Raw genomic sequence first — 72,089 nt, forward strand, 5'->3', positions numbered from 1 at the left:
TTCAGCAGCACAAGGAAATGTTAACCGAAAGGCAATATCCTGACTCAGCATGAAATACTTTTTTCTCACACTTTTCTCCTTCAGCAATGTTGAAACATGCGTGAGTTCAATATTACTTAAATAAAGTGAAAATTATTCACATAATAAACGGAAGAAAAATAAATGCCAACATATTTTTTAAAAAATGGTCAAATTTCATTGAAAAAGGCAAAAAAAAGGCATTATAATTAAAAATAGGTAGTGGGGTCCCAAATAGGCAAAATAGGCAAAATGAAAAGGCTTCTAAAACATTCGAAACAACATAAAAAACGTATATCCGGAAAATTTTTATCAATATATGCAGTAGATAAAAAGAGGCATTTTGCCAAACTTCCGGGCTCTAGTTATAACATATTTTTCAATTGGCTTCGGATCTAATATTGGGGTGACATCTTTACATATCTGATGAAAATCAGCCGAAATAGACAAACTTGACAAAGCATATTTTGACATATTTCACCAATTTCGCGTTTTTACAACATATTTCTTCCATTTTGTTGTAATAAGACATATTTCTGTACAATTTCGTATAATTCTCTCGCACATAATCGGTTATTTCATACTCCCTCTGCCCCATTATTATTGTCCGGTATGCCAAAATGGTAACTTTTTATTTAGGTTCTTTTGGATACTTGATTGGTCAATTTGTACTGATCCTTGAGTAATAACGTTGTATGACACATTCCCGTGTTTCTTTTTATTCTTCTGTATACACAAATGTCACAGTTTGAATATCCGACAATTATTATGGGACAAGAAACAAAAGTGTACCGGACAATAATTATGGGACAGAGGGAGTATTTTTTTTCTTCGTAGCTTTAGCACAACGGATAGTTCATATTGTCGATGGCAGGATATGGAAATTACGGAGGAAGAACTTAGTACAGAACAATAATACCACACTTTTTTTTTTATCCCGCCGACAATTGATAGCCATGCAAGCATTGAGGAAAAATGTTCTCTCTCATTGTTGCACGGGAAGTAAAGAAGTTTCGTTCTCATTTCTTTGCCTTTTTCGCTTTTCACAAAAATCTGTCAAAAGTAAAAATAACATTAGGTACATTGCAGCCCTTATCTACTCTATCGGGTATGGGAGAAATTCGAGAGTACTGTTGTGCACATGTTGTGGGAATTTTTCTGCATTTTTCTGACATATTTGTAATTTTTCATGACATATTTTCCAATTTATATGACATAATTACAGACATATTTTACAGTTTTATAGGACATAAAGTCCCGGGCCCTACGTTATCACCACCTCCACGGCGGCGTAGTGGTAACGTCATTGCCTCGTAATCAAGGGGTCCCTGGTTCGATACCCGGTGGAGGTATATAGTGATTCGGATTTCACTTTAAACTGTAGATCCAGTCCCTATTAGCTTTACTGTGCATAAAGTGGACTTAAACATAACAACTGAATCACTTGTGGCGGCAACTCAGGTGCATATTTCTTTAGAGTGCAGATACACACATAAAAATTAGACGCATATGTAAGGATCTGTCAGGTAATTTTCAGCCCAATAAGAATGCTGTTCTGGTAGGCCTTGGTCTTCTACGTATACCAGGGGTTCCCAAACTTTTTCGTTTCACGGCACCCTTTTCCGTCAGAATGTAGGCCTATCTAAAACTTTCAACGCTCTGTTAGTGTGGTTAGGCAGCTTGTCTTAAGTTTATTTACCAAACCCATTTTGCCATGTAAGCTCCTTGTTACCGAGCCAATTTTAAGCAAACTGCAGAGTTTCATTTGCATGACTGTAGATTCGGAAGCTAATTGTCCTAGACAGACGAATGATATATCGTTATACGCGGAAGGAACTATACATTCGAACTGCATACAATTTATGTACATTGAGTGTATACATGGATGCGGGGGGAGGGGAGGAACCGGAAAATTCCAAAATTTCTGAAGAAAAATGCCCCTTCCCGCCTCCGCCCCTGGACAACAAAGTACAGGACATTGCCAAAATACACATGGAAATGATCGCAGGTATATTTGGAACAAGAAAATAATTGCATTAATATCATACGAGTAATTGAACACAACTTGTACCCGCCAAAAGACATGTCTATGCGCCACTGACTCAGTTTCAAAGGAAGCCGCCATTTTTCCGACATTTTCCTCCCCTTTTTATGGGGAAAGAGTCTTTACGGTGCAGTATATGTGTTAACAATAATATACCGTAAAAGAAGAAAATCTCAATTCCAGCGAAAAATAGCGACATTATGACGTAAAAACTATAACCTTGTCGAAGTATCTATATATAGATAGCTGGTAAACAAAAGGTTAAAAAATCAACTTATATATTTTAAATTCAGAGATATTTTATGTATAAAAAGTACTAAATATGCACATATTTCGAACAACTGATTGAATTCCTGTGAAAATATCGGACCATTTTGCGGTGCCCCATAACCCAGGCACTACTGACGTATAGTGAAGAATTGGTTTCATCGTTGTGCATTGTTGCAAATCCGTATTATCCTCAAGTGATAGGGACATCTTTTGTACCGACTCGCACGCCTTTATGATGGAGTAAAGTTGATCAGCGAAAAGGCGAATGATGGGGTAAGGTCTTTACGCCTTTCTTCCACTTAACAGTCCACTCTCACCCCCCTCCAGTTAATATTGCGCGTGAAGGTATTTCACGGTCGTAACTCAATCCAAGCTTTGCAAATCGTTCGTCTTAAAATCCCTGCGTGACTGCCTTTTTGGACTCCCACGAAGTTGGCCCTTTTCAACCTCACGACCAGTGCTATTCTTGGACCTATCCACTATTTAAGGGGGAAAAATTCGGCTGCAAATTGGCTGCCCGATTTCGCCTCCCCATTACTAGAGCAATAAATCTCCTTATCTTGCGTATAATTCTTCAGGACCCCTCACACCCTGCAGCTGCATCTCGTACGTGCTTATGCTTCCCATTATGATACTGTGAAGCTCCGCTTGGCGTTTCTATACATAGCCTACGCTTCAGACTGGCCGAAAAAGCTATGTTCAATTCACCGCGAGGCTAAGAACGTGGCTGAAGTGTCCCACTACAGGCTTCGAGAACATGCTTCAAGTATTTTGGGCGTCTGAGAACAAGTAATATGAAGCTACGACATCTATCGAAAATTGAAGGTACGATGAAATTATCGCCTCGTCAACTTGTTCCACCATCTTCTATTGATGGAGGACATGCGAAAAAATGGGAATTGAGGAAAAATCCTTTACGTGAAACGATTTTTACTAAAGTTGGCAACCTGTGTATTTATGGATGACTTTGGCTGCTCTGCATGCACACACACAGAGAGACCGAGAGGATATAGGGAGAGAGAAAAGAGGGAGAGAGAGGATATAGGGAGAGAGAAAGGAGAGAGAGAGAGAGAGAGAGAGGAGATAGGGAAAGAAAAAGAAGAGACAGAAAGAGAAATATAAAAGCAGACGAAGAAAGATAGAGAGAGAGAGGATGGAGGGTGATACAAAAGTCCCAGGACACCCACTTTTCTCTGAAACTGATGCGGTAATGGCAGATTCAACTTCACCTGGGTACATCTGAGAAAGGGGCCCTTGTACGAGGGATATGGCCGCCATCTTGAAGTCCGCCATATTGGATGGAAGTCAATTTTTCAAATGGCAAGGGGGCCATGTTGATATCAAAATACATTAGAATTTTCCAACAAATGCAATGCTGTAATTAGTTTTGTGATAGCTGTAACCGCACAAAAGTTATTGACGCTGAATGAAGGCAACCGGTACTCACCGCCTAGAGGATGTGCTCAATGTGGTTCCCATCGTGCCGAACACTCTCTTCGAGGCATGAGATCCACTCTCCATGGACCCGCATGAGCATCTGTGGGGGTATTTGAACGTACTTTCCGTATCGACGCGTCAGATAACAAAACCAAAGACAGTGGCCTGGGCGTTGATGCGTGTGAGTGTCTATTCATCAATTTCATCATATCATCACTCATCCCTATCTTCGCAAATTAGCCAAAAGTGGCACAAAAAGCGAAGTAAAATAAAGCAAATCCATCAAATCTCTTTCAGACCCGAAGACAGGTTCACTAAACTGTCATAAGGACATGATATCCATTGATTTTGACGTTGTTTATTCACGAGAATTTCGTCCATCCTAATCTTGCACCAAGACAGTTTAGTCAGAAATGATTTTTAATTTCTGATAATACCAATACAACTGGTTTTTTTCTTTCTTGTCTTTTAAATGACTTCACATGATGATCGCATTTTGCAAAAAAATTGGGAAAAAAAAATCAGGAACAATTATGCAGTGAAACACGGTATTTAGTTAAAGAAGAGAGGGAGGAGAGAGAGAGAGGGAGAGAGAGGGGGGAGATAGACTAATGAAGAAATTTTAAGAGAAAGGAGAAGGAAGATGAAAATGATAGAGCTGAAGTAAGCGTGTTGTAGTTGTAGTTGTATTGATGATATTACCAGCTCGATAAATGATGAGCCCTCCTCTAGCAGATTTGCTTACACTTAAAACAAGCTCAACATGAGCATATGAGCTTTTTGCTCAAGTGTGGAACCCTGCCTAATCCAAGATTTTTGTAAAAATGCCCTCGGGAATTTTCTGAGAAATGATGAGCCCCTCAAATTGATTTGCCTATACTTACAAAAGTTGCATCAGCCAGATTTTTGTCCATAAACTTGTCAAAAATTGATATTTTTTTTGGCCACACCAGAAATTAAGCCAAAAAGCTATATACACACACACACATACACACCCATATACACACATATTTACTTCCAGTTTAAGTTTAATTGGACCCCAGCCTCAACTTGCATATCCAATATTAAAACAATGCAATATGCAGAGACCCTCTAGAATTGCTCCGTGATTCTCTCATTTCTTATATTATATGTTTGCATGTTTCTCCTCTGTGCTAGTGTGTACAATTCCCGAGACGGTAGTATTGATTTTTTGCTTTGCATGTTTCTCCTCAGCGCCAGTACTTACAGAAATTCCCGAGTAATGAAGCTTTGCGTGCAAACAAAAAAAAATTGCATCAGCCAGTATTGTGAGAGTGGCTGAGGAGAATAGATGTGTTGATACAGTGCTTCTCATACTTACAGGCCTGTTTGGTTTAAATATATATAATTATTCATATTGAACAATATAAAATCTGATATTTGTTGTAATCCACTCATATTTAGAGTCAAGCTTATATTTGTCCCAGCCTGTTATACAAAAATCAATACCAGTGCCAGGTCATTGCCATTCTAGACATGCATGTTTGTGCAGGTATTTGCGCTGGGTCAGTGTGAATGAATATTTATTCTCTTTTTCCACTTGTGGGCCATTGGCTTTACAACCTGTCATAAGATAAGCATAGAGATTAGATTTAAAACCCAGGAAATTTTATATAAATACCAAAGCCAAAAATATTAACACACACACACACATACACACATACACACACACACAAAGCACAGTGCTGAACCCAACTGATATTTTTATCCAGCATAGAGTTTTGAATTGAAGCCCAGGAAATATATATAATAAACAACAACAAAAATGCCGAATCAAAAATATTGCAATCAGTGTAATAAGAATATATCCAGCCCCAATTGGGCCAGACACCAAAGGAATTGTAACCCAGACAAATACAGAACCCCCACAAAAATATGCCCCAAATGCAATAGAAAATATAGCATGGAATATTTCACATATAAACATAGAGATACTTGCTCTGCACAGTCATCAACATTGCCCCCACAACCATCCACATCTGGTCTGAAAAGAAAGCATGAAGCACCTCTTAATGCCAGAGGAGCAAAGCAGCCACGCTATGAACCTATCCATAGCAGTTTTAATGCCCAACTTAGGGATTATCGGTTTGTATCAGAGCCAAGATGTGGTATTGAGAATTTTTTGAACAGTATAAATTCTGATGTGCAGGCAATTCTAAATGCACAAAATGGCTCTTATAAGCTGTCCCTCAAATTGTATACACAATATAAGAAGCCAAATGGCACAAAATTTACACAGCCCCACATAACAGAAACTGTACCGGTATATTGAAATGCAAATTCAGACAAAATAATAAGCAGATTGATAGATCAATTAAATATTAAACACTCTGAATTTGCGGCAAAAGAGTCTGGATGGAGCCTATGCGGCTCTCCACACAAGTTATATGTTAATATTTCTGAATTCAGCCCATTACAAGGATCTACATATCTGCCATTACCTGCCAATATTAAAGACAAACAAGCCGTGGTTAATATAGAAAATACCGACCAGAAATGTTTTTTGTGGTGTATTTTAGCTGCTTTGTATCCAGTTTTAAGAAATCCTCAGAGAATAAGTTATTACAAACAACATGAACATGATTTTGACGATGCAATGGAGGGTTTAGAATATCCAATGTCTGTTCAGAATATTGATAAATTTGAAAAAAAGGCCAGACATATCAATGGCAAACAATTATCTATTAATGTATTTATTTGTTCCACTGGCCGTGGCAATTGCCCGATAGAACCTCTCAGAATGAGTACAATTGATGATGATTCTGCTGTTCCGATTGATCTGCTCTTAATTGAAGGGGATGGCACATATCATTACACTCTGATACATAATCTTGAAGCTTTAGTGAGAACACAACTAGACAAATCTAATAGAATATTTAAGTTGTGCAGAAGATGTTTAACTGTATTTGATGGTCAAAAAATGGTAAATAGGGTTCGGGAAGAAAATGCAGAAATTGCAAAAAACAAGTTAATTGAGCATCTGAAATACTGTGGGAACCATAAACCTGTTCATATGGTGATGCCAATGCCAAGTGAAAATTGCAAATTCAAAAAGTTTGAAGCCTTGTTGGAACACCCAGCATATATTGTCTGTGATTTTGAATCAAATCTCAAACCCCTTGCATTCTGCAATCCAGATCCTGAAGAATCTTCAATTACACCATACCAGCTACATGAACCTTCCAGCTTTTGTTATATAGTTATACGGGATGGTGTAGCTAGTGAGCCGCACTTATACTTGGGACCAGATACCATCAAAGAATTTGCACATAGAATAGAAAATGAGTGCCGTGACATAGCATCTAACATCTTATTAAAATCAAAACCCATGTTGCCTTTAACAGAGAAACAGATTGAAGATTTCAACAATGCAGAAAAATGCCCGGTATGTGATTCTGAATTTTCAGATAGAAATATCAAGGTGAAACACCATTCTCATACAGATGGTAAATTCAAAATGGCCCTGTGTAATAGCTGTAATATTAAGATCAAGAGACCAAAATTTGTCCCCATATTTTGCCATGGAGCATCCAATTATGATTTCCATCATCTGATCAGATATGAGGGGTTTGACAAGCAGAATTTAAATATTTTAGCTGAAAATGATGAGAAATATATTGCCATTAGCAAAATAATTAAAGTTAATGGTGTTCCTATTCACTTAAGATTTCTTGATTCCTACAGAATTTTATCGGCTAGCCTGGCTACACTGGCCACTCAATTATCTGATGATCAATTCAAAATCACATGTGCCTTGTTTCCAAATCAGGACCTGAAATTAATTAGGCGGAAGGGTGTATATCCATATGATTATGTCACAGATTTTTCTAAATTTGATGAGTGTTCCCTGCCTCCACAACATGAGTTTTACAGCAAAATCAGAGGATCTGGAATCACTGATGATGATTATCACCATGCCCAATTGATGTGGAACAATTTAAAATGCCAGACATTTGGTGATTATCACATGGCATATTTGAAACTTGATGTGACCCTCTTAGCTGATATATTGCAGGCATTCAGAAAATCTTCTATGCAAAATTATAAACTGGACCCAGTGTATTTTTTCAGTGCCCCGGGCCTAGCATGGTCTTCAATGTTTTTCAACACCAAAAAGCCATTGGATCTGATCCAAGATCAAGATACGTATCTGTTTATGGAGAAATGTATAAGACGAGGGATGGTGCAATGTTCTCAGAGATATGCCAGAGCAAATAACATATATATGCCTGATTATGATCCAGCACGGCCATCAAATTATATAGTGTATGTAGATGCAAACAGCCTCTATGGTCATGCCATGATGCAAAAACTGCCATATGTAGGGCTTGAATGGGTTGAAGATTTCAATATTGAGGATCTTCAGGATTTTGATGACAGTGACTATGGCCTCTTCTTAGAGGTTGATCTGACAATTCCTGATGATTTGCTCAATAAATTTTCTGATCTGCCCCCAATTCCCGAGGTTCAGTGCTCACCTGGCTCTAAACAGAAGAAGCTCATGATGACTCTGGAGCCGAAACAAGGCTATGTCATATATTACAAAAACCTCCAGTTCCTGATGAAACATGGTGTCCAAGTGACCAAAATTGGAAAAGTTTTGAGGTTCAGGCACTCAAGATGGTTGAAACCATACATTGATACAAATACAGAGCTTCGAACATCTGCAAAAAGCCAATTTGATAAGGCCTTGTTTAAATTGATGGTCAATTCTGTGTATGGCAAAACTATTGAAAATGTCAGAAAACATACCGATGTTAAAATAATTACTGACCCCAGCCTGAGCAAAAAATTGGTTGCAAAGCCCAACTTCAATTACAGAAGAATTTATGATGAGAATATGGCACTTTTCAACATGAAAAAAACAAAGATTAAGTTTGATAAACCTATTTATGTAGGGGCTGTGATATTGGAATTGGCCAAATTACACATGTTGAAATTGTATTATGATGTGTTGAAACCTTTTTATGGTGATAATATAAAATTAATGTACATGGATACGGATAGTTTTATTCTTGATATTAAAACAGAAGATGTTTATAAAGATATGGCACAGCCTGAATTGTTTAAATATTTTGATACCAGTGAACATAAAGAGATTCAACACCACCACAACAAAAAGGTGCCTGGCAAGTTAAAAGATGAGACACTTGGTGATGTTATTGTGGTATTTGCTGGGTTAAGTGCCAAGATGTATAGTTTTAAAACATGTAGTGCTGTTGTCAAAAAAGCCAAGGGTATTGGCAGAGTAACTGTTGACAAAGAGCTTGAATTTGAAGATTATGAAAATTGCATCAAATCCCAGAATTTAATCAAAACATCAGAAAATAGAATTCAGAGTGTGGATCACTTATTGACTTCAAATGTTGTAAGAAAAGTGGCTCTGGACCCACATGATGATAAGAGATGCATTTTATCATGTGGCATTCATACTTTACCATGGGGTCATTGTGATTTGAAAAATGGGAATCAATGCCCAATTACAGAGCATGATTTGAAATAAATAAACATGCCTATGAACTTATTTGGGTTCAAAAAACAGGCTATTATGGACCTGCCAACACCACAAGCCTCTCCTGATATGCTGTCTAAACTGAGTGGCTTGTTAATTATTCATCTGAACAGCATACTTACAGATATTGATGATCAAACAGGCAAAATATTGTACATATTTAACAATAATTTAAATCATTACCAATTACCTGTAGGTGGGCAATTGCAATTTATTACAACCCCTGAGGGTGATGTTAAAATTTCAGTAGGGAGAAATATTTATAGAATTAAGCACTCAAACATGGTTTCTGGCACTGTTTATACTGTTTCTGCTGGTGACTGCTTATATATTGAGGTCCCTGGATCATATGACAAGCTTATACCTTTTTTTATAGAATTAAGAATCAGATACTTTATAATAAATAACCATTAAAACAAAAATGCCTAATGATATATTTGGCCATACAAGACATGAAGATCACAGTGATGAGATTCTGATGCTTGATGTCAGAGTCAAGAAATTAAGAAGTGATTTACAAGCTTTACAAACCACACTCAATGCCAGTCTTCAATTAGAAATTACAAATTTACAATCACAATGCATGGACCCTCTTCTTAAAATTGATTCTGAACTCAAATTGCTGCTTCAGAAATATACTGATTTGGCCACATTAGATAATTTTCAAAGTTTGGAAGAAGCTGTAGCAGCTCTTCAAGCCAAATTTAAGACCCAGGCCACCAATTCTGAGCAATTGAAACAGCAATTGGAAGAGCAGATAAATAATGTCCAGGCACAGCTCCAAACAATTGTCAAAAGCATAAAATCACAAGAAGATTTTGATCTAGTGATTTCCACTCTAAAGGAACAGATTCAGTCACTCCAAATACCTAATCTGGACCCTCTGAACAATGCCATAGCCGAGGTTAAAGAAAAAATTGAGACACTTGAAAATTTTATGAACAATTTGCCATCTTCTGATGCTTTGAATGCAATAACTCGGAGTGTTGCCAACATTAAGCTGCAACTTGAAACATATGAAGATTTTGGAAAAATTCAAAGTTCCATAACCCATCTTGAAGGTACAATAGCTGCAGTGCAAAGTGATTTGGCAAATGTACTAGAATCCAGATTGCCTGGGATTGTAGATACACTTGTAAGTGTCCAGCAACAAATCACAAAGCTTGAAAACCTCAACACTGAATCTGAACTATCTCATTTTCATCACTTGATAGATGATATCCAAACAAAACTTGAAATTTTACAACAATCCACGCCCACTGAGGCAGATATAGCCCTGCTCCAAAATGCTATGCAAAATGTGGCTGATGCTTCTGAATTAAACAATGTGAAATTGGCACTTGAATTTTTACAAAATACAGTATCAAATCTTCCTACATCACAGGAACTTAAAAATATTAAGAGGTAAGTAAATAGGATATTGAAATCAGAAGATATCAAGAATATCCAGACAGAGATCAAACATCTCACTCAGACAGTGGCCACTCTACCAACCAATCAACATATTAATGAACTGCATGCCCTGTTTGAGGATATCAGAAGACAGGTCCATGATCTTACAGCTCAAAATTCAAAATTGGCAGTTGTTGAAAATTTGCAACAAATTGTAGCTAATATCAAGCAACAGCTAGGAACCATGGAATCCAATCAAGCAAATGCTCTGTCTGTTTTTGCTACCCAGCTTCAAGAAATTGTGCAACAATACAAGAAACTTATTGTGGACATAAAAATCAAGCCAGGCCATGATGATGTTGTTAGAACCATCAATGAGCACCTTGAATCTGTAACAAGCAGATTGCTCACAGCAGAAAAGGAAATAACAGGCATAATCGAGAATCCAAAACATACAGTAATCCTTGAATTGTACAGCATCCCCAACAAAGAATATGATTCACCATTTACACCAGGTGGCAAAATATATATGCTGTCCCCTGCACAATTTTATTACCAGTTTTTTGTTGGGGGCACACTGAGACCAATCAAGATCAAATATTGGCTTCAACCACAGGCACACCACTACCCCACCTTATCAATAACAAATGCTGATAACAAACCAAAAATCACCAGTGTAGAGTTAGAGGATTTTACAGATCCCAATACATTAGAAACATCTTATGTTGAAGATGATGGCTCTTTGGAATTTAAAATACAAATAGGGGACAAATTATATTTAGAAAATCCTGCAGTATCAGCTGCTGAACACCCTATAGTTGCAATATTCTTGTTTACATATTATGTCTAGAAAAATTATTGTTGATGAATTACACAGACAAGCCCGACATAATTATAAGAGACTCCCAGTAGTCACAAAGGGCATAGATGATTTATGGCAGAGCGACTTGATTGAAATAGCAAGTGGACACCTGAAAAACTTAGACAAAATCAACAAGGGCTACAAGTATCTACTCACTGTAATAGACACATTTTCAAAATTTGCCTGGGCTGTGCCACTCAAATCCAAGACTGGAAAATGTGTTACAGAAGCCATCAGGACAATCATCAATCAGAGTGGAAGATCACCGCGCTATTTGCAAACAGATAATGGCAAAGAATTTTATAATTCAGTGTTTCAACAATTTATTAAAAGCCAGGCAATAAAACATTACTCGAGTTACAGTGACCTCAAGGCCTCAATTGTAGAGAGATTCAACAGAACCTTAAAAAATCTTATGTATAAACAATTTACACTTCAAGGTAATTATAAATGGATTAATATTCTTCCAGAACTTCTACATAAATATAACAACTCGGTCCATTCCACAATCAACATGAAACCCTCTGAAGTAACTCCATCTGATGAGCAAAAATTGATCAGGACTGTTTATTATCCTAGATACCAGCCAACAACAAGAAAGGCCAAATACAGGGTGGGTGATCAAGTAAGAATCTGCAAATATAAGCACTTATTCAAGAGAGGCTTTACAAGAAACTGGAGCACTGAATTATTTACAGTGGTTCAAGTTAAACCGGGGACCCTTAACACATATATAATAAAGGATCACCGAGGAGAAATTCTCAAAGGCCGGTTCTATGAACAAGAGCTCAGCAAAACTAAACAGCCTGACACATATCTCATAGAAAAAATCATCCGCAGAAAAGGCAACAAGTTACTTGTCAAATGGCTGGGACTTCCAGAACACAGCTGGATCGATGCAGACAAAATAATAATATGAACACCTGGGATGTTATAAAGAGGCTGCCAGAACCTGAACAACAAAATAAGAGAAATGGCAAATTGCTACCTGAAAATATTAGGTGTCTTATTGTTGGGCCATCTGCTTGTGGTAAAACTACACTAATGGTTGATAATTTTTTATTGGCACCCAACTGGTTAGACTGGAAAAACAGGCACTTGTATATCTTCTCTAAGAGCTTGGAACAATTAAAATATCAGCAGCTGATGAAGCTATATGATGGATTGGATATTGCCACTTTTGAACCAGATGTTAAGCCACTTCATGAATGTCTCGATAATTCTGTTGTTGTGTTTGATGACATTATACTGGATAATCAAAACAAGGTTAGAAATTTCTTTACACAGGGCCGACACAAAAACATTGATTGCTTCTACCTGGCACAGACTTTTTCAAAAATACCGAAGCAGCTGATCCGAGACAACAGCAATTTTATATGTGTATTTCATCAAGATCATACCAACCTCAAACACATACATGATGAATATGTAGGTGGGGACTTGAGCTACAATGATTTTTCCAAGTTTTGCAGTAAGTGCTGGAGCCAGGACAGTTATGGGTTTGTCACAATTGATATGACAAGAACACCTAACACTGGAAAATACAGAAATAAAATCAACAATTTTCTAGACATTGAAATATAAATAAATAAACATGAAAAGGCCAATCATTGATGATCTTAAATTAAGAGATTATCTTGTAAAAAGATTTAAGGGATGGAAATCAGAGAACCGAGGAATTTATGAAAAACACAAACAAACAGAACAGCCTGTAATTGATGCTATTAATAATTTAGGTAAGAATATCAAAACTGTTACAGAGCAAAATCAAAATTTGATCACAGAGCTTGTACCTGTAGCTGCTAGGAACATATTAGATTATCCATTCACCCCACTTTCCAGTATTCATACACCTAGTCCTATTGCTCCTAGAAGAATTGAAGCTACTCAGGATCCTATTGAATTGGGTCTTCTTGCTCAAAAATATTTAACCACACCTAAAGACAATAAAGATGAGGTGTTTGGCTTATATGCTGACACAGAGCCTGATGGTAGCATCATACATAGAATTGGAAATTTCAGAGTAACATTTATGGGAGATGATATAATTGTATATTCAGAATCTCGTCTCGGAGGAAAAAGGTGCTTTTGTTAAGTACCCCGGCACACCTGGGTTGTGGGAATTGATGACTCGGAAAAGGCCTGGCAGCTATACAGATCAAGATTATGATTATTACAAAGAAATATTAATAAAATCAGATGTTCTATACCAGAACAATGATCCCACACAAAAAAGGGTTAAGTCGAGCAGTGGGGCGAAATACAATAATTTAATCAAGCCCATATGGTCACATATCAAGACAGGTAGTGGAATCAAACAATACAACACCCTGCCCAAAGAATTTGTGTGGGTTGATGCTGTCAGGAAACTTGTAGATAGGTTATTGGTGATAGCTGGGGAGGAAAATGCTGACAACCACAATTTTTACAATGAAAAGGTTGGAATTATGGACATGATAAGCACCAAATTGTCTAATTTTATAGTGAATGACACTAAGGGGATTGGATATCTCATAAAAATTATTAATACTCTACCCCCCAAATTTTGGAATATTTCTGAGGGTCGGGGCCTTGTTAATGACATTATAAACAAGCTGCCATTTGAATTACACATTCCAGGCTATCAGTATTGTGGTCCAGGCACAAAATTGGACCATAGATTAAACAGAGGGGATCCTGGTGTTAATCCTTTAGATGCTGCTTGTAGAGAGCATGATATTGCATACAACACACATTCTGATCTTGACAAGAGACATGTTGCAGACAAGAAATTAGAAGAGGCTGCATTTGGCAGATTTGTAAGCAAAGATGCATCTTTGAGTGAAAAAATAGCAGCATTGGGAACCACCATAGCTATGAGCACCAAACAAAAACTGGGGTGGGGGTTGTGAATATGTATATAATAAACCTACAATGAAGGCCAAGGGTGTTATGTATCAAGTACCTTATGCAGGTCTCAAATCTCTTAAAACTATTGATAATCTTCTAACCAAAAAGCAGCGCAAGAAAAAACATTCTTGTATTGCAAAGGGCCATGGTATGAAATTGTTGCTTAGTACCCCCCAATTAAAAAAATTACAACAATCAAGAAAAAAATCACATGTGGGGGGTTTCATATTTACCATCCCTGCCATCTTAGCTGCTCTCGGGGCTGTGGGGAGCTTGGCTGGGGGATCAGCTGCCATAGCAAAAACAGTAATAGATGCCAAAAAAAATAAGGCAGAATTAGATGAGCAGAGGCGCCATAACCTGGCCATGGAGAAACAAGGCAAAGGTGTTAAGAGAGCCATGAATAAGTTTAAAAAAACAAGAGCCGCTTACAAACCAAGATATTGAAGCTTTAATCAAGCCACTGGGCATCAAAAGTTTTAGAGGTGTGTACATGTCTGATTCTTCACCAGAACAACCACTCAACAAAGAGTGTGGCATTGTACAAAGTACAAAGTACATAAGTACAAAAATCAGGGCACTCACTGGATTTGTTATCTTAAATATTTAAACAATGAGGCATTTGTGTTTGATTCATTTGGAGGTGTTCCACCTGAAAATTTAATAAAATATCTAAATTCAGCTAATCTTTATTACAATAATGCCCGTGTTCAAAACTTCAAAGATGTTAATTGCGGACATTTGTGTTTATCTGTTCTTAGATACATGTCTCAAATAAATAAACCATCAATTGAAGATTTTCAAAAAGCCTTGTGGTATTTAAAACATCATGGGGGTATTCCATCTCACCAGCCAAAATTCAATATTGAAACAAATTACATGATGACATTGTATATCCCAAAACAATAGCTCTCAGGGCATTTTATGGCATGTACCTGATCCCTAATATTACACACCACAACAACCCAATTGCAGTTGGTAATGAAAAAATTGTCATCACTCCAGGGCAATATAATCTATCCACTCTAAATGCTCAATTACCCAGAGGTATAGTTTTAAGTCAAAATTCTGTCACTCACAGAGTAGAAATTGTATCTGCTACAGAAACAGTGGATCTGGGTACTATAGGAGAGCTGTTAGGATTTGAGAACAACACAAAACTTGAACCAGGCATCAAACACACTGCTATGAATATACCTAAATTCTTAGCCATAGAAACTCTGAATATTCACTGTAATGTGGCTGAGGGTATGATCACCAAATCAAATGGCATAGGCACTCACAAACAAACAGGCATCATTGCAACTTTCAAACCTAATTCTGAATTTATGGAGCCAATCATCTACAATCCATCCCCAACATTATATTTTCCTGTGTGCCATAATAGAATAGATTATATTGAATTGATGGTCACTAATGAAAAAGAAGAATTAGTTGATTTTGCTGGAGCCACAACAACTGCTATCATAGAGATTAATATTTAAATAAAAATACATACAATGGAAAATATTGAGAGTTATGAGCTACAATCATTCCCTCCAAACAGGAGGACATTTGCAAATTTAAATCAACCCAACACAGAGATTGAGGTTGATCTTGATGTAGGGGATGGCTTTATACACCCCCACAGAGCAGATCTATACATCAAATTTGATGTTGTAAAGCTCGATGGTACAGATTACCCGGCAAATTCAAATATAAGACTTGTAGACAATTTTGTGCCGCATCTGTTCTCTGAAATTGAGATCAGAAAGCATGGTGTTGTTATAAACAGAATAGATTATCCCGGCATTACCTCCACAGCTTTGGCCACACTAAAATTATCCAAAACCGAGGCTTCTTACTACAGAATCGGTGGATTTGAGGCTGGTGATAAAATTATATCTAAGAGCCACACAGTGCTGTTCCCTATGCGCCTATTGCCAGGATTCTTCTCAGATTTCAAAGATATTATGTGGAAGGGTGGGTTAAGAATCACATTTAGAAGAGCTGCAAATGATAATAATGCTTTGATGAGGTACAGCACATTAAACTCTACAGGAGAAGCTCTGCCTAATACCCTACCAGATGCAGGCAAGTGTATTATTCAGACTATGGAGTTAAGAATCCCTGTTGTTGAATATGAGGCCAGTTATGCTCTTAAATACAAAGCTGATATAATAAAAAATCCACAGGTTCCTCTGCAATTTTATACATATCAATGTGTACAGAAGCCCGCATCTGGTTCTTATTATGAATTTGATGCTACAAATTCATTCTCCAGTATTCAATACGACATGCCTGATTTTGTAGTGGTATTGTTTCAGACTGGAAGACACAATAATCAGGAAAAAAATTCAAGCAAATTTGATAACTGCAACATCAAGAACATATATCTTAAAAATGGCAGAAATGAGGTCTTTACTAGAGAAAATTATAATTTAGACATGTCCAAGAATGATTTCCTCAAATTATATGAGGCATTTTCTTCCTTCAAACGTGTCACTACAGGCAATACTGACATGTATTACACACCAGATGAATTCAAAGCACAGAGACCCATGTTTGTAATCAACACTTAAAAAAGGAAACAAGTTGTGGTGAATGACAGGACAAACATTAAAATTATCTGTGAATTCCATGAGGCATTACCTGATGACACCATATGTAGTGTTATTCTCATAGGTGAAAAATCATATGTTTATGATGTAAGAAATGAGAGAGTCACGGAGCAATTCTAGAAGATATTTGTTCTATTATCCTGTTGTACAACAACACACAAACCTCAACTGTATATCAGCTAGCAGTTAATATCTTATGTGTGGGCAGTTGTATATATTTCAATCTTATATATTTTATCAAGACTCAAACCCAAAGCCCCTGATTACAATGCCACAATATTAATACGTCTCCAAATGGAATATGCCCACATTTTACTGGGTCTCAGAACCCAGAAGCTAATACAGATAAAATTGGATTTTGTCTGTACAATGAATTATTCTCTAAGTCTTTGCCTAGGCTTATATTATCAGAATAGAATTGCTTTCAGCATGAAGGGGGGGCAGTTCATTGCCACTGTGTGAAAATATGTATTTTTATCTCAATAATCTTTGTTACACTTTTACATGTTGCAGACATGTTACACTTTTTCCCCTGTCGCACAGAAAGATTAATGGCCCCTTCAGTGAATCGTACAGAAAAATCATTAATGCTCCCTTCTAGCGTGTAGATTTTATCTCTTGCGTGCCGGCAAGGCATGGAGGCAAAACATTAGTCTTTTGATAGATTAATATCAATTCATGCATTTCCGAGCTATAATTGCTTACCCCAAGCAATGGAATTGATCAGAGATTGGAAAAAAGCAGGCAACAGCTCAAATTTGTATATTAAATTAGATCTGTAAGTTATAGAGCATAGAAATATTGCCAAAAACAATATCAAAAAAGCCATATTTTTGACAAATTTATAAACAACAATCACACAGATATAGCTTTTACATACATGGCCGAATCTGTCTGAGCAGAGGAGGGAGGGGAGTTTCAGATCTGGGAGCTATCAACTAGCAGTAATTATTCTCAAAATCTCACGTATGGAAATATTATTTTGCCACACATATTTCAATCTATCAGGACTCGAACCCAGAGCCCCTTGTTTACAAGACAACAATATTATCATTTTGCCATCAGGGGAGGCTTTACATTTTACCAGGATTCAAACCCGAGCCTTTTGATTACAAGGCAATAAAAACTATGCACCACACTCTACTGGGTCTTAGAACTCAATAAATATCAATTCAAGATTCCTGGGATTTTGACAGAAAAAACACACTATAAGCAATAAGATGATAAGAGAACTTAGCATAGTTTTAAGTATAGGCAAATCAATCTGAGGGGCTCATCATTTCTCAGAAAATTCCCGAGGGCATTTTTACAAACATCTTGGATTAGACAGGGTTCCACACTTGAGCAAAAAGCTCATATGCTCATGTTGAGCTTGTTTTAAGTGTAAGCAAATCTGCTAGAGGAGGGCTCATCATTTATCGAGCTGGTAATATCATCAATACAACTACTTACCAAAGAAATTGTTTTCTTGACCCAAGTGATAACACGCCCCAGAACGGAAGTACCGTTTTCCCCAGAGGAAATTTTTTTAAAAGATTGATTGAATGTGAAGGGAAATGTGAAAGTAAAAAGCCAAATAATCAGGTGTGGCTTCCAAAGGGGGAGCCTGTGGCATTGTTTAACAGAAAGACAGACACATGTACATAAGAATACACAGTACAATATACAGTAAGTTAGGTTAGGCAAACGCAATAGTTGCGCGACATCCTTCGCTGCATTTCCAGTACGATTTGTAAGAAGATCGCGAGTGAATTCGATATGGCTCTACACAAATGGGAATTTTTACTTTCACATTTCCCTCTGGGCGAAACGGTACTTCCGTTCTGGTGCGGGTTATCGCTTGGGTCAATAAAACAAGTTTTTCTGTACTGGGCGAAACGGGCATGAATCGAAGTAAGCACGAAAAGTGGCAAAGTACAATCGCATGAAAATACCGTGGAGAGAACACAGAATAAATTCTTGAGGTATTTATATTATATAAAATATAAAAAGCCAGTACAATATAATGTGCCATATCAAAATTTGCTGCATGAATTTAATTTTAAAAGCCCTTGTAATAGGCGGAATATTCTGTATCACTTATACTTACATAAAACTGTAAACGGTATGTTAGACAATAGTTATTTCCTCAGTCAACTACAATTCAATACCAGAAAAAGTAATTTACGTGGGCGAAACTTACTGATTCCGAAAATTCCCAAAACTGAGAAATATAAAAGCAGCCCATTAAGTAGAATGTGTGATTTGTATAATACGCTTTCAATGAATAACCAGGCCTTAGATTTATCATTGCCATTCAAACTATATAAAAAAATGATTGAATCAGAATTACGACAAAAATACACTGTAATCATTCCGGTATCACTATTCTTCCATTATTTTCCATTGTATTCTACAATTATATATCTATAGGTATTTTATGTATGTAATTATTGCACAACTCTTTGTTCTAGTATGGTGAAAGACAAGAGAAAGCGTCAGATTGTTTAATTTCATTATTGATTATGTTATTGATGTATGTTTATATATTTGCTAATTGTATTGTTTTCTTTGGTTTTTTCCTGCCGTCTGTAATTGGAGGTTTACCTCTGTTGAGGGCAGTCAATAAATAAATAAATAAATAAATAAATAAAAACTGAAATAGGAGATTGCAAGCTAGGAAGCTATAAGAGAAGGAAAATATATACAAATAAACGTAGAAGAAAATAAATAGTAGGCCATTTTTCTTTATCCCTGGAAGGTTGGGGTTCAAGGTCGAGAGAAAGAAGGAAGGACAAGACAAATTGCTTTTTTATTCGAGAATAGAATAATAGACTAAATGGGTAAAAATGCCCATGCAAGTTATAGTGAACGTTTGCTTAAATATTTCACATGAGAAATGTCACAATAATATTTACTTATTTGCTTTAATCAAACTGTTCAAATATTTTACACGGCCGTTTCCCAGAAAAAGCCTTTCTATGTGTGGTGTCAAAAAGCATACAATCAATTTTAAGCGTTTTTTTTAATACAGGGTGTCCATAAAGTCTCTTTACAACTTCAAGCTTTTATTTCAAACACATATGAAGAGATAATTAAATGAAATTTGCCACATATTAGCAGTATATATTGAAGTTTTTTTCATAACTTAATAAACCTCAATATGGGCACCATTGGTTGCACGAAGGACGTCAAGGCGAAAATCGATTTCGCGCCATGTCCGCTCTAGCATAGCCTCATCAATGGTGGCAATGGCATCAGCGATCCTTTGCTTGAGGTCAGTAATGTTCCGTACCTTTGTTCGATACACAGTGTCTTTAACGTAGCCCCATAGAAAGAAATCTGGGGGCGTTATGTCTGGTGAACGAGGTGGCCAGGGAATCCACCTACCGGAAATTTTTTGGTCCAGGAAGTCACGAACATTAATCCCCAAGTGGTGGTGCACCATCCTGTTGGTAAAGGACGGTTGGTTGAAGGTCAGCCAGTTGTGGTGTCACATATTCAATCAAAAGGTCAAGGTAAACACTTGCAGTAATTGTTTGCTCCGCAAAGAAAAATGGACCTATGATTCGATTGAACATCAGTCCACACCACACATTAACCTTTGGACTGTCTCGTTTGAGGCCCATTGTCGCATGGGGGTTTCCTGAGACCCAAATTCTCGCATTGTACGTGTTCAGTTTACCGGAAACATGAAATGTTGCCTCATCAGTAAAATACACTCGGTTGAGGAACATTGCATCCTCCGATAGTCGATGAAGCATGTCCACTGCAAATGTTTTGCGTTTCGGTTTATCATTGGGCTCGATGGCATGCAACAGTTGCACTTTATACGCTTACAATCTCAGGTTGTGGTGTAGGACTTTGTGCACTGTTGATCGTGGTAGCTGTAACTGTCTGGCAGCAGTGCGAATAGATTTCTTTGGAGAATTAACAAAGGTTCCTCTTACACGTTCGATGTCTTCCTCTGAAACTCGTTTTCTTCCACTTCTTGCTTTATCCAAAATTGTACCGGTCTCCATGAATTTCCATTCACGAATTGATGGACGTGCTGGTGGTTGTTTCCCATACCTTGTCCTGAAGTTTCGCTGAGTCTGAGTGTCAGATTTTGATTCAATGAACCAGGCCACACATTGTGCCTTTTCTTGCGGAGTAGCCATTTTTCTTTCGAGGACCTCGCCGGTTCAAATCCGGGAACTTTTCTAACGATGGAAGCGGCCCTGGCGCCCACCCAGCGTCGAATAACATGGGTACCTGGGGGAAACCCTGGGGGGTAAAGGCGGTCAGGGGCGTGATGCTGATCACATCACCCCCACTCACGACCGGATCAAGAAAGTGTGGGGCGTTACCCCCACACCCCCTATACGCCTTCATGGCGTGATGCAATGCACAGGGGGGACCTCTCTTTTTTCACAATGTTACCTGAAATACACAAATTGACTATTAGTACAAACTTTAATAGTAAACGAGTACAATAAAAGGAAATTCACTCAAATATCTCATCATTTGGATTTGTAGTGAATTTTTGAAGTTGTAAAGGGATTTTATGGACACCCGATATATTTTTTAAAAAAAAATCAGATTTAAATTAAAAAAAGCATCAATAGATCAGCCCCCCCTAATTCTCTCGACCTTGCACTCCTGATTTTAATATGTTAATAATAAAGCACCTCCAACTGCTACAAAGCACGTGTGAGGCATTTAAATGCTTGGGTCGTTTGCAACTCAAGAAGGCAATGGATAATATAAGCAGTTCTTACATCCTTCCTTCCTGCAGCTTCATATTTCAGCTTCTGGCAAACAATGAAAGACATTTTTAGATTGAGTGAAATTATTAAATATAATTTTCTTCAGTAATTTATTATTATTTAAAATTGATAATTTGCTGACGTATCCCTGAAGAATTTCTATCGATTCACATTGAGATTTCATATTTAAAGAACGGATGGGGGCCTCGCATTCTAATCTCGTCCGGGGCCGAGCGATATGTTGCTACGGCACTGCGTAATCAACAGGTCTCCGGCTCGATCTCCGACGGAGGCACAGTGGTTTAGATCCCACTTGCAAATGTAGGTACAGTCTCGGTTAGCTTGTCTGAGAATAAAATAGACAGAAAGCAAACTATACTCTGTCCCAGCTAACTGTAGAGCAGGCAAACGAAATCAAGTATCAGCGCAAGTAGTGACGCGAGACGGCTCTACAAATGAAAACGTGAGAGGAACGGAATTGCGTGGAATGGGAGAAACGACCTGAAAGATCCTGCGTCTCTCTCTCTCTCGTCCACAGAATAATCTCACCGTGGTCGTTTCGAAACCGCTATAAATGAACGTCATGAATATTGGTTTAAAACGTTGCTCAAACGAGGTAACAAGCAAGGAACCGGCCATAATCTCCGTCCACCGTGATTTGGCGAATGAGAGAGGTGCCTTTTACGGGCTTGTTCGTCTCTCGAAAGGAAGTCCTCTATTTCTTACGAGAAATATAAAAAATATACTTGGAACGCATGAACGTTTCATCCAGTAGTAGTTCACTGGAATCCGTTTATATGAATTAACTTTGAGAATGTACAGAGTGTCCAAGAATGTCTCACTTAAAGTTGGATGTAGTACAGTCATATTCAAAGATACTACACTTTGTCCCTCTGTCTCAACTATCTCTGGAGCAGGCGATCCACGTGAGAGGGACGGGATTGCGCGGAGGGGGAAAAGCGACTGCTGTTACCAGCCTTCCCAGCAGCGTGTACTGCTTTGCTCTCCACATTCAATTTCCCCCCATTTCTACCGCTATGCGTGGCCTTGCTCCAGAGATACTGGGACAGGGTATACATCAACGTTTTTCAGTTACTGACACGTGGTATTAACGGTTGCGAATCGACGGAGATAATTTCTGTAAAGGATATCTAATCATGAAAGTTTTACCGCACATTGTACGAAAAAAGCAGCCTATACTTTTAGCAAGAATTTGGCTACATCTTTTCAATCTGAGTTAGTTTTGAGTAATTTATTGCCTACTATAAGTGCGGTAATACCTTGGTGCAAAATAATTATTTTCGCGTGTTGAATGTTGGTTAGAAAGTCTGTTATAAACAGGGTGGATGCAAATCATGATTTTTATTATGAAAATAATTTTTGTTGATTTGTTTTATTTAAATAGATTTTTTATATTTTATTGAGAAACACGCTTACAATTTCTGGTGTGGTTTTTAACAACATACATGTAGGTATGTCTTGTTTATGGAAACGCTTTTTCTAGTAAACACCTCTGTAAAATATTTGAACAGTTTGATTAAAGCAAATGAAAAATAAGTTATTTAAAAATATACATTTTTAGGTTTGTGATACTGTATATATGAACCTATTATGGAAATGTTTGTTGAATGTGTTAATGAAACTAATAATAATTTCAGTAACTTTTCTTCTACTGAGAATATAACATTCTGGTTGTAGTATATAATTGTAACTTAAAATACTTTTATAGTGTTTGTAGCTGAATTTAGGCAATTTTTTAAATGATAGTTTGCAAAATATCAGCTGCCATATTTATTTACAGTTTAATGATAACGACACTAGTTACGGTTTAAGATGATTAGGATTTTGTATATTATTCTACACAAACTATTTGCTATTCTTGCCTACAAAAATTAAATAAAATAAATTTTAAGTCAAAAGAAATTTAAGGGTTTTTACAGTTTGCATATTATATTTTCTTTCATATGAGCTTCACCCCATCAGTACATATATTTTGTTTCCTTTCTTAGAACCTAATAAACTGCATTAAATGATTATGAGATTAATGTACTTTCACTTCAAGTGATTCTGAAATCTACAGAAATCCTTTTGTACATTATTCTATAACTTATTTTTTCAAGATTTAAAACAAATATTTTTTAAAAAATCATTTGATTTAAATCGACCAACATTGGAACATTGAGCAATAAACATCTCAGTTATTGAATTCATTTCTTAGTTTGGGACATAATTTCGAAGTTAAGATTCTCGTTTCAATGGTGGATATTGCATTAAAAGATCGTTGCTGGTTTTTCGGACATTTGGCTGAGAATGTAATGTCTGTTCTCACTGCCATTAATGTTGCTTTCAATGAGAACATTTTGCGCATGTAAGGTCGTTTCTTGCTAATGGCATTTATTGCACTCCGATGCTAGTAATGGGAGACAACGAAGTCTAGTTTTCTAGATGAACTGGACATTGGTCAAGCTGTTTTCATGGAATGAGTGTGATAAATTTCCTTTTATCGCTGTGCATGTTGAAACAGAACTTGCAAATCTTGTTCGATTTTGGTTTTAAATGGTGTTGGTGATCGCTTCATACAATTTATGTGCAGAGTCGTTTAATAGTTTAATTAACTGCCACGTTAACGTTCGTTTGTCATCTGGCAAGCGTAAGGGGATTGCTTGAAAATAAATTATTCTGTTACGAATTGATTTGCTCTCCTGTCGTGCTGGCTTCATTGTTTTCGGATTGATGTGAATTTTTGTGGGTTGAGGATGTTTCACTGAGTGTGAGAAATGCTGGTGTACCTCTGGCAATTATTATTTTTTTGTTGTTTTCGTGAATTTTCATTACATATTCTTCCATTTGTGAATAAGTAAATTGTAGATTTGCAGATACTTGAGAGTTTCATTTCATCCATTTTATTCTGGAGATAAATTTTAGACTTCATAATCTGGGTTTAATTTGCCAATATGCCTAAACGTACGGCCATGAAAATAGGCGCCTGGGCAGAATTGCGCTGGTGCCACATATGGGAGAAGCCAAGCGAGAGCGGGACGAAAGTCGCTGGTTCCCGCGCACTGTGTGGCAACGTCAACCGGGCTGCGTTGCCTAGTTCGAGAGTCAGACCGACCTCTCTCCGGGTAACTTTGTTCCATCCCTGACCTTACGAGCAAATACTGTCAGTTTGTATCACGTGAATTACAAAGACCAGCTCTACAACGAGATATTTCATTCTTTTAAACCTCCGAACACACGGGATTGTGCTCCGACGTGGCAACAGCGCGAACGTCTGCCACCTGCCGTGAGTTTAGTATCTCCCTTTGCCTAGTATTGATTTGCAAGCGATAAAATTAACTAACGTCGTTAATAGTTAGTGCGTACATTTCTACTTACATATACAGGGTTATTATAAAAATAACTCCTCCAGTTCATTTACATAATGCTCGTGCTGTAATAAAACATAATACTAATAAATACAGTAATAAAACATGCAGCATTTAGAGGAAAAACCACCGAAGTCTCGTTGAAAATTCCCGCTGGAGCACCGCAGTACACTGGTTGACCGCTAGGCGGCGCCAGATAAGCTTCCTTTATTCTGCCAACCAATTGATAGACAGGGTGACAGCCTATGGACTTCCGCATGCGTAGGTAACACGTCCGTATTAACTATGTATATCAAGCACGAATTGGCTTGTTTCTCACAGCATCTTTCAGAATTGTTGTTGAAAATGTCATTTGGCAGTGATTACAAATCTTGTTCAAATAGGAGAAGAGAGAGAGAGAGAGAGTATTGTTTCCTGGAATTATACCCTACATCTGTAGGTTAATAGAGGTCTTATGTTCGAATCCTAGGTAAGCCATGCTCTACTTTCGTCTCTTCATCTATTAATCAATTCACATTCACAATGATTAATTTTGGTAGAGGAAAAAGCTACGTAATCAAACTAATAACCCGTGGCACAACAGCCCGTGAGATGTGGGCGATCAGTTCCGGGGTGACGTGCGGTCAGCACGACGAACCCCCAGTCGTTGTAGGTTTTCCGTGACAGGGTTACGTTACTTACTCGTAGCTTAGCAATTGCCTCACGATGGTGGGCAGCAACTGGTCCCCTACACTGGCCGAAATCTCAGGAGAAAATTTATTAAGCTTCCTCCAGGAAACTCGAACCTGAGCGCCTCCTGTAGCCGGAACTCAAAGCATGTCGCCTTAGACAGGACGGCCACGGTGCGGGATAAGTGATCAAAATAGAAATACAGTTTACTGATCAGTGATTATTTTTGGTACAAACGTTACCAAAATAGAAATAGGCCTACAGCTTATTAAGAAGAAGAAATAAGTTACCTTAGAGAAGCAATTCTTGTTTATGTTTCAGTTTTGAAAACAAAGTATTTGGCATGTCTAAAAACCGAGAAAGTCAGAAATGAAAATTGTAAATACTCTAGCACAGCGCAGAGTGAAAAAGGAGAGATTAAAAATAAATAATGCAGACATGCTATCAAATTTCATTCTCGATGTAATATTATCATCCAATTCCAAGACCAATTTAAGTGGTAACGACTGAAAATGGAAACTGAGGGCATAATCAAAAAGCATGGGAAGAGGTATCCTTAAATTTCACCTGCTATTTTAATTAATGATCAATCAAAATACAGGCTTTTTGCCAGAGAGAGAGAGAGAGAGAGAGAGAGAGAGAGAGAGAGAGAGAGAGAGAGATATCTTTTTCAGATTTCCTATCTTGTGGATGTTCCTAGACAACCAGCAGGAAAGATTAAATTCATATTTCATTATTAAGCATGAGTGAGGTTCAACCTGTCTTAATCCCTGTCAAAACATTTCTATGCAGACGACACAAAATAAGGTTACAGTTGACTTACAGCTACTACCGATGAAGCAGTAATTGTTGTACATATTTTAATTATTATCATGAAAATATATGAAAATAAGAATATGGGAAAAACGCAAAATAATTACATAAATAATGAAAAATGACAAAATTATGACAGTTTCTAATGGTGATACCCGCTCAGTATTCTTGTTTGATATAAATTTTTCTGACTTTTTAAAGACACCACTGATTTTCCTCACTTTTACCTCGTCTTTAGGCTGTTTCCTGATTTTATCTGGCTTTTCAGTTTGAGGACACACTGTTATGACACGCTCCTTAAGTCCTGCCGTGAAGATTGTGAAGTTCGTTGTGATCTTAATTGAGTCATTTTTCGTTCGTGCATGAAGTTTGTTCTCACACGATTTGAAGGCTGCTTTCTTCAGTGACAAATGAATACTGTCTCTTGCTGCATGTCGCATGTCGCGTGTCGCTTGTCTCTTCGGCGTGAATTCCACTTTAGTACAATACATGGACAGAGAACGAGGAGCTTTACTTAACTGTTCTTGAAACAGGGGTGCCCACTGGGGGTTCATGACGAACCTGCGTCATGGGAATTTTGCGGGGGGGACAAATATTTATACCAATTCTATATACTATCTTCACACAAAAATGGGGGGATCGTTTCGTTTGATTGTCTTGTTATTAATTTTAGTTATGGTTATTATGTACAGCTTTTTTACCTACCTGTGGATGATCGCGGCGATAGGGTTGAAATGCAACACCACCTCTTATGCCTTTAGAATCGGTTTGGATGGGGGGAGCGTGCTGTTCGCATTAATACAAGGTTAGTCGAGCAAACAAACTGTGCAGAATAAGGTTCAGTATACTAATAATGTCAGTGAGGCTGAGCAGTTTTGTTCGTTTTATGTTAGCAAACATGAAAGTGAGCCTAAAGTAAACATATATTGCTTAAATATGTCTGTATTATATTTTTCCGCAAACTTTATATGACCAAAATAATTTGAGTAAATAATTCGGCATAAAGGGGGGGAATAATGTTCTACTTTTGGGGGGGAGTGCGTCATAGCCCGTGAGGAGGGGGGGATGGGCACCCGTGTCTTGAAATGTCATTGAAATTAACGATAACATCTGCAATAGAGTTTGTTTCTACCAAAAGAGCAGGTATTCCTTTAGACGCCGTGTGGAGACCTTTCAAAAACAAAACTGTTAGAGGAAAAGGTCTAATTATTGGCCCCCCTTTCTATGTTGTCATTTTTTGCGGAAAAAAATAATATATCACGCACCTGCCTATAAAATGCATATTTATGAAATATATTCTTAAATGTATAGAAGGTCTTAATTTTTTTTTAAAGAAAGCAATTTCAAAAAAATGGTAAAATGATGTACTTTAAAATTGTGGCCTAAATATGGGCTACTAGTGGCAATATCACAAAAAGCAATTAATTTTTTTTAAAACTGTCATTTATTGCTAAAACATTATACAATTTATATTTATGAATAATCTGCAGTTTTGAAAATCACGCGGAATGGGAAAAATTGAAATTAAGTAAAACATTCAAATATTTGTTGGAAATGTGATATCAACATTAGACCTCATGTCATAGCCCATATTTAGACCATCACGGTATTTTTCTTCAATTTATTTTCGCTCTGTGTGGTACATATTTCACAACAAATCATGACATTATAAAAGCCCATATTTGTTTTATGTACCGCTAATGTCATAACCTATACAAAGCAGATGAGAATTCAGAAAACTTTGAATTAAAACATACCTGCAAGAAGTTTTCTGAGATCGCAATTTTATAACAGCGTCCAAGGCCGAAACTAACCACCACTTTCTCTTGCGAATTGGCGCCGCAACCTTTGTCCTTGACAGATAAGTTCCCATATCCTCTGCCAGGCTGCAGCACCCGGGAGCGCTGATAACTCCAAAACCCATATTTAAACCTTCGCTCATATTTAGACCTTCTCCTCTATCACTTAGGTTTAGTTCTACATAAACACGCTGCAAATTTATTTTTTATGTTAAGAGATCTAAATCGAACAAGCTTAACCTAACAACGAAAACATTCCACGCTGATGTCTTAACACGAAGGATGCTATAATCTTGTTCGATAAGTGAGACCCAAACAAAACATTCTTCGCCTAGTGTGTTCCTGAAGTCGGTAAATTATGCCCTGTCCCGGGTATCTATGAAGTAAGGTCTCGCATAACGGCAGAGAAGGGGGCAAATCGAGTGTGCAGAGCGAGGCAGTTGGTAGCTGCAGTTACCTTCAGGCACTCTTCCTCTTGCGTCACTACTTGCGCAGATACTTGTTTTCTTTTGCTTCCTCCAGAGATAACAGAGACAGGGTATTATAATTGGTTTCACGAGGCCTGTTATTTTCCTTGAGCGTTTCATGTATCACTTAATTGTTTGATTTGGTTTATTTACTTTGCTTTTCTGCAACTTTTGAATAATCGCGAAGATGAGTGATGATATGATGAAATTGCTGAAGGGATACTCACAAGGAACACCCATGCCCAGGCTGGGATTCGAACCTGGGACCTCTGGTTTCGAAGCGCGCTGTGACAACCAATCCGCCACAGAGGTCTGTTGTTATGACTAGACCTCGGATTTTCAGGTTCCTAAAATAGGCTCTAAAAATCATAAAATAGGTCCTAAAAATTCTAAAATAGGTTCTAAAAATATTAAATTAGACTAAAAAACACCTGAAGTAAGTTCCTAAAAAAATAAAAATGGTTCAAAGAAAAATACTAATTACATGCAATTGTTAAAAACAAAATTTCAAAGGAACGGTGAGAAAGTTGAATAGATAGCCTATATGTAACCATCAAAAATATGAATTTTCTAACCAAATTTTCATTTCTATGCATCATTTTCAAAATGATCCACTAATTATTATAATACTAATACTTATACTGTTAGCAAAAGTTACATATAGATATGATAAATGAATTAAGTATAATTTCCTGCACAATACATAACAATATTTTTTACAGACAACAGATGCTTACTCAATGATGCAAATTTGAATGCCAGAAAGCACCAAAATTAAGCGGACCAGAAGTTTGCACTTTGTACTGTGCAGGCAACAGTGGCGCCAGACATTTTCTTTGTTTTGTTTAGAGCTTCAAGAAACATTATGGACTTAGAGGAAGGGAAATCGGCAGAGAGTGCATTTCAAACAAGGTAGTCATTGATTTTTTTCATTACCAAACAGAACAAATACCTCTGTGTGATGTAAAAATAATACAGCGCATTCCCTGACATTCGCTACGAGACTCGGCAGCAAGCGGCCCGACATCAGCGCTTGTCTTTCCCGGTGAACGGGTCCGCGACAGTCGGTAGAGTCGGCTATTACAATTACAGTTTTCATATTGTGTACTAACCTTGACTACAGAAGGTGTTGAAAATGATGTCCCTCTGCTGCAACACGTTCCTGGCATATCGCAAGGAAATTGGCATTTACACGTGCAAGTTCGTCTACTGTAATTCTCCCGATTTTTCGTACAGTACTCTCTCTTAACTCACGGATGGTCTGCGGATTGTCTTTCTGCCTACTTTATTTTTTAGATTTCCCCATTTTTCTTTCCACTTTTATTAAGAACTGAGCCTGTTACTCTAAACATTTTACGAAGTTTAATATAGTGGTCCTATGTGGAACGGGAACACTGTCGCACTTCTCCACAATTCCTCTTTCCGAAGTAACACTCGACAAGATAAATCCTTTGTTGTAATGTAAACTTTTGGGGTGCCATATTAAGCCACAATCTTCAACACACGGACACGACACAACACATCTTCCGAGGGAGGATTATACTGGCGTCAGTCTGCAACGTCAACAGAAAGGGAAAGAGAGCGAAGGCATGGAGAGCGAAAAAACAGACTGTAGCGTGCGACTGTCGCGGACCCGTTCACCGGGAAAGACAAGCGCTGAAGCCGGGCCGCCTGCCGCCGAGTCTCGTAGCGAATGTCAGGGAATGCTCGGTATAAAACCTTAAAAACCTAAAAAAAGGTTTGATCTAGGCACAAAAACCTAAAATAGGTTCTAACAAGCAAAATAGGTTATTTCATCGGTTGTTGCGTTTAATTATGAAACGCTGATGTAACTTTTTATTTCTAATTTCCCTGCAAAGGAAAATAAATAGGTTAAAAACCTAAATTCCGAGGTCTATTTATGACTTATATTAATTTCATCCAATCATCATTAGTTGCAATTTGTTTATAAGCGGAAGGAAGGAGACATAGAATAAGAAAAAACAAATACAGAAAATTGCACAATTTTGAATATCTCACTTGCACAGAAATGCTTCTGGAGTACTGTATGGAAACAGAAGTCAGGTTTCGTGAAGTATTCTCCAAATCCCACCTCTCTACTTAGACGCACGACCCACAAGTGACCATCTGGTTCCTTATGCAATTAATTAATCATTTTTGCCTCAAGGCTCTAGCTAACGCGCCGAGATTCATTTAGGAACGAGGGTGTTCAAAGCGAACACGGAACTTTCCACCGTGTCGAACAAGCAGTGCAATATCGACGCGTCGAACTTTGACAGCGAATCAGATTTTTGCCCCCTCTGCGTCCTCGCGTTTGTTTGCGTACGTGTACCCTTTGGAGGCTTCTGGGAAGAGATTGAGGAAGTGTATCCAACCTGTGAACTCCAAAATGTACTGTCCCGCAGTGTTGCCAGCCCGCGCTTCAGACAAGAAATCGCCACATCAAACCTCCAACATTATACACTCTGAAAATTTGTCTGATCGGTGCAAGGAATTACACTTGATACAAGTAGATTTTAATAATATAAACCCTGTTTTTTTACCACCCGCATTGTCATATTGTCTCAAAAAGCGTCCAATTCGCATTAGCAAATATTATTAAATTTTTTTAAAAAATCTGCACATTTCGAGGTAACTTTCAAAACACGTAAAGCTAGAGACATCTTCTGAGCTAATTTGAAACTTGAAAAATTATTAATTAATTAATTATTGATTATTTTGGTTTAATTTAGTTCGCTTTTCTGTCACTTTTGGCTAATCGGGAGGATGAATGATGACATGATGAAATTGATGAAGGGACACGTACCCATGCCCAGACCAGGATTCGAACCCTGAACCCGGAGTGCGGTTTCCGAACCATTCGGGCACGGTCAGCAAACAATTGTATGTCATGGATGATGACATATGATGTCTGCTAGTTATAGCATGCATAGGATCGAGTTTAATTAATTTTTATTAACATCGCTTTCCTTCCACTTTTGGATAATCGCAACGACGATGATGAGTGATGAAGGGGCACACAAAACAACACCCATGCTCAGGTTGGGATTCGAATCCTGGACCCCTGGCGTCGTAGCGCTCCAGGCTAACCACTACGCCAAGGGTATGGAATCAGGTTTCTGCAACTGAGTTCATTTTCTGAGCAAAAGCACTGCTACTCAAATCTTTTATCAAGCAAGTTTGAAAATATGGGCTCTCAATATGTTCACTGGACCACATGGAAAAATAGTTTAAACTTTTTCATTAAATTTGCATACGTAATTTTCCTGTCCTCCACGCGTTGGCCTATTGCGAAATACCTTTCAAAGAGCAAGAATATTACAGGGAAAATCGAAGTGGATGTCAGGAGGGGGATACATCGGGGACGTCACCTTTTACCTATTGGAGATGAGCTTGAGAAAGAGCCGGGAGGGTGGAAGCGAACGGGGGAGAAATCTCATGATAAAAGCAGATTCTGCATCCTCTCCCAACCCCCTCGTTTCCAGGGACGACTGGAGCGAAATCGCAATAAAAGGGTCTGTTATCTGAAGGATATGGAGTTAAACGTTTGGGCAAATGCTCCATCTTATGAAATTCCCGAATGTCCCTGGCAGCCACGAAGGTCGACAAGGAGTGCAGCTTTGCTAGTGTGCTAGTGCAGCTGTGGTGCGGGGTGATGTTCCCTAAACTCTAAGCTTTTCCAGTAATAACCCCGCCATTGACCAATGCCTGTTCAGCAACTTTAAGCACCGAAATCGATTTGAGAATGAGTTTCAAGAATTACAACATTAGAGGTACACTTATATTCAGACGGAGCATCCTCGATGCTATAGTGGTAATCAAGGAGTCCCGGGTTCGATACCTGGTGGAGACACATAGTGGTTCGGTTCCCAATGTAGGTACAGCCCCGATTAGCCTTACTGTGCATAAAGTGGACTTAAAAACACCAAACCAATCGACCACTTTGTCGGGACTGCACCTACAATTTATTTTGGGATCGAATCCACTATGCACTTCCATCGGGGTATCGAACCTAGGACCGCTTGATTACAAGGCGACGATATTACCACTACGTCATCATATGCATATCCGAATGCATCTTGCTACAAACATAAAAACTTAGACTTCCTATCAGCGTCGTTTGCTGAATTACTTCAATTATGCAGAACTGTTAATAGCAAAATTCGTTGCAACACACTCCTTCAGCAGAAATTCTACTTTGGAGTGCCTATACGCATAACACGTAACACAAACGTATTTTACACAGAAATTCCTAGACTGGAAATTAAAGAAGCATCCCATTTCTACAGATTTCCGTCTTTCGGTTTTCCATTAAAAAATACTGGTTCAAATTATGCCACATTTGACTTATTATTGTTAGTCCTTTTGTGTTATTTTGTTATTTTCAATTATTCTTGCCCGTAGTATTATATGAATGTGAAACATGGTTCCTTACATTGAAAGAGGTACATAAATTAACGATATTTGATACTAAAAATTCTTAGAAAAATATTTGGGCCTAAAAGGGATGAGGAGACAGGTGAATGGAGAAGGTTAAATAATTTAGAACTGCATTAAGTGTATTTATCTCCAGATATTTTTAGAATAATTAAATCAAGAAGACTTAGGTGGGAAAGACATGTGGGATGAGTGGAAGAGGATAGAAGAGTTTACAGGATTCTTGTTGGGAAACCTGATGGTAAGAGACCAGAGTCATTCCATGCGAAATCAACACAGCCTTTGACCTGACCATCACCGATTTTCATGAAATTTGGGGAGTTGAAACTATGCATGGAACTTAGTAACTATGAAAATTTTTAGTCTCGTGCGTCTTGTAATTGTTAAATTATTCAAGGTCAAAATTAGCAGAAATTGCCCTTTTTGAGTCCGCTTAGCTATACTAAATGTGCTGTAACTCCGCCACTATTTCGCCTAGAAAGCTCAAATAAAGCTTATTGTACAGGGAATTGAACAAGCTTTCCAGTGATATATAACAAGCCCACCTTTCGATAAAAATATAATTTTGACACGTGACCTTGGTCTTTGACCTTGAATATCTCAAAACATGTCATCACCAAAAATCGTGAAAAAAATATATTTGGTCCCTCATACCATACTCTAAAACATATCAAAAAATCATTTTGGGACTGCAATGGGATCAGAAGATACAAAATAATATGTTTAACTATGTGACTGATAAAAGCCTCATTACATGAACCATGACGAGTCAAAAGTCCTTTAACACCCCCTACAAAATGTAAAGGAGTTATCCTGGGTATAATTGGTCATGAAAGAAATAGGTTAGGCACAGGGAGATCTCTAGCTGTGTGTGTCAAGCGCAGGTCCGGCATATTGTTGACCGCCATTTTGAATTCAACGAAAACATTTCAAAGGAAAGGGGGTGATGTGATATATCAAATCAGGCTAGAATTTCACGGGAAATGAAGTGACGAAGGTTTTTCCAACGTATCTTTAGCCAGCAAAACGTTATACGCATATCTTTGACTTACGATATATGCACATTATAATGCAAACAATGTTCCTGTGAGCACACTCGTTGACGTCTCTCACACTCACATAGAACATTTGGCAATGTAGCAGGTGCAACATCATCGCAAGCAGCAACTATGCCTTCTCTCAGATGGTCAATATCAGGGACTTTTAGTGCATGCACCATTCTCTTCAAATGTTTCTGAAGGTAAAAGTCCTCCTTAGATGTTAGATCTGGGGAATGTGCAGGCCTTTTAATAGATCCCCATCTGCCCATCAATCTACCTAGAAATTTACCATAAAGAATGTTCACATAGTGTGGTCACACACTGCCCTGTTTCAAAACTCTGGAAAAGTGCCATACCACGTAAGCAAGGATGGAAAACGTATTCACTTAACATAACACATCCAAGAAGCCCTCACCATTTAAGGTTCCGTTGTTGAATATGGACCAACCATTCCCGTTCTCCATACACTATACCACATCATTAGCTTACCAGCAACAACCATTCGGCTGGGATCTGTCTACTGTAGATTATCAAATCACAGGTATTGCGTATAATTTTTATTAACTTTACCGGGAACATAAAAATTAGCATCGTCACTGAAGAATTTTTCATTCCAAAGGAAGTGTCACGTAATTGTTTGAGATACTTTGCCCAATATTCTCCACTATTCAAGTATTTGGTGAATGTTGCTGATTAAAATCATATGCAATGGTGAATATACATCTTTCTGTCCCAAGATGTCAGCGTGATCTCGACGAGTTCCTAACACGTTAGGAACATTCTTAATTCTTTGTTTTTAACACCTCGTAAAGGAGAAAATGATTACAAGCATGCAATAATATTTTTTGCTGGTTAAATATACTTTGGAAAAACCTTCGGTGCTTCATTTCTCGTGAAATTCTAGCCTGATTTGATATTTCACATCACCCACTTTCCTTTGAAATGTTTTCGTTGAATTCAAAATGGCGGTCAACAATATGCCGGACCTGCGCTTGACACACACAGCTAGAGATCTCCCTGTGCCTAACCTATTTTTTTCATGACCAATTATACCCAGGATAACTCCTTTACATTTTGTAGGGGGTGTTAAAGGACTTTTGACTCGTCATGGTTCATGTAATGAGGCTTTTATCAGTCACATAGTTAAACATATTATTTTGTATCTTCTGATCCCACTGCAGTCCCAGAATGATTTTTTGATATGTTTTAGAGTATGGCATGAGGGACCAAATATATTTTTTTCACGATTTTTGGTGATGACATGTTTTGAGATATTCAAGGTCAAAAGTCAAGGTCACGTGTCAAAATTATATTTTTATCGAAAGGTGGGCTTGTTATATATCACTGGAAAGCTTGTTCAATTCCCTGTACAATAAGCTTTATTTGAGCTTTCTAGGCGAAATAGTGGCGGAGTTACAGCACATTTAGTATAGCTAAGCGGACTCAAAAAGGGCAATTTCTGCTAATTTTGACCTTGAATAATTTAACAATTACAAGACGCACGAGACTAAAAATTTTCATAGTTACTAAGTTCCATGCATAGTTTCAACTCCCCAAATTTCATGAAAATCGGTGATGGTCAGGTTGAAAATTGCACATATCTGTGTTGATTTGGCATGGAATGACTCACCAGTAGAAAGGCCAAATAAGGATGGAAGGATAACGTTGAGATGGACCTAAGATAATCGATAAGGATGGGAAAGATTGGATGGATCTTGCCCAGGATAGGGACAGATGGAAGGCCTCTGTTGTTGCAAGAATAATAATAAAAAAACGGGTTTGAGAACGCTAAAGTAGTGTGTTTTTTCATTGTTGACAATTTCAGTATAAAATGGCCATTTGTGCTGTCTGAAATTTTCTCAATAAATAATTAAATAGGCCAATAGAAACACAGTCATGTTTGATTACAAATTAAAGCTAATTAAAAGCAGAAGAGAATGACTCCAATTCGAGCTCTCTAGGTCAAATACGTTTTGATCTACAACTGTTTAAAGATTTCATAATGTCGTCAAATTTTGGTATTTTTATTTTTGAAAGACAATAACTCAAAAACTAAGATCCCAAAAGATCTGAAATTTGGAAGTTTTCGTCAACTTTAATGGTACTATACCACTGTACCAAAGATTATCAATTTCTGAGATGTCAATGTTCAGACCATTGGTTGATTTGACATGAAAGAATATTCCTAATTGCAACGTGTTGACCCGAAGGAGGCAAGTATAGGTTCTGATCCCATTTAAACTCGAGTGTAGGTCCAGTCCCGATTAGGCTATCTATGTATAAAGTGGACTTAAACCAAAAACCCTGTACTTGAATTGAGTCGCCATAACTAACAGGTTGAAGATGAACGTGGTATCACCAATGGAGGTGACCTATTTCCAAAGACCAGTGAGGACATTGGAACACTTCATCCGTCATGCTTTAGATTCTATCTCCTGTAAAGCTTGCGAGAGTGTGTTCAGCCTGATAATGGTTCACAGTAAAGTTCGACGTCGGCAAACCTTTGTCAACTGAATACCCGTCCGTACTGAAGCCACTGAGGAAACTGGAGCAGAAAGCGATATAGATCGGAAGTGTGTTTTAGGAGATTTATCGACACGTTCGGAGATCTCGTAGGTTGCTGATCTGGAAGATGGGACGTCATCCTTATCTCCAAGGAGCAGAAGAATCTCTCTTTGTTGACAGGAATTACTTCAGAAACCTCGGTGAGATTGTCTCTCTCTACTTGGCCGTTGTTCAGTGAATGGACAATGCTCTTAAGAGTTAAAGATGTTCGTTTTATTGAGCTGGACTGTTGGCAAGAAATAAGCTGCATGGACTTTTCAAGTCCACAATGCTCTAACTTGTTTATTGGTGGCGACCTCGCTCTCTTCTGATTTTGTCTTTTGTTGTCCAGTTTCATCAACAGTTCTTCTTTTTTCTTCTTGCTTTAGTTGCTTTCGTCTTTAACATTGTACTTCATTTCATGGTGTTGGATCAACATCTTAAAGTTCGAAGACAGCTCCCCCCTCTCTCTCTTTCTCCCCCTCTATCTTTCTCCCCCCTCTCTCTTTCTCCCCCTCTCTCTCTTTCTCTCTCACACACACACACAATCGATTTGTTGATTATGATGTTGATTTGGTTTATTTATCTCCATTTTCAGCCACTTTTGGCTAATCGCGAAGATTAGGATGATGTGATTTGGAATTGATGAAGGGGACACTCACAAAGAACACAAGTTCCCGGTCGGGAATTCGAACTCGGGACTCCTGACGTCGTGTCACTCACCCTCATCGTCGCCAGTAGCCAAAAGTGGCAGAAAAGCGACACAAAATAGCATAATTAATTCAATCAATGAATCGAACCTGTTATTTAAGAAGTACAAAAGTAGACTTCGGGATATGATGTAACCAGGGCTTGAAATGGGAATTTTCACAAAACGGAACGTTTTAGTATCCTTAACATGCTGCTGTCCTTCTTTCAGTCTTTGATTACGAGAGTGACGTTTCGGTTCAATTCGACCCCTGCAACATCGCTTAATAAACCTTTAAAACCTAGTCATATGATTTTAAGTGTTGAATCACAGGCACAGACAAATTAGTCCAGGTTCTGGCTATGGTTCTGAAGGAAAGCTTGAGTATAGAGAATTTCTTTTCATCATTGCTTACTACGTGCCTTAGGAAGTATTTTTGACTTGGGTGAACATCCACCACCCGGTACGTTTTCCCGCTATGACGTCATCAAAGATGGCCGCCAATCGATTACAAAACTGCTCGTATCTCTGTTAATATGTGATCGGTTTTGATGAAAATTGTGTAAGTAAGTTTGTTCACCTTCAATTTAGAAGGTGAACAAAAATGTTTCGTAAACCTTTTTTTAATTTCTTCTTTGTAGCTAATCAGTGGTGATTTATTCATTCTTGGTTTTGGACTTTAACCACTGTGTTATTTAAAAAAACTGTTTATTGTTTTTTTTTTAGCTTTCATTCCTACAAAAGAATTCATATATATTTTCACTTAATATTGCAAAAATTCAATATTACTTTCGAGTTCGTCTTTAAGCCCACTTTATACACAGAAATGCCAATCGGGACTGGATCTTCTGTTTAAAGTGGGATCCAAATCATTGTGTCTCCACTGGATATCGAACCCATGACCCTAAGGCACCTACTAAGCATTGATAAAAATAAATTATCTGTACTGAAACTTTCCTACAGAACCATAGCTAGAGAAAACTACGAAATGCGATACCTTGATAATTTATATCTATAAAGTGTTAGTGGCACATATCTCATGAAATGTGCCTCCTGCTTGTAAGAGTCGACAGAAAGTAATCATACGTATCTTTCCATTTAAAGTAATCATAAATGTGTTTTCAATTTCTTTTAAAAACTCTAAATGGTACAGTTACATTCTGTATTCGATGTGCATGTAGAATTACATTAAACATATTAGTCATAGCAAAGTAAAATGTTGACGCTGCTCCATCTCTCGACCGTTCAGAGTAACAGTTTCATTTAATCGATCGCTGTCTTAGTATTTATACAGTGCGTTCGAAAAGTCCCCGCAACTCCAACTGGCGGTTCACCTTGATGGCTATTTCTGGCCATCTCTGTCCCGCAATCATTTTCGGGGGCGTGTGGTTCGATGGGTGACAACAAAACTCAGCTGCGAAGTAAAAGCTGAAGGCATCACATCGCTCTCCAGAAGCAACGTTGCCAAGCGTACTTATCTTTTTGCAGTTGTCTTTATATGACTGTGTGTCCGCCTGCATTCCGACCTGTGGGTGGTCGTTCCGGAAACTTTATCGTTCAGGACCGCGTGTGCAGTTGTACCATTAACACCAGCTCATTTCTGGTGCTGACAATACCGTTGTCCAAGAAAATACTTTCTCGCTTTATGGTACGTTTGGCAACATATGGTGGACGCAATGCTCATTTGTTTCGTCCCACGAACAATGTTCGGTACCTTGTGACTCGGAAATACCCAATCTCAGTCGAAGAAAATTCAACTGATCGCTGATTCGCTGTTTCCCAGCCACCAGTTGGGAGTTGCATTCAGTATATGGCACTGGTTCCCTAAGTGTGCGCTGGGGCGCTGTGGCTGACTTACAGGGTCGCCACGAAAAGTTCCAATATTTTCACGTAAATGATGTGATTGTTCCAAAAATGTGCTTATTTAGTACGTACATTTAACATAAAAAATGTTTCTGAATTTGAAATATCGTATCAATCTCTTCTAAATTGAGATTTATAGCTAGCCTGAATTCATAACCCCTGTCGCCAGCCGTTGCTCTCTCAGGCATTCAAAGAATGTCACATCAGTAATTTACAAATCCTTCCTGGTCTATTGGAGTTAAGGTGCTGATCAGCTGGTATTTCAGGGCAACGACCAGGGAAGGAGGAAAGAGAACAAAACAGAGAGCAACGTGTGGTGTGGGGTCTTTTTGCCTGGAATCGCCGAACAAGAAGGAACTGAGGAGATTGAGCGATCGAACACGTTTCGATATGAACAGCTATCAGCGGGGAATTGTATCATCAGAGACAGACAGGTATTGTTACTTCCAACCATGTTGATCTAGACTTGAAGGTATAAATCCGGAAGCTTGTGTTTTGCCATTTCCAAGTGTGTAGTTAGTACCTCTCGCCCATTACCATTAGGCTTACCTTGAAGGGCGAGTGCTCAAATGAAGAGGATGAATGATTAAGCGAGCTACATCACCCCCCTCAATGGTGAAGGTTCTTGGTTCGATCCCACGTACTCAGAGTACGTTACGTGGATGGAGGTGCTGGAATTTTCATTCATTTCAGTTTGAAATAAATGAAAACTAAGAACATAGAACCGTCATGCCATTTTTGTGCCCGATTTCGTTCATCTCAGGCGGAAACGCAAAGAAAAATAACATTTTATTTTAAATTAGGCTTCCTCACCCTCCAGATAGGTTTTCTCATTTCTAGGCAGAGAAAAGAAAGGATGAAAGTTATAATGAAAACATTAAATGAATAACAGGCTGCGTACGTATTTAAAAGTAGAGAATTTATAGAGTTACACGTGTTTTAATGCTAATATCAGCGGGGGAAAACCATTAAGCTATGACAGATGTCGAGTTCTAACTTGAGGATGAATCAGATGAAACCTATAGACCTCAAGTCAGAGTCGGTCACCCGCAAAATGTAAATTGCGGAGGAACCTGCGCCCCAGCTCCATCGCGGTTATCCGCGTCGGGCTGGCAATTTGGTATCAGGAGCGTCCGGCATTCCGCGTGGCGGAAGGTTCGATGTCGGATTTTAGGGAGGCCCATGTCATCAAAAATGTGGCCGGCCCAGGGACGTCCGTGGACGATTCCCTATCAATCTGCTCCTGGTAGCTCTGTGGTTCACTCACGAACCCGGTACCATGGCTACAACAAATTCCCACTTGGGAAATTTTTACCATCCAGAATTTTAAATAAGGAATAAGAATAAGGCATTTAGATTTGATGATTTCTTGCATTGACAGTGATTTTAGAATTTTTTTTATATGATCTTGGATACGAAAATTATGACAACGTTGGTTATGAGGATGCAGTAAGCTATAGTCAGCAGTAAACGATTTTTTACCCTTAACATTTTAATTAATTAACAACGTGGATTAAAAGTGGATTTTAAAGTTATTTATGAATGAGGAAAATAAATTAGTGCCACCGAGTCAGAGTCAATCAGCACTATGGTGCAGTTTAACGAGTCATGGCAGAGAGTATGCTTGTTTGAGTCAATATATTGTTGTTATTATTATTATTATTAATTGAAATTTCTTAAAAGTTTAATTTAAATTTGGTTTAAAACTGACCGTAACTTGTAAAGGATTTAGAATGCTTGAACTATGACTGCTAAGACTTTTGCAACGAGGATATTACATTTTATACATATATAGTTTTGGGAACGACTAAGGCCCCGAGGACCACTCATTTATATTCTTAATGACTGAAGTCTCCTAGCACCTCATGAAGGGAGCTTAGATTAAGGAGATAGTCAAGTTTATACGAGATAGTCACTTGCCTTACGTTACCTTAACTTACGAATACATTGCCAACAAATTTTCAATTCATGTTAATATGTAAAGAAACAAAACGCTAATTATATTCCTCGACACGCTGTACAAATTGGCGTACCGTGATTTAGGGTATAAACCGCCCGATTAATTAAAAGTTCTAGTTGAGAAGTAATAGATGTATGAATAGGCTGCAGTGACGAGAGATGTCCGCACAGGTAAGCAGTAGTGACGAGAATGAATCCGTACACAGATATACATATACTTATATGCTTTAAGCAAAGTTAGGCACAGCCAACTTATTTTGAATAACTAGAAGAGAATTAGGAGAGCATCACACGGCGTGGACATTTCTCACATATTAACGAGATATTTTTTGTTAGTATATATTTATATATTTTTTTTTCCTGTCCGAAACATTGTTTCGTTTGACAGTTGAATATTTATCCTTAGCACGTTGTAGCTTCGAATGTTAAAAACTTTAAAATGCAGATTGTTTTAAAATTTTAAATATAAATATTGCAAGTTTGCTCCAAGTTACGGTATTTATTAAAGTGAAACAGGTCTAATATTTTAAATTCACTTGCATGACATAATAATAATTTATAATAAAATGGCACTAATAATTTTAAAGATTAAAAGCAGACTTATTATTTAATAATGTGCTTTAGGCACAAAAGTTTTTTTGCAGTATGTAATAATACTAGCTCAGCGAATACATCACTAGAATTTTATAGTTACTCTTCAGAAGAAGGTATATGATTATATTAGCAAAGTTTATTTTAAGCGCCAGTTATGAGAATATTTATATTATATGAATATATAGACGACGACGTCAAGATTTTTTTTGCGCTCCAATAACAAGTATTTTCCTGCGGATATTGGATTGCAACCGATAATCCTGGAAATCCATTCTGCCATCGCAGAATGATAATGATTAAACCACGACGGTTTTAGTTTCTAACTTTGCCACAATAATATGCTAAGCATATTTTAGAATGAGTAGAGGGAATTATAGATTCTTCATTTTTAGTGATGTTAGCATAATATAAAGTTAATTATCGCATGTTTAGAGAGTACTTTATCTTATTTTTTATGGTCGATTTCAAAATAAACGATTGTTAGCAGACGAAAAGTAAACTAACGAGACTAAAATAATAATTATCTTTTAAATAGTAAAGTTTGAACAAATTTAAACCAGAAAAGCCCCCATCAAGAAAAGTAAAACTTCAGGTAGGAAATAACGTTAGTTGTAAGAAAGAGTAACTGCGGTTGAGACTAAATATGCACAGGAACTTGTACAGTCAAGAGCAGAAGCATTACATAAATCGTGTCATCTTAACAAGAAACCAAAGTAATTTATTAATCATGTTCTTCAGAATAAGAATTTTCTTATTAAAACACCCTCGATTGTACTAAACTGCTTGCCTGGTAATTTGAAATAATATTGGGACATGGTTCGAGTCGCGTCAGCGCGATCGCCAGCAGCAACGTCGCTGGAATCAAAGTTTAAACCTCACAAGCTGAAAAACGGGAGCAGCGCCAAAAGTGTTAACACCGCTGCGGGCGAATCCTCCGCGATAACCAAGCAACCAATCACCGCGAGTCCAGCCCGACGTTATAAACATTAAAGAGAGTAAACACTACAGTTTTAAACACGTGCATTTTTGTATGGGAGCGACCAAAGTCCAGCTCGGCAGCGGAGAAGCAAACCCCTCTCACTCCTCAAACCCCTTGCCATCCCGCAATCCTCCGTCGGTCATCTTTGGACCCAGTCGGCTTGTCACGACACATTTTTTTTTCCAAACGTTGAATTTAGTCTCCAGTCTTGAAGCCGTCGGAATGAAGAATTTGCAACGTAAGAAAATCACCCCCCTTTCCCTCTTGTATCGAGTTACGCAGCAAGAAGCAGCCACTTCGGCCGCGAAAGACATGTATTCCTTTAACAGGACAACCACGGGAAGGAAAACTTCAATGATAGCAAATTCTTTGTTTGATACAATGTTGCCACTCCGGCGTTCTAATTCCCAGAAACGCTTTTACGAACAGAATTTGCTTCAAGCGAAGCAAACTATTAGAATAAATTTAAGCGATTATATATCTTAACGTTTTATTTCCCAGTAAAAGTATGTATATTTTAAACCTCTCTCACCACAATTAGCCAGTACACGTTCAATTTTTAACGATAACAGGACTTGGTCGACTGTCTAGAATGTTCGTTAACAATAGTATAATAATAGGCAAAGTAGAGTTTTCAATGTTTATAGCAAGCAATTTTCCATTCAAAAGAGTAGTAGTAATTTAAGTTGAATCAAACGGAAACAGGACATTTCTCATAGCACAAGGGAAATTAAAGAAATAATTTCGATAATTTTAACAAATATTTCATTGGTTTCGTTATGAATTCTCACATAAATATAACTAACCTTATTCAGTATCAATCTAATTACATACCTTATTATTTTATGGTTATTAGCTTTCTTTATATTGTATTATCGTGGTAACTTATAAATGTTCATACGAGGAATGGCAAAGCAGTTGAATTTTTGTATTTGTGTTAATAAGTCTAGATCAACACCCCTTTCCTCATTTCCCGTTTACGAAATTATACTTTATCCTTTACCTAAGTCTGTCTATTCATCACACCAGTCAAGAGCTATCAACAGGAGAAGGATTTTCCCAGCGTATCTATTGGGAATCAACATGCAGCAGTTTGGCCAATCACCAGCGAGGAGAACGGGATTCGAACCCGAATCTGCACGCATCCCGACGGTTTAGCTTCCCAGCACAACAGCATGCAACAGCCATGCGAGCCAGCCAGCCTGCCAGTATTTTAGTACATGGAACAAACACTTTCCACCCTTATAAGAAGAAACTCCCAAACCGGACAAAATTCTTCAGTCCCTTTCCCCATCAATGCTCCCACAAAAGAAGAACAGAAGAGATGCAGAAAAGAAGAACAGAAGACATGAAGAGGGAGCAGGGAAGAGAGCAGAATACCAGAGAGAAGAATGAACACCGTAGTTTTGTCCCCACAAATTACACACAATATGCTCCTGTTCCGAAAGTGCATCGCTTTCCACAAATATCACGGTACTTCAATCAAAAGTGCAGGTTACATAATCCAAGTCATCACTGTGTGTAAACGTTCCCCAAAATCTGCCAGTCTTTATAAATTTCACCCAATGAAGAAGCAGAAATTCATCAAGGACATATCCTAGTGTTTACACTTCTCACCTCTGTACACTTGCATTACAGAATGTACATGACCCCTCCTAAAAAGTCATTCCGCAGTGTTTACGAAAGTGCATTTTTATGTGACATGTAATGCGTCACATTCAACTCTACAGCTTTCATGTAAAGCAGTTTTACACCCACAAAGAAGAACCTTCCAGTGTGTGCAACCTGTCTTTTAACGTCATGCACAGGAGTGTACTCAGTGAGTTTCAACGTCCCATGTCTCATTCACTTTTCCATAAATGCACAAACTATGCTTATCAACGGTGCAATTTTACATGGTTTAAGTGAATATGCTGCATGACAAAATCGTGTTTCGCCAGTGTCTACAATTTTGTCGACCGTTTCTCACTTAGTTCCTTGAAAGAAACGTTGAAATGAAAATCTGTGTGCAACCAGTTGTGCAACTTTTGCACGGGAGTGTACCATGTGAAAATATTTAAAAGTCGTTTATTCATCATTAAGTACACCGAACAATACTAATCAACAGTGCTTTTAACACATGCCCTTGTCGATCGTTTTCTTACCAGCTTTAAAGAAAACATCGAAGCAAAATTGCTAAGTGCATCAACCTACAAAGGGAAGTCCCACAGTAACTCGACGGCATGTTTCCCCCAAGTGTACATGTGTGCTTCATGGATTCCAAATATTAATTCATACTTACATCCGTAATTCCAGTAGTGCCGAGAGTGATAACAATCCACTGAACTATCGTGACAACTCCAAACACTTCCAGTGAATGCGTGTGCATCGCAATATAAAACAAGAAGAACCCAAGTGGAAATATATTTATTATACACACATACAAACACTACGTAGTGTATCCGCGAATTTACGGTACTTTTTAACTCAAGTGAAAATATGTGTCGTGTGAGTCCACTTGTGTTGACTACTAACGCACACGTGTGTTCACGCCCCCTTTTGGCGACCTCAGGTCATAAGCAGTCATCATTGTTGCTTGGCCACACCTTTAACATGTTACGTCAGTTATGTCAGTGATCATCATATGTCAATCTTCCGCATCTATTACAAAATTGACGGTACGCTCATTCCATGCATGATTATGTGAGCGAGTATCAAAGTGCAAGTTAAGCACTGTGCTATTTTTTTTTTTACTAAGCAAAGATGCGAGCTTGTTATTTGTTTTTCTTACGGCCAGTTACACCAGACAGTACATTTATGCCTATGGCCAGTTCTCGCGTCTGAAGTATCGCCAAGTATTTACTCAATTACTATTCTGTTATCATTATTTTTTTTCTTTTCGGTTTTGGCGGAAACTATGGTTTTATTTCATTTTTATTTTTTCTATGTTTTTAATAAAAACTTCGATTTATAAGGATAGATCAACATGGATACCTTAAATATAAATTTCAATTCTGGAAATTTTTTCCAGAGGGGGTAATCGTATCAATCTCTTCTAAATTGAGATTTATAGCTAGCCTGAATTCATAACCCCTGTCGCCAGCCGTTGCTCTCTCAGGCATTCAAAGAATGTCACATCAGTAATTTACAAATCCTTCCTGGTCTATTGGAGTTAAGGTGCTGATCAGCTGGTATTTCAGGGCAACGACCAGGGAAGGAGGAAAGAGAACAAAACAGAGAGCAACGTGTGGTGTGGGGTCTTTTTGCCTGGAATCGCCGAACAAGAAGGAACTGAGGAGATTGAGCGATCGAACACGTTTCGATATGAACAGCTATCAGCGGGGAATTGTATCATCAGAGACAGACAGGTATTGTTACTTCCAACCATGTTGATCTAGACTTGAAGGTATAAATCCGGAAGCTTGTGTTTTGCCATTTCCAAGTGTGTAGTTAGTACCTCTCGCCCATTACCATTAGGCTTACCTTGAAGGGCGAGTGCTCAAATGAAGAGGATGAATGATTAAGCGAGCTACATCACCCCCCTCAATGGTGAAGGTTCTTGGTTCGATCCCACGTACTCAGAGTGCGTTACGATATGTGTTACCTAACGAAAATTATATATTACCTGGTAACTGAGCGTTGCAAGTGTTAGACAGGCCGACATTCTGACTTGGGCGCCGCGGAAAAATCTAAGAGCGCCGTCAAACGAAAAAGTTTGGGAACACCTGTACAAAGGCATTCATCTGGATGAGTAGGCAAGCCTGCCAGGAGAGATTGGTATGACCTTGAAGAACAAGTTTAAGTTATATTTAGAGCAGTGTCGTTGTTACAGTCCTCGGTGTGAGACGAACAATCACAGTTTGTCAACAATGCCTTTTAACCTTTACTCGACCAATAGGTCACATGTGACCCATAGAAAATATAGGCGTAGTCGGCCGATGGGTCACGGGTGACCTATTGTGCTGATTAAAAAGTTCATGTGCTTTTAGCACCTTCATACTTGTATGTGAGGTTGTAAACGCTCACAGATGTTCGGATAAAACTTTGAAATGTCATGTGGAAGAAAACCCACCCACCCAGGACCCCCTTCCCCCCCCCGACTCCAAAGTTAAGTATGGAAGCTGGCGCGAATTTTAAAATTGTACACTTATTTGATAAAAAAATGTTATAACTCATAGACTATTTGACCAATCTACTTCGTGTAACTTTTGTGTTTCAGCTAAAACATCAGGGCATGCAACCCTGCAGGAATAAAAACGCCAAAGTCAATAAGAGGGGTTTGGTGGGCCGCGGCCCCCAATTTTCAATGAAAAAATCATAAAAATGATTAGTTTGCCCTCTGTTACCACGTTATTTTTACAAGGGGACGCAAACTTTAGCCTTATTTTTAAAGAATGGTCCTTTATCAACCGAATGAAAGTCATTTCATGTTCCTGGGTGCATTATATTTTCGACTATGTGAAAAAACTCCCCATTTTTATGATTTTTTTCATTGAAAGTTCGGGGCCGCGGCCCACTTAACCCCTCTTATTGGCTTTGGCGTTTTGATTTCTGCACGTTTGGATGCCCTGATGTTCTAGCTGCAAAACAAAAGTTACCCGAAGTAGATTGCTCAAATAGTCTCAGAGATATAACGTTTTTCTGAAATAAGTGTAAAATTTAAAAATCGCGCGCGAAGGCGGCGTCCAGAGAGAGGTTACTTGCGAAAACCCGCTAGGCGGTCTAAAGGTTAAGCAAATCGCCCACTGGGGCATGGGGAAATACAGAAACAGAAAGCAACAGTACTTCTGTTGTCTGCTTATATTGAAATCAAATGGTGTAACGCCCACTACAGGCAAACGAGCGAAACCGAAGCGAGAGTTTCCGTGCCAGAAGTCTGCAGGTTATCTCAAAGGTTATTGCTCACTGAGACGCTGGAAAGGCTTCAGCTGCGTTCTGTTGCAGCGTGTCAGTGGGCAACAGCTAAGAAATGTGTGCACACTGCGAATCGCTATCTTGGAAGCATATTTTGTTTTTAGTATCTCATATGAAAAATGTGTAGAGAAATGGAGAAGTTTATTTCCCGATGATCCGGTACCAGCTAAGACCGCAATGGATGATTGTTTCAAATTTAGTTTCAATATTCTTTTTGTGTATTTCAATGCGCGGAAAGTGGTTTGCCGTGTTGTCAGTGTGTTTTCGACGTCAGAGATTGCAGTATTACTCACTCACAAATTATTTTTGTGTATTTCAAGTTATAGTTAACAAACGCATGTATTCATTACGTTGACAAGTTCAATAAATTATAAGCTAAAAATCCTCAAACTTTGAGTCCGGAGACTTTTCAAACGCAGTGTAAAACCAGGAGAGATTCCTGGTCACTGTCAGCTAGAATATCAGTTTGCGTACACAAGGTAATAGTATTTATATGTATTTCATTATTTAATGTCACTGTTCTACCTCTTGACGCGGTTACGATAAGGATACAGGGTGGCTAATTCCTTGAATTCCGGAAATTGTGCGTATTGGCTCCGAGAATTATGCATGTATTCTGCGTGAATTTTTCTCCGTGTGCTCGAAAAATTGCTATTTTTGGATACATTGGAATCACACAGTCCCCATTATATTGTTAATATATATGTATGTGGGTGGTGAGAGGCGGTAATACATAAGGTTACACAAGACACGAAACTATTGATAATCCAGTTGAACCTCAGTTATACGTATGTCAAGGTGAGGAGAAAGTAACTGATAATTACTTACAAATCAGATTTAGATAACATGTCATATCATTATTAAAATACTGTGATTGTATCTATGTTGTGGAACAAGACACACGCAATACAGGTTATTTGTCATAAAGGGGAAAATTAATGAATCTAAAAGTTTGATTCTTAAATAAACTACATTTCTCACTTTATTAGTGAACACATTGATACTGAAAAACTACAGAATAAAGTATAGTTTCATAGTTTTACTATCAAATTTTTAAAAATCGTCTAATATAGGATATATTTTACTAATGACTGTGCAAAGTGTGGTATAAGCGATTCCTTGTGGTCACCCACTTCTGCCTTTGTTCTTCACTGTTTTACGTACTCCCTCCAAAGCTGTGAATTATCATTTGAATGGTTGACCGGAGTCTGTTGACAAGTCCTGCGATTATCACGCATAATTTTACACTCATTATGGAATTTAATCATCAGCTTTCGCTCACTTTCCGTTGCTTTTTTCGCTTTGTGCCCATTTTGTCTGTATGTCACACGCTGGCACTCTCCCGTTGCATTTGCCTTCAGCAATAGGCGATTAGCAGCGCTGGTGTGATGTGTGCACAGAAGTCTTCCTCCTATCCGCACTACAGTAACCTTTTTCGTCCAGGGTTGCAGGGTGTACGAATATTTTTGTACGTGTGGCTTGCGGTTTATGTGTATTTTATGCTTATGGTTTCTGTACGTATTAATATTAAGATCCGTTTTGCGACGGGATAGATAAATCGATGTGCATTCTATTGTCTTTTCGGGGTTTGGTGATATATACATGTCTTAATAAATTTTTCTGCAGGTTTTCATGTGTACGAATACTTTCTGCACTGGACTGTATCTCGTAATATTTTGTCTTTGTAGATTTATTTCGAGTCTGAATATGTGAAATGCAAATGTAAAATCCACACCTTAAATTCATATTTTAAATATACAGGGTGTATCATAAGTAATAGCGCAAGCTGACACAGTTGAAAGGACACGATAATAAAAGCAAAAACGTCTCAGTAAGTATGGGTCTGCAAACGAGCCCTTTTCGAGATAATTGCGAATGTCTGGTTACAAGCTGCCACTGACTTCATTGTTTGTAAACGTGGACCAAGTTGGTAAAATGCAGTACAGCACAACTGACGTGACTCCCACAGTACGATTAGGCTGTGTACTGATTGTATCCATCCTGTTTGAATACAACGCCACCTCTCGGAAATGTTCTGTTTTGTAACAAAGAGAAAAGCTAGGAACGCGCAAGGTGTTTACAAAATGCAATCAGTGACGACTTCTAACCACACATTCGCACACATTATTAGCATTTTACCAACTAGGACGACGTTTACAAACAAGAAAGTCACTGGCGTCTTGTAACCACACATTCGCAATTATTTCGAAAACGGCTCGTTTGCAGACCCATGTTTACTGAGGCTTTTTAGCATCTATTATCGTGTACTTTCACCTGTGTCAGTTTGCGCTATTATGATACACCCTGTATATACCGTTAAATTGAATTGAATTAGAATTTTTGGATAGGAATGAAATCACACGGATTCCTTATATTGTTAATACATTTGTGTGTGTGTTGGGGGAGTTGCTGGTGATGGTAAGAGGTAATACCTAAGGTTGGAAAAAAAACATCTGCTTGTACCCTTGAATTTTTGGAAAGTTCATCTTGAAAACCTGGAATTATAATTGAATTTCATTATGGTCCTAGAGTGCCTACCCTGGGATAAGCCATGGCAGCTCAAACTTATTTATACCGGCCCCCGTTGCGGAGTGGTTAGCACATCGCGCTACGACACCATGGATCCTGGGTTCGAATCCCGGCCTTGGCATGGATGTTTGTGAGTGTCCATTCATCAAATTCATCACATCATCACTCATCTCCATCTTCGAAAATTAGCCAAAAATTGACACAAAAAGCGAAGTAAACTAGAGCAAATCAAACTCGTATATATCTTTAAGTGCATAAACTGCTAATGATGCAGTTTTGCAGCATCATAATACACAAACAAATGCTGCCCCCTCACTAAAAGGAGATCGGACACGATAATTTCAAAGTTTCCTTACTCGCAGCACTCTCGAGCCTGTTTAAAGCAACGGGGTGCGTTGAAACTTCGCATAGAGGCTATGCCGATCATGGAAACATATTTAAAATTTTCGCCACCAGGTGGAAATTCGGCGCCAAAATAGTTGGACATGCAAAATTTTATTTCAGTTGAATGGTAGAGAAATTTAGTGATATGCTGGATTTAAGCCCCCGCAGAGTCCGTACACGTTCTTGATAAACACGATCTTTCAGTAAGCCGCATGGCCAGAAATCACATTGGTTCAAGTCCGGAGAACAGAGTGGCCAGGCATCTGGAATACCTCTAGAAATGACACGATCTTCGCCAAAGTTGTCACGAAGCGGGGATGCTTCATCTGTTATGAAGACAAGGGTCTATAGAAATCATCATTCTTACAGTTAGGAAAAACATGCAACAAGGAGTTCTTAACGAAATGCACGACAGGACCTTACAGTTTCAGATCCAAAAACAAAAGGGGGCAAAAATGTCATCAGCGGTGAATCCACACCGTAATCGGCGTATTTCAGCGCCTTATTTTCCCCTGGTGGCAAAAATTTTAATTAATTCATTATCGCCGGTATTACCTTCCACATGTTCTGCATAGCCTATATGCGAAGTTTCACCGCAATACGTTGCTTCGAAACGGTTCCAGAGGGTTCTACGTAAGGAAATTTTAATTCTAACCATCCTGTATATCAACCTTGAAATGATTAATTCGGTTTATTTTACATCACTTTTCTGCCACTTTTGGCTAATCGCGAAGATGAGTGATGGTATGATGTAACTGATGGATACTAACAAAGAATGCCCAGGCCAGGATTCGAACCCAGGACCCCCGGCGTCGTAGCGTCCTGTGATAACAACTCCGTCTCCGTATTTCGAGTTCTGAGCGTGACAAAATATTGTTCCTCCTCAAGCAGGAGAAATCTACTTCCCCCGGCTCGAAGATGGCTGCGGTTTTTTTTTTGTCGCTATCGCTAGGCAACGAGAAACTTGATTTCCCGAAGCAACAGGTGATGAAATTACTTCCGTAAGAAGAACCGAACTAGCGGAGTTCTTAAAAGAAGGAATAATTCGTTTTTAATATTCTCGAACGCGAGCAAGAATTTTCAAGCGTGTCTGTAAGCAGTGCCCATTCTCTGTTACCTTGTTTAGCGCCGGGAGACTAGCTTTTCTCATCTATTTTTTTTTTTCACACAGTTAGATTTAATATATTCAAGATTGCTCAATATACAGGGTGAGTTAATAGTTCCTTAACACTCTCTATAAAATGATTGAGTCATTGATTTGCTTTATTTTACTTCGCTTTTTGTGCCACATTTGGCTAATTTGCGAAGATGCTAGCTAGCTAGCTGGTAGCTCCGCGGCTCTGCAGCCCATGCAGGGCCTTGGCCTCCTTGGTGATAGCTGCCCACTCATCTAGTTCTCCATCCTTTTATGCCCATTCGTTAGAGTTCTTATTCTGCCTGATCGAGCCACCTCTTCCTGGGTCTGCCAACACTCCTCTTGCCTTCCTGTTTCCCTTGGTAGATCTTATGTACCGCTCTGTCTGGTTGCATCCTTTCTACGTGTCCCAGCCAGCTAAGGCGTTTGGATCTTATTTCACTTGTTATACTTGGTTCTGGTAAGGTGTTGCTAGTTTTTCGTTTGTCCTAATTCTCCAGATGCCATGTTCATTGATTGGTTCATATATCGTACGTAAAACCTTCCTCTCCCATATATCAAAACCATTCTTCTTCCTTTCTTGTCAGACACCAGGTTTCCGACCCATACATCACTATTGGTCTCATTATGGTTCTATACAGTCTTAGTTTCAGCTTTCGGTTCACTTGTGAGGAATTTAAAACATTTTCAAATGCATGGTAGCTGTTATTCTTGTTTTTATCTCTTCCGCAATGTTATTATCGTCTGTTATTGTTGAACCTAGATATTTGAAATTTCCAACTCGTTCAAACTTTTGGCTGTGTGTTTCGAACTCATTTATAGTTTGATATCTGATCTTGTTTCTTGTTGTTATCATGTATAATTTGCGAAGATGGTATGATGAAATTGATGAATTGACATTCACAAACATCCATGCCTAGGTCGAGATTCCAACCCGGGACCCGTATTTACAATCCTTATAGTGCTGCAGAACCGCCAGGGATATGTGGCTTGTGATTGGCTGTCAGTCCGGAAGTTAATTCATTGTTTTCTTCAAGGTAACGCAACATGGCAGGGTTCAAGTTGACAGTGTAGATTTCAGAGATCCATCCCAACAAGATAAAGCCTTTTAAAATGAGACTGATTTTTTAGTACATTTTATTAATTAATGTATTGAAATACAGAAATCAGAACTTTTCTTGAAGTGAATGATTTTCCTATTTAAAGTCACATAAGTGACCACTTATGACCATTGAGAAAATTATGTATTTCCAACTATTGTAAACAATATCACATAACTAACTAAATAACTCTCTAGCCTTCTTAAACCCGAAGGTTCATGGCTCAAGCAACACAGGCCTTCCATCTGCCCTTATCTTGAGCAAGATCTATATACTCTTTTCCATCCCTACCGATTTCCTTTAGGACCATCTCAACGTTGTCCCTCCATCTTCGTCTTGGCCTTCCTACAGGTCTCTTACCATCAGGTTTCCCTACAAGAATCCTGTGAACTCTTCTTTCCTCTCCCATTCGTGCCACATGGCCTGCCCACTTAAGTCTTCTTGATTTAATTATTCTAATAATATCTGGACATGAATACAAATTATGTAGTTCTAAATTATGTAACCTTCTCCACTCACCTGTCTCCTCATCCCTTTTAGGTCCAAAGATTTTCCTAAGGATCTTATTTTCAAATACTCTCAATTTGTGTTCCTCTTTCAATGTAAGGGACCAAGTTTCAAACTCATATAATACTACAGGCAAAATTACTGTTTTGTATATTTTAACTTTTAGTTTCTTAGATATTAAACGAGGAGACAATAAGTTTATGAAGAGAGAAGTAACATGCATTTCCTGAATTAAGCCTACTTTTTATTTCCTCTTTAATATAATTTTCATTTGTTAGTATTACTCCTAGCTAAGTACTTGAATTTGGAAACTGGTTCAAACGAGTTGTTATCAATAATTAGATTTTGATTATTACCTAACACTTGGTTTCGGCCTGTAAGCATATATTTAGTTTTCTCTTTGTTAACTTTAGCTTTTTTGAAAAATATTTTAGCATTATTCTTAATTGTATTTATATCATCCCCTAATAAGTCTACATCATCTGCATGTGCTAACAACTGAGTCATACCATTTAATTTTAGTCCTTCGTTAGTTTCTTTTACCTTCCTAACAATATCACATTGAAACATTAAAACTTTAAGTTAGAGATCGGTTAGTTCATCAAACTATCCAGACTAACTATTGCCTATTTTTGGGGTCGAGCAGGAAAGGGTTTTATAAGTCCTTGCCTTGACTCATCTCACCCAACGGGTCGGTAGGTGCCAGGGCTTGCCCCGGGTTGATACCTTTCTGGAGATGAGGTCTGCTCGAAAAGGTTTTATAAAGGTTTTATATTTATTTACCCAATAAATGTATTATACATAGGCCTAATTTATTGTAATTTCAAGAGATATTCAACACTATTATTTTTCAGTAGCTTCGTATTAATTTTATCACCAGAAAATGATTCCAAACCATTTTTAACATTTTTTTTCGACAATTTGATTACAAACTTTATTACTAAATAGTCACGAGCCTCATTTTTCCATACTTTTATTGTAAACGGACAAGCACGGAACATAAATACTCCCGGTGCACACAGCCAATAGGAAAATGTTATGTACCTATGGCTCTGCAGTACTTTAGAGTTTGCAAATATGCACCCGGCACCCCTGGAGTCGTAGCGCGATGCGCTAACCACTCCACCACGCAGGTCAGCTGCCTTTATATGTAAAGGAGTTATGCTGGAGTTAATACACCGTATATGTTGCTTATAGTCAGTGCTCGAAAAATATTCTTCAAAGCTAGGCGCCAGCTCTGGAAATCAGGCGCCAGGAAACTACCTACTACCAATTGTGCATACTACAGAGTGTTTCAAAAGTCGCACAACCCAAACTTTGAAAATGTATATCATGGAAACCGTAAGATGTATTTACACCAGGTTTTCAGCACTAAATTAATCATGTACGCTATCACTGGGTTAATAAATTTATGTTAGCATGTATCCAAATAAAAGCAACTACATTATCTTAAAGAATATTGTTAATTTGCTGAAAACATCTGAGAATTGATTTTCAACAATATATACCAACGTAGAAATTTTCAGCGAAAAATGCAGGTTCGACCAGGACTCGAACACGGGTTTCTGATATACCGTGCCATTGCTCTAGGTACTGAGCCGGCCTGGCCTGCCTAATTTTTCGCTGTCGCTGTTTTACCTGCGTGGAATCTTCTCTGCCAGTGCTACCGCAACGGGATCTGTTGCCTTTGAAATACAGTAGACTTCGACGTTGCCTGGTTCCTCCCAGCATAGAGATGTTAATTATTGAAGATCAGGCACACACAGGAAATGTACTACATAGAACGTTTCAGCGAAAAATGCATTAACATCTCTACGCGGACAGCAAGAAATCAGGCGAGGCCAGGCCGCCTCAGTAGCTAGAGAATTCGTAAGGTATGCCAGAGACCCAGGTTTGAGTCCTGGTCGAGCCTGCATTTATCGCTGAAAATTTCTACGTAGTACATCTCCTGTGTGTGCCTAATCTTCAATTATAATACCAACTCTTAACAATTTGTGGGATCATATGTTGGTGTTTGACTGGTCGTAAAACAGTTGCTTTGTGAGGTACAGCAGAAGCAGGGGATTTTTCTTGGAAAACCTCTTTCACATGAGTCTAAGAATGAGTAGTAAAATACTCTTCAGCAATGCACACGCGCTACTCCAAAGAATACGCCATGCTGAATCAATTAAAAGAACAGGCATAGTGGCGTCGAAAGTGAGCGAAGAGAATTCAGTGTAACCAGAGGCAGACTAGGATTCTCTCAACAGTCCAATTTCGGCACAAAATCTTGGTTTATGATTTTTCACGTACAGCCAATACTTACGCACATGTGGCGTGCGTCTGTTGACAATATTTCGACCTGCTAGCATTGCCATATATGTCCCAAAAATTGTACTTTTTCACTCAACCCATAAAATCGCCAATAAAAAATCCATCAAATGTTGCGCATGACCAATATTGGTCGCAAATGACAGATTGACATGGCATCAGTCATCAGACATCTAATTATGACCCTTCGATAATTTCTTACGTATTTTTCTAATTCAAAAGTGCATTTCTGGAAAAATTTTAACGCTGCCTTCCGCCAGTTATTAATTTATCTAAATTTTCTGTATGGAGAAAACTGATAATTTTAAGCATTGAAAAATATCTCAATGGGTGAGACTTTATAATGCAGAAAAACCGGTGTAAATATCTCTTACTGGTTTCATGATATACATTTTCAAAGTTTGGGTTGTGTAATTTTGAAACACTCTGTATAAGAAGCTGAGAATCACGGTATTCAAAACATCGCTACGTCATTCGGGAAAACAGGAAATGGAGTGTTGGGGGTCAAAAAGTAAGAAATTATTACTGACTCTCTGGAATGTTCACAAGGTTGACTAAAAAGAAAAAGAATACCAACTTACGCTGTACTGCAATTTGAACTTAGAATCATCAAAATTTCGTACGTATTACAGCATAAGATCACAGTCGCCAGGTTGAAATTTTTAGTCACCATGGCGACCTTGCGACCGCGATGCTTATAGTTTATATTTCGTAACTCATGGAGACGACTTGTATTCAAAGGGGTCCTGAGTTTGATCCACGTTAGAAGTACAATGCACACTGGTTCAGTATCCATTTTAAACTATACGGGTGGTCCATTCCCTATTAGCCTGTCTGGCTATAAAGTGGACTGAGAATAAAGTTCGACAAACTTTCGAGACTACAAAGAGACAAGAACTAGACAAATCGACATGAGAACAAGACTGACATTTGCTACTCGAGATGGGAGTGGGACAAACACCTCAGTAACTCAAGAGAAGATTATAGACTGTCAAGTCTTGACTCATTTCGATGTCATTTCTAGTTGAAATTCAGCAACGTTGTTTTTATACATCAAAATGAATACACACACACTCACACACACACACAGACTCACACACTATATTTCAAAAGTAAAGAATTATGAAAATTGTCTATTAATGAACCACATGTGCTGTTCTCAGTGATCCTCGCCCCCCCCACATAATATGTATGGGGAGGGGTATTCCATTTCAAAGTGCCCCAGAATCTCTATTTTTAGAATTAAATTAAATGCTGTAACCGTATTCTATCTTGTGACTCAACAATCAACAGTTAATAAAACATTAAAATATACACAAAAAACGTAACGTTTCCATCCGCTAACAGGGTCTTCTTCAGACGAAGATTCACAATAAATTCTATTGTGAATCTTCGTCTGAAGAAGACCCTGATAGAGGGTGGAAATGTTACAATAAATAAACAAGGCTAAACATTTTTACAATCTAAATTTGTTATTTGGATAAGAAAATCAAGTACACAATGATAAGGCATTTAGATATTGTTAAATTATTTTAACTTCTTTTATTTTCTTACGGTTTGTATTGTGTCCCACCCATGACAGCAAGAGAAATATTACTGTCAGTATTTAGTTGCATAATTCATTGTAGCGAAACTGTGAGAAGAATGTTGCTTAATTCTCTGTAGAAATGTCAAAAATGTAGTATCTGTATCCCACCCGTGACAATGGAATATATAAGAATCCTCAAGATAAAATAAACCTTCCCTGCGCCACTATCAGCATTAATGAATATTTTGGTCATATTAATTGATTTGAATGCAAGAAAATATCAGTAAAACGTTCAATTTTAAAGTGCCAGCCCATTCTCACTTTTCAGCTGGTACAAGTCAATGGTACTTAAGACTTTAGAATTATGGAAGATAGCTAGTAGATCCTACCAAGGCCGCACACTTTAGGAATAAAGCAGATAAATAATCTATTAGATATTGTCTGAGAAATGGGCTACGATTTTGTAAAATAATGCGCGTCAAAGAAGTAACATACTCTGTGTGATTACGAGACTTCAAGGTTTATTTCTGTATCGACACAGTATGTCCATCTGTCGTTAACTTTAAAAAAAATCCAATGGCTGACACTGGAGTTTCATAGACAATATAGCCTCAATGCACGTTAGTCTCTCTTTTGACAAATACTTCCTTGCCTTTCTTTATTTTGGGAAACCGAGATGAAAAAGAATGCAAGAGAAACACTTCCAGGAACTTGTCGCTGTCAGCACGTAACGCCGTGAGAAAAGATCCGCAGAGATGTAAATATTGGTCAAAAACATATCCAGGGACGACTAAACAAAGAACATAAACATAGTTAACGTCTTGAGATAACAGAGACACGTGTTTGCTCACAAGAGGAAAAGATCATTAAGAAATTATCAATAACTCGTTCCCCTGTTTGACAAGCGCTCATTGTGTGAACGTGTTTTGACTGGCATTTCCTTCGCAGTCAAATTCTGGTATTCAATAAAGTTGAATTCAGTATTTCATTCCCTGGTCACAGAGTTTCCGGCGGCCATAATTTTATGTTAGACATTAGTTTAGCAACTGGAAAGAAGCATCTGGTCAGAGCAAGTTGAAATGCGCGCCGTTTATTTTTACCTTTTTTCATTCTTAGATTCGCATACCTAGATTAAATGGAACTTGTGCAGTATTTTCACTGTACTTTTAATATTCCGCTAATTCATACATATTTCAGGCGAGATAATTTAAATTAATTGAAATCATACATTTTTGCACATGGTTTCCTTAGTCTTCCAAATTTTATGAACAGTGGCGTCACCCAACGTTGGCATGGTTTATTGTAACCAGTGTAAGTGTGCTAACTGGAATTTTCACACGTGGGTAAATAAAATTCAGAGTAAATAAGTGAAGCATTTTTCTACACTCAGCGAATCCTGAGACAGTTGCAAGCTTACGAGACAGGTTAGGAAAACTCCCCATTGCCTCATCTCCTCCTGCGGCCGCTAGGTGCCTGAACTTGCTTAATATCACGCCATTTGACCTCGTACCGCGTTAACATGGCCTTATGACTAAGACGTATGATTCATTATTGAGAAATTTCTTCCTCACAATCGAACTTACAAATTACCATCTCTTTTTTTGACATACAACAACACGAATTGTTGGCAGTAGAGTTTCTCTATCTGCTTATAAGAAACAAGATTATTTGTAAAATCTTAAGATCATCGACTATACGGCCCATATATTTTTGGCGCCTCCTGGTGGAAATTCATAACTAAATAGTGAAACGAGCACCAATTCACATCGCTACAAACATTACTGAGACATTTAATTAGCTCTCAGATATTAGTTTAGTGATCGAGAACGAAGCAGAAAAAAATATTTCCACTGACGGAATTTACGCTTTCCGCATATCAGTTTTTCTATTTTATGTACAGATGGCAACACAGAACCAGATTATTTGCATTGTTCCGAATAGTAATCGTTCCGAAGGATGATTCATGCACGTTAGACACAGGTATTGTGCAATGAAAGAGTCTAAAAGAATACTGATAATTCGTCCATAATAATAGAATAATAGTTCTATTTGATCAAATGAAGACTTTGAATCCTATGAGCTTATATGAGAAAATAAATAAGTAGGTGATTTACTTTAGATGACGCCATTCAATTAGGTTATGAGTTTATTGCATAGCGACTGCATTTCATACATCTCAATCTTATAGATCTCGATGGCGGAGTGGTTATCTGCGTGCTACGATGCCATGTGTCCCGTTCGAATCCCGGCCTAGAGCCTAGACATGGCTATTCTCTAAAGGGTGTTGTTTGTGCAACCCTTAATTTTCTTCCGCACCCCCTTCTCAAAACTGATCTTCAACATAATTAAATGTTAAGTGGATTATTTTTTAAGTAAGGTCCGTTTTGCAATAATACATACATGCATAATTTACATACACTTCTCTATTTTTCTACATAATTTCCTTGCCAGTTTAAACATTTATCGTAACGAACTATGAGTTTTTGGATACCCTCCTCATACAACTCTACCGCCTGTGATGATAGCCAGTTAGTGTCAAGGCGCAAGGTCTGTTTGTGAATACTGTTTGAAATTGCGCGTGCGCGTGGGAATGAGTTCGCGCGCAGGCTCCCGGCATTCGTTGAGCAGCATCCGACGCCATTTGCATTCACGGCGTCAGTCTGTACGCTTCGTTAAAATGTTTTAAGAAAATCAAGCGCCCCGCCAACTGTGAAATACGGTCAGTCATCCGATTCTTAACAGCAAGAAACATGAAACCTGCGGATATTCATCGCCAGATATGTGAAATTTACGGTGACAATGCAATGAGTGACAGTAAAGTGCGAAAAATGGTGAGATTGTTCAAGGAAGGTCGGGAAAACGTCCATGACGAATCGCACGCTGGTTGGCCATCTGTAATAACTGACGAGTTTGTGCAGGCAGTTGACACACGCAGACAGGAGATTCACAATTTCCAAGTTGTCATCGGAATTCCCACAAATTTCAAGGTCAGTTTTGTTTAACATTGTGTCTGAGAACTTACAGTTCAAGAAATTGTGCTGTCGATGGGTTCATAAACTACTGAGTGAGGAACGCAAAAAGAAAAGATTGGTAAGTGCTTTAACAATTTTGACCCTCTACAAAGAGGAAGGTGATGCGTGTTTGAATCATATCGCCACAGGAGATGAGACATGGGTGTCCCACGTGACTTCTGAGTCAAAACAACTATTGATGGAGTGGCGACATACATCATCGCGGTCAAAGTGAAAGCAAAACAGGCACTTTCAAAGAGCAAGATCATGACAACTGTGTTTTGGGACAGGCAGGGTGTTTTGTTAGTGGACGTTTTGCCGCAAGGAATAACAATTAACTCAACTTCCTACTGAAAGACCCTAAGAAAACTTCGTCGAGAAATCTAGAACAAACGGCGTGGAATGCTGTCAGCCGGCGTCGTACTGATTCATGACAATGCAAGACCACATGCTGCGGTTCACACTCAAGATCGAATCTTTTGGCTGGGATGTATTCGATCATCCGCCATACAGTCCAGACCTTGCGCCTAGCGACTACCACCTTTTCCGCCATCTGAATACCTTCCTATGCGGCAAGCGTTTAGACACTGATGAAGAAGTGAAAACGACCATGAGTAACTGGCTATCATCACAGGCGGCAGGGTTCTATGAGGAGGGTATCCAAAATCTCTTAGTTCGTTACGATAAATGTTAAAACCGGCAAGGAAATTATGTAGAAAAATAGAGAAGTGTATGTACATTCAGAAAATAAATGTTTTTTTTAAAATACTTTTACTTACTTCGTTTTTATTGCAAAATAGTGCGCTCGGAGCTCTAATAAGATGTACTGCACTTAATAAAAGAACGGCGTAGGGACCTCTGCGTGATAAACTGCCGGGGGGGGGGAGTTAGCGCTATGGTAAATAGTGCGCTCGTAGAGTAAAGTCTTGAGAAGTGCGATTCCCTGTGTTATGGGGCAAAAGGCAAACGGGATCAGTTGATAATGGATTTGTTATGGAAAGATGTATATGCGCCGAAGGGTAGAAGTGTAAATAAATGTTGTACATAAAAAGATATAAACTCAGTGAAACGTTACTCTTTACAACACACTGCAACAAAATTTTCGTTTCTTTCAGCAGATCATCGGGTTGTGCCCGAGAAATTATTAAACGCGAGTTGTATCGAGATGGTTGTTTTCGTCATTGTTGTTTATCCACACTTTTATGTTAGGAAAGCAGCCTGATAATTACATGAAACTAACTACATGATTTCGTACTTTTGTAAGCGTTATTTTATTTCAAGTTGCATGGCGATTTCCTTTTTTACCCAAAGCATACAAATTGAACACTCATCGGTAGTCTCTGATATCTATGAATCATGAAAATGTACAAAGAGACACATAACTAATTATATCAATAAAATGTAGATATTTATGGAAATAATATAAGGTAAATCTAGTTTCTATTTATATAGGGGCTCACACCTGAACTTGTCACCAACGCCAAATAATGTTTAAATTATTTTCAATTCTATGATTTATATAACCACAGCAACAATACTAAAGCTGAAATATAAGCCATAGGAAGGATATGGAAAAAACTAACTCCCCCCCCACCCCGGAGAAAAATCCTGCTGGCGCCTTTGCATGCATGTTTGATGTTTTCTATATTTTCAACATCGCGCCCCCTGAATTTCACTCCGCACCCCCTCAGCAACCCTAGATGATAACGTAACGAAGCGTAAAGCCTGTACATTTTCTAGAAGCTTCAAAACTACCAATGGTCGTTCACTTACGTATTTTCTACCAGCCAGTTGCTCTTTTAGGTATGCTAAAAATGCATAGTCAAGTGTAAACAGACTTCCTGGAGTATTAGTTCAGCTCACAGGTAAACAGGAGTTTCTATGCTAAGGCATTAGGAAGTGGCAACTTTGACAAATCTGCATGGAGGAAGTCTCCAATTGCAACAGGTAGAGAGGGGCAAAGTTGAAGGATCACTTTTGGATTCTGGCAGGATAGTCAACAGCTCTTCGATTTTGGCCTGCGAACAAAGTCAGTGTTACTGACTTTGCCTACCAACTAAGCTTTGAGAACAGGCTTACACTTCGTTCTATAACTTCATTTGAACTTGATCATCAGACTTCATCTAGACAGGTAATTAGCCTATCCTAACATGTAGATTTAGGTTCGAAAGTTTTAAAATCGAAGCGTTAACTGTTTGCAATTTCTAGTTGTTTATTTTATTACCTTTTTATTTTTTTAGTACCTCTAGCTCCTTACCATCGAGCTCACAATGAGCAGCTAGTGGCTCTATCATCAAGGATGAATGATGATTAGTGAGCTACATTCGCAATACGATCCCTTATACCTAAGGGTATGATACGATAAATCCCGGCGGCCCAGTGGCGGATTAAGATTCCTCGCCGCCCCTAGGCACAAACTTAATGTGCGCCCTTCTCAAAAGAAAAGTAGTAACTTATTTGCAGTATTTTTACAGGCTAATATAAAAATTAGTGAACATACTGAAATAAAAAACAAAGGATAAAAATCAATAACAAACAATTCATTTTCTGTATGTGCTATACCTAAAATTATGTAATGTATTGAGAAATTAAATTCACCACTCACCACTTTTCGTGTGATGCTAGAATATTTTAAATGTTTTTCCAGTCTGAAATGCCGTGAGTTGCGATGTTTGTCTTGCCCTTGAACAACCTGCATGATGCACAATAAACGGCACCAGTGCTGCACGAATATACCAAATAATTCCGCAAAATTGATTCTCCATTTACAAGTTTACTAAAAAAACGCTATTATTTAAAAATCTTGTCTTACCTCCTATGAGTCTTTGCGATTTAGAAAAATCGTTTTCAGCATTCTGATTAATTCCACGTCTTAGAAGAATGTCAATTGTAGACTCATTCAGAAACCACTCGGCAGGATCGTCACTAACGAAATTTGCACTCTCACTGTCACAATCAGGAACTCCTACGAACTGAGGGGACACTACCTCAGGTGCACTTTCTTCCTCCACTAAACCCACAATATTTTCGACATTTTGCGTTTCACAGAGTTCACTCGATGTAGTCGCTTCCACTTCAATTTTTGAACTGCTTTCGGAAATCACTTGTTCCTCTCACCTAAAAAACGTGTCCACTGTACCAAGCTTTTTCTGTAAGGTTGCTTCTCTTTCACGCTTTGCGTTTGCAAGTTTACGATAAGCCGCCCCACTTAACTTTGTTCGCTTCATGCTGCCTGCTGCATGAAAAAACAAAAAACAAAAAAACCCACCAAATCGCATACGCACCAGCAACAAACTGAATGCACCAGCCAGAGAATACAGTAAGACAAAAGCTAGTTGCTGTCCACACGATAGCTGCACTCACTCACTCACTCACTCACTCACTTATCAGCAGTGTTTATTTTTTTTTAAGACTGGTATTGTTACAGATGCAAGTTGCAAACAATCAGTCTTCTTTCCTGCCTGGCCATTAACAAAAGCTTAGTGTACGATCGAGGGGTATGTAAAACAAAGACAAACCAACAAAGGCTGGGCGGCTTGCATTGTCATTGTAAGCGATAAAAGCCACAGCACGGGTTAAAAACAAATTGATTGGCGCCCGAAGGAGGCAGAGCAGAGGAAACATTTCTTGATAACACATAAATCCGATACATCAAGGTTTCTTTCTTATGAAGCGAAAGTGTTACAAACCGTTGATTTGAAACATTGGTTTCATAGGTCTAAATTGTCACTGTGTACGTAAGACACTTTATATTATTCTTGATATTCTGGAAAAAAGATTTGCCGCCCCCAAGAGTTGCCGCCCCTAGGCACGTGCCTAGTTGGCCTATTTGGTAATCCGCCACTGGCGGCGCCTCTATTCGCCTTTATCGTCGGGATTATCCGAAAATGGCAGAAAAGCGAAGTAACATAAACCAAATCAAAATAAGAAATTCTAATTATACAGCTACACTAACATTTGGAGTTCTCCTCCAAGCGTCAGGTTAACCTTGCAGAAGGTTTTCGCATATGTAGATCCAAACGTGCGCGCAAAATATAGTTCCACTGAGACGGGTTATATTCCGACACAACTGCACACTTGAAGAAAACAGTTATTTAATTTGTAAAATACAGACAAAAAAATACATCCATTAGCAGGTGTGGACTTGATCGGTTGCAATCACTGTGCAGACGAACTTGGATCCGCAGATTCGCCAACTGGAGTTTGTATTGAGCTGAGGAATCCCTGAAGCCCAAGTGCGAGTCGAGGAAGACTGAATACGTTGCAGAGCGCGTGGAATCCGTGATACCAGTGTTGCACATCCCACTATTTTAACCCTATGTTTATTGTGATTAATAATCGTCCTATATAGCGGCGAGAATGGCTGAATGGAGGTCTCCTGTGCAGCGAGTGTTATTATTCATCCGAAGGGAAAAGCTCTTAAAATCAAGCAAGTTGTTTATAATGCATAATCCTCCTTACGGAAACAAGATCAAAGTAAAACAGGGCGTGAGGTGATTTGCCGTCAATGTGCGCACGAACTGTATCCCGGGTGTTGAATGATTTGCGGTTTGAGTTTAGGAAGGGGAAACGATTGTTTGCTGTTTGACGACAAAAGAATGTCCGCGGTATTAAAAGATAACCCCTTGAGAAGAAACATGTTTATTATTTGGACCAGACGTGCTTTAACCCTCCAGTACTCGCGCGGGTGACCATTGTCACCCAGCCAATTTGTTTTTGTTACCGCCAAGCAGTGTGATGGAAGGGAGTGATAGGGGCTTCAGTACCTTCCTCCTACATTTCCAGCTACCTGACTAGTGTGAGTTTGTATGTTGTAGTGAGGAGTGGCCCGTGTTATCGTATCAATCCATAAGATTGTATGTTTATTTTATTAAGTCTCTCTGAACGCTTCATGTTGACCAGGGCATTCACTTGTTTTTCTCAGCTGTCTCAAGCCTCTTAGGCATGTTTACAATGCATTGTGTTGTGCCATGCAAACCTCCTGAGCATTCAAGAACAGGTAACACTTCTGGTTTTAGAGTCAGCGGTTTGCATGGTAGCAATTATGATAATCACACGATTCGGCGATTCGGCATCGAGGAAGAGCTCGATGGCCAGGGGATGTAGAGGTGAGACAAGCTGGGAGGTGACTGGACTTTGGGCATTGAGTTGGTAGAGAGAGGTGGTCAGCAAGGCAGTAGGTGAGGAGTAGAACAACGCTCTGGTCGACAAATAGGAGAGAAGCTTACAGAGGACTTCGCTATTTTCATTCAGCTAAAGACTTCAGATAGACAGGTAATTATCCTACACCCAGCCATGATACAGGTTCAACGGTTCGCAAAACCCAACGAGTGACCATTGTCTTTTCAGTAGTTTAATTCCTTTGTGTAATTTGTACCTTTCGCATGCCAAGCGATAACTCGTCATGCTAATGACGAGTGGTCTCATCAAGAGGATGAATGATGAGTAGTTTACATCACCCCATCTATTAACTGGTTCAGATCCCTTCATTCTATAGAATGACACGTTATTGCGCTTGAAAGTCAGTTGTGTGACACTTGCCCCCCGCGCGATTAACGGCGTTATGAATGCACCGAAGCGCCCACGACCCTGTAATAACTCTCTTATTTTGGACGTATTGCTTGGTGAGAGTTCCGATGAGGATTATGTTGTGGAGAATGATAGTGACGTTGGTGGAGATGACCATTTAGATGTCCAGGACGATCTCTTTGACACAGAAGAAGCAGATGAGCCACAAACGGACCAAGTGAAAAATGCCGAAAATAACCTGCCGATAAATGCGGAAGAAGACTCCAGTGATGAAGAGGACATCCCATTTGCAAATTTATACATTTTAAGAGACCAGTTTAAGACTGTAATGAAGTGGAAGAACTATCCTCTCAGCCCAGAAATGTACGAACCATAGCTGACAACATTATTTTGCGGCTGCCAGGACCAACTAGACAGGGTAGGGAAGCACGCAGTGCACTTGATTGCTCTGTACTTTTTAACGTTATTGGAACTATAGTTACATCAACCAACATTTATATTCACCATATAAAGGAGCATTTTAGCCGAGAGCGAGACGCCAAACACACGAATGTTGTTGAAATTCGTGCTTTCATAGGCATTTTGCTACTAATTGGCCGTTTTGGCAGTAAATGGAAAAAACTAAGCAATGTGGGACAACTCTGCAGGGACTGGTGTGGAAGTCTGTTATCTTGTTAGTGAGAATAGATTTCATTTCCTCATGCGATGTCTTCGTTTTGATGACATCGGAGATCGTCAGCAGCGAAGAGAAATTGATCGGCTTGCCCCTATCAGAGAAGTCCTAGAACTTGTAGGGCAAAACTTGTGGTCAACGCCTCAATCATTTACAAGTTCAACAAAGCTGCAGCTAAACCACCTGCAAGACGAGAATTCCTGAAATGTTTGGCGTTGGAACTCATAAAACCTCTGATTGAGAGTCTCATCCAGCTTCCTTTCATCCCTGCACATCTGAATAGATGAGGAAAGGCCCTTCTTGTAATCGAAGAAACTCCTCAGCCTGAGCGCAGACAACAAGGAAAACAGTAGAGGTCGCTCCTATCTGTGTGGGAGGGTAAGAGACAAATCAACCAGAAAACATTGTGAAAAATGTGGACGTCATATCTGTAGTGATCATTCATCAATTCTTTGTCATTGAAATTTTCAACCTACAATATGCATAAAAAATTATTAAGATAACAAACATTGTTGTGACTATACTCTTTCTATATGTAAAATGCAGGATACGCTTTAGCGATTCATTTTACCCTGTAATAAAGGCCAAATTATGTTAATATATATGTTTATGGATTCTTAATAGAGTAGTATTTCAGATGAGCAAGGAGTTTTACAATGTTACCCTACATTAAAAAAAGTTACGGTAGCCTAAAGTTTAAGATATTTTTTCCATGCAAAATTTTGTTAAAGAACGATTTGGTATTTTTTTCTTTACAGCACCTGTTTCATACAAAAATAATTCAAAAAATATTTTAAGTGTCCCTAGAATAGATTGTAAATATAACAAAACAAAAAAATCCACCATACTATAATTAGTCTCTTCGAAATAAATAAAATAAATTATGGGTGACAACTGTCACCCGCGCGAGTATCCGTGTTACGGGATGCCGCGCGAGTACTCGAGGGTTAACTCGGTGAGGGGAGGGGCGGGGGCGTACGTACATGGATTTTTTTTATATACCACCGTGCAAAACCGCCGCCAGGGCTGAAGAAACCGACGAGAAAGGGAGAGGGGAAGGGGAAGGGGGAGGCTTAATGTTTCACCCACTGGCAGCAATGAAGTCTTTGTTGAACGCGCATATTTACTGTTCCGTGCAAAGAAAGGGAAGGATGATTAGCAAGAAATGGACAGGACAAGATTTGAATCCTGGTTTAGTGAAGTGATTCATAAATTGAATCCAGAGTAATAGCAGCAGACAATGCACGTGATTTTATATATCACCAATTATGTGTATTTCACACACATAATTTCATTTTAGCCACAATAATATGTGTTAATTATTGCATTAACACAATAAAATCAAATTTAAGCAATGTTTTTTTTAGGGAACTACACTCTTTTGGGGGAAAATGTGACTTGTTTGCCCCCCTGGAAAAAAATACCTTCCTTGCACCTCCCTGGAAAAAAATCCTGCGGACGTCCATGCACATGCTCTCATGTTTCGAAGATATTTCGCATTTATATTAAGTAATGACACATTTTTTAAATAATTTATGCGCCGAAAGTACTTCTAAAATGTTATGTTTCAGGAGACAAAAAGAAGCAAAAATACATTCTGCTTGACATGCATGCGGGTTTTGATGTGTTGTGCGGTTGGCAATACTGTGGATTTTCTCAGTGTCTACGACGTAAGCAGCTCGGCGGTTGAGGCAAGACTGGCACGGAACATTCTGAGCTCAGTTCTCGCGCGGATTGATACATAAAACCTGCTGCAAACTTAGCCTGACGCGCGGCTTAGCTTGTTGACCTATGTTGCAATGTTTATCACCTGCATCGACCGACCTCACAGTCAAACTCCGCCGAAAGCTACCCAACGTTACTCCGTTCGTCACACTGGGATATATTGATTCATCTCTTCTACAAGTCAGCACCATTTCTCTAATCCAGTCCTTATCAGTCGCGCTATATAGATGGCGGTTCATCAGGTTTTGTTATGTCAGCATTATAATCATGAAACGGATTTATACGGTAAATACAAATTTATGTATGAAGCTGAAATCAGTTATATTTTGTATTATCTTGGCGCGTCATCGCATATAGACTCGAAAAATTCAGTTTTTATTTTCCATATTTTTAATAAATTTCCTTATGTCACGCATGGTAGTTAGAACAACTTTCTTCTGTTTGGCGATATCACCAAGCATGGACAGGTGTAAGGAGAGCCTATCGGCATCCAAATCTTGTCGAAAGAATTCTCGCGTTTGCTCAAAGTTTGTTGTGCAACTGTTCACAGCTGAGATGCATTCTTTCTCTACGGCTGTTACTTTTTGTAGTCCTGTAGATTCATATCTTTGTTTAACACATGATTTTACTGTGTCACACACGTCAGTGTATATTGATTTATAATACTCTTTTGGAGTGGAGAACTTGTGAGGTTTGGCAGCATCAGGATTTTCAAGTCTCTTAGGAACGTGACGTTGCCGGGGCAATTCTGGATCATCAACGTGGCTGGGTTTGCCCTCTGTGCATTTCTGCCAGAACTGCTCAAAACACATTCGCTTTTCTTGAAAGATGTCAGTCAAGTATTTTAGTTTTGATTCCACTTCTGTAGCACCAATCCGTGGAGACTGAATCTTACAGTTTATCTCTTCTATTGGACCCATCACATGGCAGTAGAGGGAGAGAAAGAAAAATGTCTTGAAGTGAAGCATTGTCTCCAGGTATCCAGCACATTTTGATGCTGCGTCAGTAGAATCTTCTTCAGAAAATTTCTCAAAAAAATTGAGAAGGTTTTCATAGTTCTTTAAGATCTGTTGGATACTGGAGGCTCTCAACGTCCACCGATGAGGGCAAAGTGGTCGCAGTCCAGTATGGCCAGTCTTCTCGTTCACATCAATAATATTCCTAAATATTTGCATTCTTTTAGGGGATTCCCTAACAGTCTTTAACAAGTCGTTGGCTAAATTCATTGTCTCTGATACAGGAAATGTGACGCAAGCTGTCCTCAACTGCCAAGTTCAAGCAATGAGCTGCACAATGTACAGTGTCTCTCAAAAGTTTTAGGACAACGACATTTTAAACTAGGCAACCCAATTTACTCAAGGCGTTGGTGGGTTGCATGTAGAGTTAGGCTCAATTTCAGGGTTGCCACATGCACAATAGATATTTATGAAATACGCGAAAGAAATAAATAGGTTTTCTAGTATGTCATCGCGATGAGTCTACAGAAAGGAAAAGAAGAAAGAGGAAACCAAAGGTGACAAAGGAGAGGAGAGAAAGAGAAAGCGAATGGAAAAGAGGAAAAATAGAGGAGAGAATAAATAGAGGATAGACGAGGAGAGGGGAAGGAGAAAGCGAAAGGACAAAAGGAAAATTGGAGGATAGGAAATAGAGGATAGACGAGGAGAGGAGAAAGCGAAAGGAGAAGAGGAAAAGTAGAGAAGAGAAGAATGGATAGGCGAGAAGAGGAGAAAGAGAAAGCGAGAGGAAAAGAGGAAAAATAGAAGAGAGAATAAATAGAGAATAGACGAGGAGAGGGGAAGGAGAAAGCGAAAGAGGAAAAGTAGAGGATAGGAAATAGAGGATAGACGAGGAGAGGAGAAAGAGAAAGGAGAAGAGGAAAAGTAGAGAAGAGAAGAAAGGATAGACGAGGTGAGGAGAAAGAGAAAGCGAAAGAAAAAGAGGAAAAGTACAGGAGAGAATAAATAGAGGATAGACGAGGAGAGGGGAAAGAGAAAGCGAAAGGACAAAAGGAAAATTAGAGGATAGGAAATAGAGGATAGACGAGGAGAGGAGAAAGCGAAAGGAGAAGAGGAAAAGTAGAGAAGAGAAGAATGGATAGGCGAGAAGAGGAGAAAGAGAAAGCGAAAGCAGAATAAAAATATAGAGAAGAGATGAAAGAGAGAAGACGAGGAGAGGAGAAAGAGAAAGCGAAAGGAGAAGAGGGTACAGGAGAGAATGAATAGAGGATAGACGAGGAGAGGAGAAAGTGAAAGCGAAAGGAAAAGAGGAAATATAGAGAAGAGATGAAAGAGAGTATAGACGAGGAGAGGAGAAAGAGAAAGCGAAAGGAGAAGAGGAAAAATAAAGGAGAGAAGAAAGAGAGGTTAGACGAGGAAAGGAGAAGAGGAAAAATAGAATAGAGAAGAAAGAGAGGATAAACGAGGAGAGGGGAAAGAGAAAGCGAAAGGAAAAGAGGAAAAATAGAGGAGAGAAGAAATAGAGGATAGACGAGGAGAGGAGAAAGCGAAAGGAGAAGAGGAAAAGTAGAGAAGAGAAGAATGGATAGACGAGAAGAGGAGAAAGAGAAAGCGAAAGGAGAATAAAAATATAGAGAAGAGATGAAAGAGAGAAGACGAGGAGAGGAGAAAGAGAAAGCGAAAGGAGAAGAGGGTACAGGAGAGAATGAATAGAGGATAGACGAGGAGAGGAGAAAGTGAAAGCGAAAGGAAAAGAGGAAATATAGAGAAGAGATGAAAGAGAGTATAGACGAGGAGAGGAGAAAGAGAAAGCGAAAGGAGAAGAGGAAAAATAAAGGAGAGAAGAAAGAGAGGTTAGACGAGGAAAGGAGAAGAGGAAAAATAGAATAGAGAAGAAAGAGAGGATAAACGAGGAGAGGGGAAAGAGAAAGCGAAAGGAGAAGAGGAAAATTACAGGAGAGAAAAAATAGAGGATAGACGAGGAGAGGAGAAAGAGAAAGGAGAAGAGGAAAAGTAGAGAAGAGAAGAAACGATAGACGAGGAGAGGAGAAAGAGAAAGCGAGAGGAGAAGAGGAAAAGTACAGGAGAGAATAAATAGAAGATAGACGAGGAGAGCAGAAAGTGAAAGCGAAAGGAAAAGAGGAAATAGAGAAGAGATGAAAGAGAGTATAGACGAGGAGAGGAGAAAGAGAAAGCGAAAGAAAGAGAGGAAAAGTACAGGAGAGAATAAATAGAGGATAGACGAGGAGAGGGGAAAGAGAAAGCGAAAGGACAAAAGGAAAAGTAGAGGATAGGAAATAGAGGATAAACGAGGAGAGGAGAAAGTGAAAGCGAAAGGAAAAGAGGAAATATAGAGAAGAGATGAAAGAGAGTATAGACGAGGAGAGGAGAAAGAGAAAGTGAAAGGAGAAGAGGAAAAATAAAGGAGAGAAGAAAGAGAGGTTAGACGAGGAAAGGAGAAAGAGAAAGGGAAAGGAGAAGAGGAAAAATAGAATAGAGAAGAAAGAGAGAGGATAAACGAGGAGAGGGGAAAGAGAAAGCGAAAGGAAAAGAGGAAAAATAGAGGAGAGAAGAAATAGAGGATAGACGAGGAGAGGAGAAAGCGAAAGGAGAAGAGGAAAAGTAGAGAAGAGAAGAATGGATAGACGAGAAGAGGAGAAAGAGAAAGCGAAAGGAGAATAAAAATATAGAGAAGAGATGAAAGAGAGAAGACGAGGAGAGGAGAAAGAGAAAGCGAAAGGAGAAGAGGGTACAGGAGAGAATGAATAGAGGATAGACGAGGAGAGGAGAAAGTGAAAGCGAAAGGAAAAGAGGAAA

Source organism: Lepisma saccharinum, chromosome 27, assembly GCF_977018435.1.
Source record: "Lepisma saccharinum chromosome 27, izLepSacc3.1, whole genome shotgun sequence".
Lineage (NCBI taxonomy): Eukaryota > Metazoa > Arthropoda > Insecta > Zygentoma > Lepismatidae > Lepisma > Lepisma saccharinum.